A 72,089-nucleotide genomic window follows, 5' to 3' on the forward strand; every position below is an offset into this window, starting at 1 on the left:
GATGTCAGTTCGGTTGTCATCTGAGACATTCTCATCAATGATAAGATGACAAACTCTACAGTGGAAAGTCTACACATCAGAGTTATCGGATTCACATGGAATTGTTGCTCAATTTAAATGTTTGAATATGAAATTATTCGTGATGGGATGAAATGTGATTTTAGCTTCTAAAATAAGCCCTTGACGAAAATGTAACCTCCTGTTCCAAGTACGTGAGGTCTGCAGCCTCTGCGTTAAAATGACGAACATGTCAACTACAGAACTAAGCCAACCTTAGCGTGAGCTCTGGTTGCGAATGGTATAAACTTTGAACTCTTATTCACTACAGAAGTGATACCTCCTAGCCGTTGAGTTAGCGACAGCAGCTGCAAACGAGGGTTAGAAAGGAACAGACAGAGTATCCCGTCTATCACACAACGAGGTTACTACAACGTATCCAATTGACCACCAGAGACATTCTTCAAAGGACTCGGTTTGGCAACACGGCCTTCCATCTACCACCAACCTACCGAAGCGCAGCTCAGAGTAAATATTTATTGCATTTTCCTTTTCCAAATGGGCATTCATTTAGAATGCATAAAATACTGTATTTACGATAGCACAGCTTCTAGCTTTGTCCCTCAGTCTTCCCGCTCTTTCACTCAAACTCAGCCCTTTTTTTTGTGTAACCAGCTGTCATATCTGTTCCGCCTGCTAGGGACGTTTTCCTTTATGACGTAATTTGTGATCAAAGTATAATTCATTATGTGTATATGTAATTCTGTGTGATTAGTTAGCTATTTAGTAAATCAATTATTAAACCCAATTTTGTTTTGCTGATTCAACTTGTTAGCCAGGGCTCGTGAAGATAACCAATAATTTACAACTTTCAGATGAGACTGAATTAAGGTGACGATTCATATTGACTGCTATTGATGTAAAATATCACTAGGTCTTTAAGAGTTTATTCGGAAGATAACAGCTCTATAAATGTTATTTTGTGGTGCCCCGACTGACTCTCTAGTTAATTACATTTTACATGATTAGCACAATCAGGTAATATTAATTACGGAGAAAGGATTTTATAGAATAGCATGTCATATCACTTAATCCGGCATAGCCAAAGACACGACAGTATATAGTCAAATATTTCCTTAATTTTGTACCAGTCACAGTGGTCAGATGTTATGCCACTGTGTACTCTCTGTTTAGGGCCAAATAGCATTGAAGTTTGCTCTGTTTTTTTGCTTCTCTCTCTTTCCCTCTCTCCCTCACTCTCACCAACTTCTGCTAACCCTCAGCTCCGCTCAATCCCCTGGTGCTATTACCATGGTACCTCCTACATCAGAGGCCAAAGTAACCTCATTTGTATTTCTCTTTCTGTTTTAATCAGAGATTGGGGATTAGTACACAGGCCTCTAAAGCCTATTGGCTACAATGTCAGGTTGTGTTTGTGTGTGTGTGTGGTGTGTGTTTGGTCAAGAATATAGTGAGGAGGAATAATATTACTGAACACATGTATGTACTGGTAGGTTCTAAATAAACTCACGGACACTTAGTAAAGCTCAAACCAAGTGTATTCACCCACGTGTCGGACAGCTGCACAAAGACGTGTTTCCACCAGTGGTAGTACAGTTGTTGTGAAAGCAGTGTTTTGATGGTTGCTGCAAAAAAGAGGAGGATCCCAGCTGCTACTATATGTACAGTTGAAATCGGAAGTTTACTTACACTTTGGTTGGAGTCATTAAAACTTGTTTTTCAACCATTCCACAATATTCTTGTTAATAACAAACTATAGTTTTGGCAAGTCGGTTAGGACATCTTCTTTGTGCATGACACAAGTAAGTTTCCAACAATTGTTTACAGACAGATTATTTCACTTATAATTCACTGTATCACAATTCCAGTGGGTCAGAAGTTTACATACACTAAGTTGACTGTGCCTTTAAACAGCTTGGAAAATTTCTGAAAATGATGTCATGGCTTAAGAAGCTTCTGATAGGCTAATTGACATAATTTGAGTTAATTGGAGGTGTACCTGTGGATGTATTTCAAGTCCTACCTTCGAACTCAGTGCCTCTTTGCTTGACATCATGGGAAAATCGAAATAAATCAGCCAAGACCTCCACAAGTCTAGTTCATCCTCCAGAGCAAGTTCCAAATGCCTGAAGGTACCATGTTCATCTGTACAAACAATAGTACGCAAGTATAAACACCATGGGACCACGCAGCTGTCATACCGCTCAGAAAGGAGACGCGTTCTGTCTCCTAGAGATGAACGTACTTTGGTGCGAAAAGTGCAAATCAATTTGCTGCAGTAGGAACTGGTACACATCACAAAATAAATGGCATCATGAGGGAGGGAAATGATGTGGATATGGTAGTGGAGGTGGAGATGGTATCCAGTCTGCAAGGACTCTAAGGATATTTCCTCTGCCTTCCGGATGGGGTGGAGGATGGCCAATGTGGAGAGTGATGGGCCCTCCTAAACCCCCAGCCATTGAGAGCTGCTGTAGTCCGGGTGACTGGGCTCTGCATGGAACTTTTGGATATGGTGGAGGTCATAGAGGCAATTGTTCTGGGGAAGGAAGAGGGTTTGGAGGCTGATGTGGGGAAGGAAGAGGGTTTGGAGGCTGATCTGGGGAAGGAAGAGGGTTTGGAGGCTGATCTGGGGAAGAAAGAGGGTTTGGACGCTGATCTGAGGAAGGAAGATGGTTTGGAGGCTGGTCTGGGGAAGGTAGAGGGTTTGCAGGCTGATCTAGGGAAGTGTACGAGGCTTTAGTGCTGCTGGGAACCTTTCTGACTACCGGTGGTGGAACCGAGACAGGACGGGGTGCCTTGGTTAGCTCTGAGGACGAGGAGGTTTTAGGACGTTTAGGAGGACCAGGACCAGGGTAGAGACTTTTATATGATCCACAGGTTTGACCCCACAGTGGGCCGAGGCCTCCAGGGAGCGAAGACTGGTCAGGACGTAGCCACTTCCCTCTGGGGTGTCAAAGTTATACAGGTCCAGGTGCAGCCTGGGGGATTTTTCTCTGGGCTCTGGGTCGCTGCTAGGAGGCTTGAGGTCTGGATGTGCTGGGCTCGGAGGCTGGCTGATGTCTAGAGTGGGGGTTGCTGTCTCCTGACAGACCGGAGGGCTCTAAGGAGGAGGGTGGGGAAAGTCTGGAGGGGGAGGGCTCGGAGGCTGAACCTGGATTTCTGGAGGCTGAAGATGGGTGTGTGGAGGGGGAGGGGGAGGAGACTGTCTGGATGGGGAGAGCTCAGAGGCTAAACCTGGGTGTCTGGAGGGGGAGGAGGCTGAAGGTGGGTGTGTGGAGGGGGGGTGGCGGACTGTCTGGAGGGGGAAGACTCGGAGGCTGAACCTGGATGTCTGGAGGGGGAGGGGAGGAGGCTGAACCTGGGTGTCTGGAGGGGGAGGAGACTGAAGCTGGGTGTGTGGAGGGGGAGGCTGTAGGACTGGAGGAGGCTGAAGCTGCCTGTCTGGAGGGCTACGAAGCTGGGGCTGGGTGAATGGACTGGGAGGGCTGGACTCCTGTCCAACTGGGGGAGGGGCTGACATCCTCTTCCCCAGCCCAAAGTGTATAGATGTGGTCTCTACGTCACTGCCACCCTCACCCTCCTCTGTTGCTTTCCCTTCACCATGGTCTGGTAGTCTGGTGGGCACATAGGCCTGGTCTGGTAGTCTGGTGGGTACAGAGGCCTGGTCTGGTAGTCTGGTGGGTACAGAGGCCTGGTCTGCTAGTCTGGTGGGTACAGAGGCCTGGTCTGGTGGGTACAGAGGCCTGGTCTGATCGTCTTGTGGGTACAGAGGCCTGGTCTGGTAGTCTGGTGGGTACAGAGGCCTGGTCTGGTAGTCTGGAGGGTACAGAGGCCTGGTCTGGTAATCTGGATGGTACAGATGCCTGGTCTGCTAGTCTAGTGGGTACAGAGGCCTGGTCTGATCGTCTGGTGGGTACAGAGGCCTGGTCTGGTAGTCTGGTGGGTACAGAGGCCTGGTCTACTAGTCTGGTGGGTACAGAGGCCTGGTCTGGTAATCTGGTGGGTACAGAGGTCTGGTCTGGTAGTCTGGTGGGTACAGAGGTCTGGTCTGGTAGTCTGGTGGGTACAGAGGCCTGGTCTGGTAGTCTGGTGGGTACAGAGGCCTGGTCTGGTGGGTACAGAGGCCTGGTCTGGTAGTCTGGTGGGTACAGAGGTCTGGTCTGGTAGTCTGGTGGGTACAGAGGCCTGGTCTGGTAGTCTGGTGGGTACAGAGGCCTGGTCTGGTGGGTACAGAGGCCTGGTCTGGTAGTCTGGTGGGTACAGAGGTCTGGTGGGTACAGAGGCCTGGTCTGGTAGTCTGATGGGTACAGAGGCCTGGTCTGGTGGGTACAGAGGCCTGGTGTGGTAGTCTGGTGGGTACAGAGGTCTGGTCTGGTAGTCTGGTGGGTACAGAGGTCTGGTCTGGTGAGTGCAGAGGCCTGGTCTGGTAGTCTTTGGGCTTCAGAGGCCACCATTGGGACATCCATCTGTAGGCCTTTCCCCTTGGTCTGATCCTCTGTATCAGATGGGTCAACCATAGCTGGTCCTCTGACGAGTCAACCAATGGATGGATGGAGGGAGGGAGGGAGGGATAGAGGGTAGGTAGGGGTGGAGAGATGGAGGGGGGATGGGGGAATGATTAATGTAGAGGAATGGAGTGAATAGTAATCAGTAGGATTATAATCAGGCCATCTTTGTCCAGGGCTTAAGAGTGATGCAATCTGTCTGTCTAGGTGAGGGAATATCTAGTGCCTATTTTACATGCATGCATGGTGCTGCTGCGTACTTATAGATTTATTTATTCTCTCTTTACATGATGCCCCTTCGGGGGAATGATGTTATAAAGCCTAGCTGATTTATAATGGGCCATGTCTGTAGACCTACCTCTACCAAAACAACTCCTATCACATCGCGTAGAGAATCTCCCATGATGACACGTTTCACACCAAACCGAAGAAGCACAAAAACACTTGTTAATACTAATGCTAGCGTACTGACTGAAGCAAAACACTCACTATCCTGCCTCTTCGCCGGTTTGTTTTTCTAAAACAAATGCTTTCTAGTTCCAAATTAGTGTGTTTAGTGAGCTCCTCCGCACCGTCACCCTGCATACTACCTGGTGACGGAGGAAAGACTGGCCGCTGTTAGGCCCAGCGATGGAAAATCCCGTCACAACACGTCACCAGACCCCTCAGCGACGCGACACAGACTGTACTATAAACTATACTAAATATACTCACGTCACCAAATAATTTATTAAAACACACTGTTTTGCACTGAATGTCTACAGTAGCCTCAGAAGCACTCTGTAGGGTAGCACCATGGTGTAGCCGGAGAACAGCTAGCTTCCATCCTCCTCTGGGTACATTGACTTCAATACAAAACCCAGGAGGCTAATGGTTCTCACTCCCTTCCATAGACTTACACAGTAATAATAACAACTTCCGGAGGACGTCCTCCAACCTATAAGAGCTCATGCAGCATGAACTGACATGTTGTCCACCCAATCAAAGAATCAGATAATTAATCTAGTACTAAAAGCATAAGCTACAGCCAGTTAGCACTGCAGTGCATAAAATGTGTTGTATAGTTGACTCAAAGAGAGAGAAAGACAATAGTTTAACAGTTTTGAACAAATAAAAAAAAATTAAAAGAAGGAGAAGCAAGTCAGATTGAGAGATATATTTAGTTGTCTTTTTTTTTCACTTTCACTTACTTAGCTAGCGAATGCAGCTAGTTAGTTTAGCCTACTCAAACATCCAGCTTAAACAAATCAAATCAAATCAAATCAAATCAAATCAAATTGTATTTGTCACATACACATGGTTAGCAGAGAGGGATGCTATGTTACCTAGCTGGCTATGGTTCTCCAACACGGGAAGTATTCCAAGTCAAGGTAAGCTTTTGGTTTAATTCATTTACTGCCACTGGGGCCCGCTGGTAACTGCTTGCTGTACACTGTACTGGCTGATCGTAGCGGGTTTAATAACATCTTAGTTCTAGTAGCTGATGTTGACTATGATGTTAGCTAATATGGTGACAAAAAATGTAGGCTGTGTGTAAGCACTTAGCAGTTACAATATGAAGGTTTGGCTTGGATTTTATTTTCTGGGATCATGCTATTTGTATGTGGCTGCTATGACAGTGAACTGTGTTTGCGGGTGATCAGGGGTGTATTCATTCCATCGATTCTGTTGAAAAAAAAAAGTTCTTATTAAAAGGAAGCACATGGAACGAAATGGGGATAAACATACCTGAATTTGTCCAATAGAAACTCTCGTTTGCAACTGACCTGAACCTGTTGACATCTAACTCTGACCAACTCAACAAGTTATGTAATATCTAGAATCTTACTCAGGTTGTTAACAATGTAACCAGGTTGAATGAAAAGTGTCTTCTAAAATCCTCTTTGATTTGATCTTGTTTTAACCAACACTCCACATTGTATTAATGCCTCTGGTCTAAACACAGAAGTGATCACTGTGATCACTAAACTATGTATCATTATGATAATAAACGGGAAACAGTTTGATATTCAAGGTTTTTTACATTATGTTTTTAATTACCATTGCCTGGAATACAGTTGCATTCATCCCTGATGTTGAATGTGCCTTTTCTTACTTTCACAAAGCATTCCAGGAAATATGCAAAAAGAAATGCCCCTTTCAAGCAATACAGAATGAAGGGCAGAGACAACCCTTGGTTCTCAGATGAACTAGCTGAAATCATAAGGAAACAGAATGCTGTGTGGACTATGATTGGATGGCTTTTAAACACCTTCTGAATCAGGATGTCACTATGACCTGAAATCAGACCACTACCTCTACTACCTTCTGAATCAGAGTCTGGCTATGACCTGGAATCAGACCACTACCTCTACTGCCTTCTGAATCAGGGTGAGGCTAGGACCAGAAAGCTGAAAGCAGATCACTACCTCTAATCTACTGCTGATAATATGATTAATCCTTCCACATTTTGGCAAGTAGTGAAAGGTAAACAACTGCTGGGATTGACTCACAGCTGGTAGAGAACCTCTGTTCTTAACTCTTTTCAATCAAAATGTTCTTGATGCAAGCTGATTATTTGCAGTTAGTCCCCCCTTTGCTGCTATAACAGCCTCCCCTCTTCTGTGCAGGCTTTTCACTAGATGTTGGATCATTGCTGCGGGGATTTGCTTCCATTCAGAAATGAGAGCATTAGTGAGCTCAAGCACTGATGTTGGGCGATTAGGCCTGGCTCGCAGTCGGCGTTCCAATTCATCCTAAAGGTGTTCGATGGGGTTGAGGTCAGGGCTCTGTGCAGGCCAGTCAAGTTCCTCCACTCCGATCTCAACAAACCATTTCTGTATGGACCTCACTTTGTGCACAGGGGTATTGTCATGCTGAAACAGGAAAGGGCCTTTATTTATTTTTTTATTAACCCATCCACCAAGCCCCCTTTTCGGATGACACATATCTTGTTTGATTTTTACAGCTTTTCTGCTGCACAGTACATACATTTTACATGACGTTGTACATACATGTTTTACTTACATAATTGTTCATTTTTTATTTAACCTTTAACCTAGGCAAGTCAATTAAGATTAAATTATTATTTACAATGACGGCCTACCCCCGGCCAAACCCAGATGATGCTGGGCCAATTGTGCACCGCCCTACGGGACTCCCAATCACAGCCAGATGTGATACAGCATGGATGGGACTTTTATATACAGCAATCACAAAACGATAATTCATTACCAAACATAAACTCTTTAATCCCGCCCCTCAGCCACTCTCAGCCCATCCCACCTATCACCATAGACCTCAGCTCTTTAATCCCACCCCTCAGCCTCTCTCAGCCCATGCCACCTATCACCATAGACCTCAGCTCTTTAATCCCGCCCTCAGCCTCTCTCAGCCCATCCCACCTATCACCATAGACCACCCTCATTTGGTTTCTATGTGTCATATATATATTTATTGACTGACTATGTCTTTCCAAATCGCCCAACACTGCAATTTGTAAGGTTAATTTTGAGTGAATGTTTTTTTTTTTTTTTTTTTTTTAAACCATTCCAGAACCTATGATCAGAAACCAGCTACATGGGGGTAATACCAGAATACATTATCCAGTGATTCTGTCTCTTCTCAGTAAAATCTACCGAGCTAAGATTGTTGTATGCGCAATATATATAAAGCATTCTGTTGGTGGCAAGGATTTAGTATAATAATTTAAATTGAAAGTGTTGAATCAAGTGTTGTATTTGTATCAGTTTTTATACCATGTGCCATGGAATTGGTACATTCAAAATCCATTTATTTTCACCTTCATGGCGCAGCTGTAAACATTTTTGTCCTCAACTTATTATTTAAATAAACACATTCATTTTTTTCTGGCTTAGCATTCCAGATAAAATGAAATATTTTTTGCCTATACGATTTAAAAAAAAATAGCCGTCTGGACTAGGCAGCGCAATTAGTAAGTAGAAAATCATAGAAAATCTTTGGAGGGAGTTGAAAGTCCGTGTTGCCCAGCAACAGCCCCAAAACATCACTGCTCTAGAGGAGATCTGCATGGAGGAATGGGCCAAAATACCAGCAACAGTGTGTGAAAACCTTGTGAAGACTTACAGAAAACATTTGACCTCTGTCATTGCCAAGGGTATATAACAAAGTATTGTGATAAACTTTTGTTATTGACCAAATACTTATTTTCCACCATAATTTGCAAATAAATAAATTAAAAATCCTAGAATGTGATTTTCTGGATTTTTTTTCCTAATTTCGTCTGTCATAGTTGAAGTGTACCTATGATAAAAATTACAGGCCTCTTTCATATTTTTAAGTGGGAGAACTTGCACAATTGGTGGCTGACTAAATACTTTTTTGCCCCACTGTAAGTGAACTATGATAGGAGCAAAGAGTGAATCGATGTGATTTTTCCTTAAACAGACCTCTCCATGGTTGCAGATTCTTTTTTTATTTTTGCTAACTTTCTATTAAAATTTACTTGAAGTTCGTTTATGTTTTTTGAGATATGAATGCCCAGTATGTTTACTTCACCATCCGCCCATTTTATTGGTAAACTACAAGGTAGTGTAAACACTGTCTTTTAACGATCCAATATATAATACACTGACACTTTTGTTTTCTAACCCCTTTATGTTCTTGTTGGATCTAATTTAAATAGCTAGCGTTTCAATGAATAAATCGATATGGAGACAATAGACAGCCTTGTTGTACTCCTCTTAAAAACTCAATACTTTCTGAAAGGTAACCATTATTTCCTATTTTACACTTGGGGCTGCTGTAACCCAAGAGATTCACCGAAATTAAAATAATCCAGGCATTTACTGTTGAAGTCAGTAGTTTACATACACATTAGCCAAATACATTTAAACTCAGTTTTTCATAATTCATGACATTTAATCCTAGTAAACAGGTCCTTAGGTCATTTAGGATCACCACTTTATTTAAGAATGTGAAATGTCAGAATAACAGTAGATAATTATTTATTTCAGCTTTTACTTATTTCATTACAATCCCAGTGGGACAGAAGTTTACATGCACTCAATTAGTATTTGGTAGCATTGCCTTTCAATTGTTCAACTTGGGTCAAACGTTTTGGGTAGCCTTCCACAAGCTTCCCACAATAAGTTGGGTGAATTTTGGCCCATTCCTCCTGACAGAGCTGATGTAACTGAGTCAGGTTTGTAGGCCTCCTTGCTCACACACACTTTATAAGTTCTGCCCACAAATTTACTATAGGATTGAGGTCAGGGCTTTGTGATGGCTTTGTTGTCCTTAAGCCATTTTGCCACAACTTTGGAATTATGCTTGGGGACATTTGCGACCAAGCTTTAACTTCCTGACTGATGTCCTGAGATGTTGCTTCAATATATCCACATACTTTTCTTCCTCATGATGCCATCTATTTTGTGAAGTGCACCAGTCCCTCCTGTAGCAAGGTACCCCAACAACATGATGCTGCTACCCCCATGCTTCACGGTTGGGATGGTGTTCTTCGGCTTGCAAGCATCCTCCTTTTTCCTCCAAACATAACGATGGTCATTATGGCCAAACAATTCTATTTTTGTTTCATCAGATCAGAGGACATTTCTCCAAAAAGTACGATCTTTGTCCCCATGTGCAGTGCCAAACTGTAGTCTGGCTTTTTATTGGTGGTTTTGGAGCAGTGGCTTCTTCTAGGCTGAGCAGCCTTTCAGGTTATGTCGATATAGGACTCGTTTTACTGTGGATATAGATACTTTTGTACCTGTTTCCTCCAGCATCTTCACAAGGTCCTTTGCTGTTGTTCTGGGATTGATTTACACTTTTCACACCAAAGTACGGTCATCTCTACGAGACAGAACACGTCTCCCTCCTGAGCGTGGTCCCATGTTTATACTTGCCAACTATGGTTTATACAGATGAACTTGGTACTTTCAAGCATTTGGAAATTGCTCCCAAGGATGAACCAGATTGTGGAGGTCTACAATTTTTTATTCTGAGGTCTTGACCGATTTCTTGTGATTTTTCCATGATGTCAAGCAAAGAGGCAGGTACCTCCAATTGACTCAAATGATGTAAATTAGCCTATCAGAAGCTTCTAAAGCCATGACATAATTTTCTTGAATTTTCCAAGCTGTTTAAAGGCACCGTATGAATATAAACTTTCATCCCTCCACTGCTCCAGAGTCCAATGGCGGCGAGCCCCAAAAAAGTAAAAAATAAATAAATAATTGATTTTAAAAAATGGTTTAGCTGCTGCCATGGGATGATCTAATGGGGACCCATAATAAACCCCAGGAAGACTATCTGCTGTTTTGGCAGGAACTAATGGGGATCCACAATAAACCCCAGGAAGAGTAGCTGCTGCCTTGGCAGGAACTAATCTGGATCCTAAATAAATCCACTAAACCCCCAGTGTTGATATAATATAACAGGTACAGCTGTACTAAACCCCCAGTGTTGATATAATACAACAAAACACAGTTTTATTAATCAGAAACTGATAAAATGAGCACCTTTCCTCTGGAGAGTTATGGTGTAACTTGGAACAAAACAGTTTACAGTACCATCTTTGCGTTTTCGTTTGAAGGAACTGACAAAGTAACTAGCTTTTTGGAAGACTGTAGAAGACTAGTTTGTGTGGTCAGCGTATTGATGTGAAAATAGTGTGACTAATGTGGTTGTTCCATTTCTCTGACAGTTAGTGACCCGTTAACAACATGCTTATTTTGAGCACAGAAAGGCTTCATAATTCATAAAGGTCATGTTAACTGACTAACATTATCCTCTATGGGATCTGTGTCCCTAAACCGGGACGGTTGTTGCTATCGTGCTCTAATGTGACTAGAATGACGTTGTATACAACAGCCAACTTTTCGGGACATAGACATGTCTTATACTGGTAGAAGGCTTATATTATTGTTAATCTAACTGCAGTCTCCAATTAAAAGTAGATATTACAGTGAAGAAATACCATGCCATTGTTTGAGGAGTCCACAAGCAACTGACTGAGTATATTGGTTCCTGACTTCCCTGAAAAGTTGCATATCGCGGGGGCTATTCGATGATAATGCAGAACGCCACAGGATATTTTTGTGCTGATCAAGGGCAGTCAAGTCTGGGGTGAACCAAGGGCAATATCTGTTCTTAGTTCTACATTTTTTGAATGGGGCATGCTTATTTGGGGCATGCTTATCGACCTGGCCGGGATATCCTGGAATGACATTGACCTCATCCCGTCAGTAGATGATGCCTGGCTATTCTTTAAGATGGTGAGGAAGGCACTTTTAAAACTTCTTTGGGATAGGGGGCAGCATTTTCACTTTTGGATGAAAAGCGTGCCCAGAGTAAACTGCCTCCTACTCAGTCCCAGATGCTACTATATGCATATCATTAGTAGATTTGGATAGAAAACACTCTAAAGTTTCTAAAACGGTTTGAATGATGTCTGTGAGTATAACATAACTCATATGGCAGGTGAAAACCTGAGAAAAATCCAACCAGGAAGTGGGAAATCTGAGGTTTGTAGTTTTTCAAAGCTTGTCTTATCGAAAACACAGTGTCTATGGGGTCAATTTGCACTTCCTAAGGCTTCCACTAGATTTCAAATTTCTTTAGAAACTTGTTTTAGGCTTCTACTATAAAGGAGGGGCTCATAATGGTTCTTTGAGTCAGTGGTCTGGCAGAGTGTCACAGACTCATGACGCGCGGTCACGAGAGAGTAAGCTCTCGTTCCATGGCTTTTCTACAGACAATGGAATTCTCCAGTTGGAACATTATTGAACATGTATGATAAAAACATCCTAAAGATTGATTCTATACATCGTTTGATGTGTTTCTACGACCAGTAATCAAACTTTTTGGAATTTTCGTCCGACCTTGCCGCTGGAAGTTGCACGCGCGTTTCGATTTGTTTACCAAACGTCCTAACAAAAGGAGGTATATGGACATAAATGATGAACTTTATCGAACAAATCAAACGTTTATTGTGGAACTGGGATTCCCGGGAGTGCATTCTACTAAGATCATCAAAGGTAAGTGGATATTTATAATGCTATTTCTGACTAATGTTGACTGCGCAACATGGCGATATTTATTTTGGCTGGTTTCAGATTATTACTCAGATGAATTCATGGTATGCTTTTTCCCTAAAGTTTTTTTGAAATCTGACAAAGCAGTTGCATTAAGGAGAAGTGGATCTAAAGTTCCATGCATAACACTTGTATTTTCATCAACATTTATAATGAGTATTTCTGTAAATTGATTTGGCTCTCTGCAAAAATCAATGCATGTTTTGGAACTACTGAACATAACATGCCAATGTAAAATTACATTTTTGGATATAAATATGCACTTTATAGAATCAAAACATACATGTATTGTGTAACATGAAGTCCTATGAGTGTCATCTGATGAAGATCATCAAAGGTTAGTGATTCATTTTATCTATATTTGTGCTTTTTGTGGCTCCTCTCTTTGGCTGGAAAAATGGCTGTGTATTTCTGTGACTTGGTGGTGACCTAACATAATCGTTTGTTTAGCTTTCGCTGTAAAGCATTTTTGAAATCAGACAATGTGACTGGATTAACTAGAATTTTATCTTTAAAATGGTGCCTAATACTTATATGTTCGAGAAATTTGATTTATGATATTTCTGTTGATTTGTATTTGGCGCCCTGCAATTTCATTGGCTGTTGGCGAGGGGCTAGTGGAACCCCGTCCCCAGACAGGTTAAATAAGCCTGCCCCTTTAAAAAAGTTAGGAACAAATATACACAGGCAGTTAGGAAAGCTAAGGCTAGCTTTTTCAAACAGAAATTTGCATCCTCTAGTATTATTTTTTTTCAATTCTGGGACACTGTAAAGTCCATGGAGAATTAGAGCACCTCCTCCCAGCTGCCCACTGCTCTGAGGCTGTCACCACCAATAAATCCACTATAATTGAGAATTTCAATAAGCATTTCTCTACGGCTGGCCATGCTTTCCACCTGGCTACCCATACCCCGGTCAACTGCCCGGCACCCTCCACAGCAATCCGCCAAAGCCCCCACCATTTCTCCTTCACCCAAATACAGATAGCTGATGTTCTGAAAGAGCTGCAAAATCTGGACCCCTACAAATCAGCAGGGCTAGATAATCTGGACACTCTCTTTCTAAAATTATCTGCCGAAATTGTTGCAACCCCTATTACTAGCCTGTTCAACCTCTCTTCGTATCATCTGAGATTCCCAAAGATTGGAAAGCTGCCACTGTCACCCCCCTCTTCAAAGGGGGTGACACTCTAGACCCAAACTGCTACAGACTTATATCTGTATATCTTATATCCTACCCTAAGGTCTTCTTTCTAAGGTCTTCGAAAGCCAAGATAACAAACAGATTACCGACCATTTCGAATCCCACCGTACCTTCTCCGCTATGCAATCTGGTTTCACAGCTGGTCATGGGTGCACCTCAGCCACGATCAAGGTTCTAAACGACATCATAACCACCATCGATAAGAGACATTACTGTGTAGCCGTATTCATCGACCTGGCCAAGGCTTCCGACTCTGTCAATCACCACATTATTTTTGGCAGACTCGACAATCTTGGTTTCTCAAATGATTGCCTCGTCTGGTTTACCAACTACTTCTCAGATAGAGTTCAGTGTGTCAAATCGGAAGGCCTGTTGTCCAAACCTCTGGCAGTTTCTATGGGGTTGCCACAGGGTTCAATCCTCGGGCCGACTCTCTTCTCTGTATACATCAATGATGTTGCTCTTGCTGCTGGTGATTCTCTGATACACCTCTACGCAGACGACACCATTCTGTATACATCTGGCCCCTCTTGTGTTATCTAACCTCCAGACGAGCTTCAATGCCATACAACTCTCCTTCCGTGGCCTCCAACTGCCCTTAAATGCAAGTAAAACTAAATGCATGCTATTCAACCGATCACTGCCCGCACCTGCTCGCCCGTCCAGCATCTCAACTCTGGACGGCTCTGACTTAGAATACGTGGACAACTACAAATACCTAGGTGTCTGGTTAGACTGTAAACTTTCCTTCCAGACTCACATTAAGCTTCTCCAATCCAAAATTAAATCTAGAATCGGCTTCCTATTTCGCAACAAAGCATCTTTCACTGTTACCAAACATACCCTCGTAAAACTGACCATCCTACCGATCCTCGACTTCGGTGATGTCATCTATAAAATAGCCTCCAACACTCTACTCAACAAATGGGATGCAATTTATCACAGTGCCATCCGTTTTGTCACCAAAGCCCCATACACTACCCACCACTGCAACCTGTGCGCTCTCGTTGGTTGGCCCTTGCTTCATACTCGTCGCCAAACCCACTGGCTACAGGTTATCTACAAGTCTCTGCTAGGTAAAGCCCCGCCTTATCTCAGCTCACTGGTCACCATAGCAGCACCCACTCATAGCACGCGCTCCAGCAGGTATATCTCACTTGTCATCCCCAAAGCCAATTCCTCCTTTTCTTGTCTTTCCTTCCAGTTCTCTGCTGCCAATGACTGGAATTAACTGCAAAAAATCTCTGAAGTTGGAGACTCATATCTCCCTCACTAGCTTTAAGCACCAGCTTTCAGAGCAGCTCACAGATCACTGCACCTGTACATAGCCCATCTGTAAACATCCCATCTATCTACCTACCTCATCCCCCTAATGCATTTATTTATTTATTTATCTTGCTACTTTGCACCCCAGTATCTCTACTTGCACCTTCATCTTCTGCACATATACCATTCCAGTGTTTAATTGCTATATTGTAATTACTTCGTCAACATTGCCTATTTATTGCCTTAACTCCCTTATCTTAACTCATTTGCACTCACTGTTTATAGACTTTTTGTTTTCTTTTTTTGTACTGTATAATTGACTATGTTTTGTTTATTCCATGTGTTGTTGTATGTGTCAAATTGCTATGCTTAATCATGGTCAGGTCGCAGTTGCAAATGAGAACTTGTTCTCAACTAGCCTACCTAGTTAAATTAAGGTGAAATAAATTTAAGATGGTGAGGAAAGCACTTTTGAAGAGTAACCAGGCACCTTCTACTGACAGGATGAGGTCAATATCCTTCAAGGATCCCCGGGCCAAGTCGATTAGAAAAGCCTGATCGCTGAAATGTTTTAGGGAGCGTTTGACAGTGATGAGAGGTGGTTGTTTGACTGCGGACTCATTACGCACGCAGGCAATGAGGCAGTGATCGCTAAGATCCTGGTTGAAGACATTAGAGGTGTATTTAGAGGGCAAGTTGGTCAGGATGATATCTAAGAGGGTGCCCTTGTTTAAGGATTTAGGGTTGTACCAGGTAGGTTCCTTGATCATTTGTTTGAGATTGAGGGCATTTAGCTTAGATTGTAGGATGGCCGGGGTGTTAAATGTCCCAGTTTAGGTCACCTAACAGTACGAACTCTGAAGATAGATGGGGGCGATCAATTCACATATGGTGCACGGGGCACTGCTGGGGGCTGAAGGGGGTCTATAACAACAAGTGGCAACGGTGAGAGACTTGTTTCTGGAAAGGTGGATTTTTAAAAGTAGAAGCTCGAATTGTTTGCGCACAGACCTGAATAGTAGGATAGAACTCTGCAGTCTATCTCTGCAGATTTCAACTCTGACCTTTGGCAGTTCTATCTTGTCGGAAAATGTTATGGTTAGGCATGGAAATTTCAGGATTTTTGGTGGCCTTCCTAAGACAAGATTCAGGCACGGCTAGGACATCCGGGCAAACTTAGGGAGGAGGCTTCTAATGTTAACATGCATGAAACCAAGGCTTTTACGCTTTTACCAAGGCTTTTACGGTTACAGAAGGCTGCAGGGCCTGGGTTAATCTCGACATCACCAGAGGAACAGATGAGGAGTAGGATAAGGGTACGGCTAAAGGCTATAAGAACTGGTTGTCTAGTGCTTTCGGAACAGAGAGTAAAAGGAGCAGACATCTGGGTGCGATAGAATAGATTCAAAGCATAATGTACAGACAAAGGTAAGGTAGGATGTGGATACAGTGGAGATAAACCTAGGCATTGAGCGACGATGAGAGAGGTTTTGTCCCTAGAGGCACCATTTAAGCCAGGAGAGGTCATCGTATGTGTGAGAGGTGGAACTAAAGGGTTAGCTAAGGTATATTGAGCAGGGCTGAAGGCTCTACAGTGAAATAAGACAATAATCACTAACCAAAACAGAAATAGACAAGGCATTAGGGATAGGCATGTGTAGCCGAGTGATCATAAGGTCCAGTGAGTAGCTAGGCGAGCTGGAGACACGGTAACAGCTAGCAGGCTATGGCTAGCAGTCTAGCAGATGGGGCTTGCGGGCGACATCGCAACCGAAGAGCCTGTAGAAACCCCCTCGTACGGTTACGTCGGCAGACCAGTCGTGATGGATCGGCGGGGCTCCATGTCGGCAGTAAAAGGGTCCAGACCAATCAACAGTTTGCTGGGTGGGGTGATATACGTTCCTCCATTCATTGCCCAATGGGATTCCTATCTCCTTTCTCTAATATCTTTGGCAGCGGCGCCATGCAATGCACCCTGGACTGAAGAGACAGACAAATAGGAGAAATGTGCAGGAGAAATTACACGTTAAATTACACATCTCTCCAGGTAGGAATAGCGCAAAAAAATATGATCAATGGCTCATTTTAGAGAAGACATTCTCCTGAGTGATGACATCAGCCAGTATTGTAATCTGACATGTATGATACACGTTTTAGTGATCTACAATTCATATTCCTATTAACTTCCAGTGTAGTGAGAGAGACTTTACCACAGTACTACGTCATACTGAGAGACTTTACCACAGGACTACGTCATACTGAGAGAGACTTTACCACAGTACTACTGAGAGAGACTTTACCACAGTACTACATCATACTGAGAGAGACTTTACCACAGTACTACGTCATACTGAGAGAGTCTTTACCACAGTACTACGTCATACTGAGAGAGACTTTACCACAGTACTACTGAGAGAGACTTTACCACAGTACTACTGAGAGAGACTTTACCACAGTACTACTGAGATAGACTTTACCACAGTACTACGTCATACTGAGAGAGACTTTACCACAGTACTACTGAGAGAGACTTTACCACAGTACAACGCCATACTGAAAGAGACTTTACCACAGTACTACGTCATACTGAGAGAGACTTTACCACAGTACTACTGAGATATACTTTACCACAGTACTACGTCATACTGAGAGAGACTTTACCACAGTACTACTGAGAGAGACTTTACCACAGTACTACTGAGAGAGACTTTACCACAGTACCACTGAGAGAGACTTTACCTCAGTACTACTGAGAGAGACTTTACCACAGTACTACTGAGAGAGACTTTACCACAGTACTACTGAGAGAGACTTTACCACAGTATTACGTCATACTGAGAGAGACTTTACCACAGTACTACTGAGAGAGACTTTACCACAGTACTACTGAGAGAGACTTTACCACAGTACTACGTCATACTGAGAGAGACTTTACCACAGTACTACGTCCTACTGAGAGAGACTTTACCACAGTACTACTGAGAGAGACTTTACCACAGTACTACGTCATACTGAGAGAGACTTTACCACAGTACTACGTCATACTGAGATAGACTTTACCACAATACTACTGAGAGAGACTTTACCACAGTACTACGTCATACTGAGAGAGACTTTACCACAGTACTACGTCATACTGAGATAGACTTTACCACAATACTACTGAGAGAGACTTTACCACAGTACTACGTCATACTGAGAGAGACTTTACCACAGTACTACGTCATACTGAGAGAGACTTTACCACAGTACTACGTCATACTGAGAGAGACTTTACCACAGTACTACTGAGAGAGACTTTACCACAGTACTACTGAGAGATACTTTACCACAGTACTACGTCATACTGAGAGACTTTACCACAGTACTACGTCATACTGAGAGAGACTTTACCACAGTACTACTGAGAGAGACTTTACCACAGTACTACGTCATACTGAGAGAGACTTTACCACAGCACAAAATGGGTGAATATTATCCTTTAACCATCAATCAACCACCTCCAGATATCAGTGCATCAGATCTCCCTCTCTGCTCTACTAAACCCTGCTTCCTGTCCCACATAGACTCCTCCTGCAGGGTTCATCTCAGGTCTCTGATGTTTTAGATGTTCTCATAAGGAGGCAGCATCCCTCTATAAGATCACTGAGATGAGTTGATGAGAAGCCACCTCTAATTCATGTGGAGTGGTTTGTCTGTCTCATTCTTTCTGTCTCCTTAACAGTGAGTCAACATGATCAGAATTCTTATCTCCATCACCATGGGTTACACAGCCTGGGCTGCAGGTATTCAGATCACTGTATTAATCAACTACTAATATCCTTGTTTGATTGTTTTGATGTTTCACCTCTCTCTCTCTCTCTCTCTGTCTCTCTCTCTACAGGTTCCTCTCCGAGTAACCAGGTTTACCAGAGTCCTGCATCCCTGTAGAAGAAACAGGGAAAGTCGGCTAAGATGGTGTGTTCACATAGTATATCAGGCTATGATCGCGTCCTCTGGTACAAGCAATCCAACTACAGAGAATTTGTGTTTTTAGGATACATGCTTTTGAAATCAGGGTATCCTGAGGCTGGATTTGATATAGAAGGAGATGCTAATGCAGGTGGTACCAGCACCTTAACCATCAAACAACTAACTCCAAATAGCAGTGCTGTGTATTACTGTGCTGCTAGTTTACACAGTGCATCAGATCTCCCTCTCTGCTCTACAAAAACCTCCTCCCTGGTGTACTGTAGACTAATCACACCTGTATTAACATCACACTGTATCTGACTCTGATTCAATGCCAAAACACTCACCAGCTGGTCTAACAGAAAGGGGAGGTTCCCTCTGATATACAGGAGACCATGATACAGTATGGTATGATATCATGTCTTTCCTGTAGGTGGAGTTACAGCTCAACTAATCCATGTGGACTCACCAGACACAGTACCACAGTAAACTATGGTGTGTAGTAAGGAGTCTGAGAGTTGAAGATCCATGTCCTTTTGAAGGTTCATCTGGACTCAGTGTTGAACTAACAATCTTTCACTGTTGGATATGTTCTACCTATTAACCTGAATATCTTGATTATTCTTGATCACAGGTAAGATACCGTCTAAAATAAGCAATAATTCCCTATATTTCCTGAATGACTACAGTAGTTATAACAAACAGGTCTCTCTCTCCTCTTCTGTAACAGGTGAACTGCTCGGTTCCAGCGTTCTTCAGTCTCCATCCTCAGTATGTCAGAGTTCTGGAGAAACTGCTGTCCTGTGCTGTTCACACACTCTCCCCAGCTACAACACCATACTGTGGTATCAGCAGGTGGAACACACTCTCCCCAGCTACAACACCATACTGTGGTATCAGCAGGTGGAACACACTCTCCCCAGCTACAACACCATACTGTGGTATCAGCAGGTAGAACACACTCTCCCCAGCTACAACACCATACTGTGGTATCAGCAGGTGGAACACACTCTCCCCAGCTACAACACCATACTATGTTTTCAGCAGTTGAAGCTGCTCTGATATATCTACCATGATGGGGTAAACCTAGAGACTGATAGCAGTGTCTTAGACCGCTGCCTCACTAGGGCGGCTCCCTCCACAAAGTTGTTAATGTTTATCAATTGCCTTGCTAAAAGTATCAAAATACGAAAATACTATACAGGACTCTTAAATAATTTAATTGAAATGTTAATTGTATTTTTTGATCACAGAAACAATGAGAAAATATGGAAAAATAAATAATGAAATGCACGAGCACCAAGTAATACATTTGGGCCAGATTACTCTCACTGGAATCAGCCCGAGATCAATCCCCACATCCTAGCCATAAGTAATACGTGACATTACATACTTCGGGGAAAATAGACTTTCCCAAGGCATTCAACGCCATTGAACATTCCCTACTCATTCATAAACTGTCTGAAATGGGCCTGGACAATAAGTCTTGCAAATGGTTTAAGAGCTATCTGACAGACAGGACACAACGTGTGCATTCTGATGGTGTTGAGTCTAGTTTCCTGGATATTAGGTGTACCACAGGGGTTAGTATTGGGACCAGTTCTCTTTACTATTCATATTAATAATATTGGCCTTTGTATTAAATCCCTTCATATTAATCGGTATGCAGGTTATATGGTTATGTATGCCATAGCACTGACCGTTAAAGCTACAGTGCCTTCAGAAAGTATTTATACCCCTTGACTTCGTCCACATTTTTGTTGTGTAAGAGCTTGAATTCAAAATGGACTAAATAGATTTCGTTGTGTAAGAGCCTGAATTCAAAATGGACTAAATAGATTTAGTTTCGCACCCATCTACACACGTTACCCCTAAAAGAAAAAGCAAAAACATGTTTTTAGAAATGTTTGCAAAAGCATTGAAAATGAAATACAGAATTATCTAATTTACGTAAGTATCCACACTCCTGCATCAATACTTTGTAAAAGCACCTATGGTGTTGATGACAGCTGTGAGTATTTCTAGGTAAGTCTCTACGAGCTTTCCACACCTGGATTGTGCAATATTTGCCCATTATCATTATCAATAATAAAGACAGTCGCACACTCCATTGCCATAGATTTTAATGCAGATTTATGTCAAAACTGTAACTTGGCTTCTCAGGAACATTATCTGTACTCTGTAAGCAAAGCAACTCCAGTGTAGATTTGGCCTTGTGTTTTAGGTTACTGTACTGCTGAAAGGTACGTTCCAGTGTAGATTTGGTCTTGTGTTTTAGGTTACTGTTCTGCTGAAAGGTACATTTCAGACTGAACCAGATTTTCCTCTAAGATTATGCGAGTGCTTAGCTCCATACCGTTTATTTTTATCCTGAAAAACTCCCCAGTCCTTGATGATTACAAGCATACCCATAACATGATGCAGCCACCACTATGCTTGAAAATATGGATTTTGTTGTACTCAGTAATGTGTATTATTTGGATATGCCCAAACATGACACGGTTGTTGCTATCGTGCTCTAATGTGACTAGAATGACGTTGTATACGACAGCCAACTTTCCGGGACATAGACATGTCTTATATTGGCAGAAAGCTTAAATTATTGTTAATCTAACCACAGTGTCCAATTAACAGCAGCTATTAGTGTGAAAAAATACCATGCTATTGTTTGAGGAGAGTGCACAACAACAAAACACTTTTATCACGGGAATTGGTTTGATACAGGTAAATAACATACTTATATTAGGTCATCTTGCTGTGATTTGTCATCCTGAGGGTCCAGAGATAAAATGTAGCATAGTTTTGTTTGATAAAATCCATTTTTATGTTCTACAGTTTGACCCCACTGTTGTCTCTGGCTCCACACCCAACCCATCCGGCCATCTAGATGTGTGATAGTTGGTTTAAAAGCTAATGATCCATCATGTATTACATTCCTGGGAGTGTGTAAACTTACATTTTTTTATTACCATAGCATGTTTGTATGTTCTCTATAGTTATGTAGTTGAAAATTAATAAATTGCCCGAAAATGGCACATTTGGGCAAACTCCTAGCAGACTTTATCCAAAATATTGTGCGGTAATGTAATTCTTCACTGGATCAGTCTGAAACTTTGCAAACACACTACTGCCACCTGGTGGCCAAAATCTAAAATACACATAGACTCCTGTCAGGAAGTATGGCATTTCTTGTGAATTTCAAAGATGATGGAACAACATTTCTTTTTGAAAACGCATGTTTTTTTTGTTTTATCTTTTACCAGATATTATGTGTTATATTCTCCTACATTCATTTCATAGATCCTCAAACTTCAAAGTGTTTCCTTTCAAATGGGATCAAGAATGTGCATATTCTTGCTTCAGGTCCTGAGTTACAGGCAGTTAGATTTGGGTATGTAATTTTAGGAGAAAATTGAAAAAAATTGTCAGATTCTTAAGTTGTTGCACAGAACAAAACTTATAAGATCTCCAAAGCCTGTGTTAACTTCAGACCTTATATCCCAAAACCCCATTATTTTAAACCTTCATATCTCCCATAGCAATGGTCAACGAACCAGAGGTAGAAAATGCAATAGAATACAATCTGTAAAGAGCTGATGGTCTCATCATGGACTGTAGGGGGACCTCTAACTTTAATAATGTGAATGTCTCTACAGTCTGAACCACTAATTAGCATGATGTATTCAGATCATCAGTCCCTCCCACTTCACTGACATGTTGAATATGGTGGAACCTGCCGTGGTCTACTGATTGTCATCTATTCATCTATGTGACACTCCTCTTGTTTTATATACATTCATACCAGACTCTTTCCAGCACTCTCACATATAACGTGATCAAACATGTTCACATTTCTCTTCACTGTTACTGTCTCACTGCTCTGTGCTGCAGGTACAGTTTCATAATGTTTCATTTATTTAACCAGGAAAGTTAAGAACAAAATTCTTATTTACAATGAAGAACTACTCTAGTTATATATATTGATGTTTCCAAGCATATGTTCCTGAGTCTTGATGTATTCAGGTCTAACTGTTCCTAACTCTGTTGATTTCATTCTCACTGTGTCCTTACAGGTCTTGTTGAGGGGAGTGAAGTCACTCAGACACCCACCATACTCTGGGGACCGAAAGACAGTGATGCTCAGATTAACTGCAGTCACACTAAGGGAGCTAACTACAACCAGATGTACTGGTACTGACAGCTTCCAGGAGAGGGAATGAAGCAGGTAGTTTACACAAGTAGTTACAGCGATCCAGAATATGGAGACTTCAGTGAAGACAAATATCCAACTGTTAAGGCTGTAGCTGAGAGTGGATCTTTCACAGTGAAGAAGTTGGAGACAGGAGACAGTGGAATGTACTTCTGTGCTGTGAGTCAACACAGTGATACAGACAACAAGTACAGCTGCACACAAACCCCAGTATTTCAACAGGATGTAACATAATATGTAAAGAGATGGTCTCATCACATACTGTAGGGGGACCTCTAACTCTAGTTCTTCTAATGTCTGATGGTCTCATCACATACTGTAGGGGGACCTCTAACTCTAGTTGTTCTAATGTCTGATGGTCTCATCACATACTGTAGGGGGACCTCTAACTCTAGTTCTTCTAATGTCTGATGGTCTCATCACATACTGTAGGGGGACCTCTAACTCTAGTTGTTCTAATGTCTGATGGTCTCATCACATACTGTAGGGGGACCTCTAACTCTAGTTCTTCTAATGTCTGATGGTCTCATCACATACTGTAGGGGGACCTCTAACTCTAGTTGTTCTAATGTCTGATGGTCTCATCACATACTGTAGGGGACCTCTAACTCTAGTTCTTCTAATGTCTGATGGTCTCATCACATACTGTAGGGGACCTCTAACTCTAGTTGTTCTAATGTCTGATGGTCTCATCACATACTGTAGGGGGACCTCTAACTCTAGTTGTTCTAATGTCTGATGGTCTCATCACATACTGTAGGGGGACCTCTAACTCTAGTTCTTCTAATGTCTGATGGTCTCATCACATACTGTAGGGGGACCTCTAACTCTAGTTCTTCTAATGTCTGATGGTCTCATCACATACTGTAGGGGGACCTCTAACTCTAGTTCTTCTAATGTCTGATGGTTTCATCACATACTGTAGGGGGACCTCTAACTCTAGTTCTTCTAATGTCTGATGGTCTCATCACATACTGTAGGGGGACCTCTAACTCTAGTTCTTCTAATGTCTGATGGTCTCATCACATACTGTAGGGGACCTCTAACTCTAGTTCTTCTAATGTCTGATGGTCTCATCACATACTGTAGGGGGACCTCTAACTCTAGTTCTTCTAATGTCTGATGGTCTCATCACATACTGTAGGGGGTCCTCTAACTCTAGTTCTTCTAATGTCTCATGGTCTCATCACATACTGTAGGGGGACCTCTAACTCTAGTTCTTCTAATGTCTGATGGTCTCATCACATACTGTAGGGGGACCTCTAACTCTAGTTCTTCTAATGTCTGATGGTCTCATCACATACTGTAGGGGGACCTCTAACTCTAGTTGTTCTAATGTCTGATGGTCTCATCACATACTGTAGGACCTCTAACTCTTGTTGTTCTAATGTCTGATGGTCTCATCACATACTGTAGGGGACCTCTAACTCTAGTTATTCTAATGTCTGATGGTCTCATCACATACTGTAGGACCTCTAACTCTTGTTGTTCTAATGTCTGATGGTCTCATCACATACTGTAGGGGACCTCTAACTCTAGTTATTCTAATGTCTGATGGTCTCATCACATACTGTAGGACCTCTAACTCTTGTTGTTCTAATGTCTGATGGTCTCATCACATACTGTAGGGGACCTCTAACTCTAGTACTTCTAATGTCTGATGGTCTCATCACATACTGTAGGGGGACCTCTAACTCTAGTTCTTCTAATGTCTGATGGGTTCATTGTCATGATCATGTAATCAGTCATGTTCACAGTGAGGTCCTATGAGCAAGCTTTACAGTACAGGCTTCCTGACACTCCCTCTAACACTGTCACTATCAACCACCCTGAAGGAAACATGCTACTACAACAGCCAATCTCCTTTCACCTCAGAGCTTCACCCAGGAGACACTCATATCACATAATCATCGTCTTCCTCAGCATATTCATCATCTTCATCGTTATCTTTTTCTTCATCATGATGTTCAGAGTTCTGATTCACCTGGCAGCTCTACCACTCTGGGTGACAGGTATTAAATCACTTACGATGAGAAGCCTAACGATAATACGAATGTCATCAAACTGAATGAAAATATCCTTTCTCTACCTCTCTCCTCTCTCTCTCTCCTTCTCTCCCCTCTTCTCTCTCTCCCTCTCCTCTCTCTCTCCTCTCCTTTCTCTCTCTGTCCACAGGGCAGTTGTTTAGTAGCATGGTTCATCAGAGGCCTGTGGCACTAACAGAAGGTCCTGGAGGAGACGTTCAACTCACCTGCAGCCATACGATCCCTAACTACTACGTGATACTATGGTACAAACAGTCAGCAGGAGACACTGCTATGAAACTCATTGGATATGCAAATTACAAGTCAATAACCATGGAGAAATCATTTGAAAAGCACTTCAATGTGAGTGGAGACGGTGGGAAAGAGGCTTATCTTCATCTAATGAGTCTGAGAGGACCTGAACACAGTGCAGTTTATTACTGTGCAGCCAGCCAACACAGTGATGTAGACTTCCTCCTGTTCTCTTCTAAAACCCTGTCTGATGGTAATATTAGACCACGGCTCAGAACACCTGCATCTGAGGTTTGACTTTGACTCAGTGCCAATGAATAAACACAGATGGATGATGGCATGAGGTGATATCTGTCCTGGTACAGTATACCAGTATTTACAGTTTAGTGTCACCACTCATTAACATACATTATGCAATATTACAATGTCAAATTCCATTGCTCCATTTCTATCTCCCCCCCCCTCTCTATCTCTCTCTCTCTCTCTCTCTCTCTCTCTCTCACTCTCACTGTTCTGATCTGAAGTCAGTACAGTGTATTACTGTTCTGACCTGAAGTCAGTTCAGTGTATTACTGTTCTGATCTGAAGTCAGTCCAGTGTATTACTGTTCTGACCTGAAGTCAACACAGTGATGTAGATCCCCTTCTCTCTTCTCCAAAAGCCCCTTCTGATCCTTTACTCCATATCTGCAGTGTACATCAACACCCAGCACACCTGCTGTCCACCGCTGTAGATGTCTGAGCACATGGAGGAAGTTGATATCAAACCTCGAGACCAAATAATGTGGTTGATGTTGTTGTCTTGAAGAAACGGTTCAGGTATTTCTTCAAATAACATCCTATTTCTAGTGTGATGACTGCAGAATCTATAACACAGATCACATCTAAAGACTAAAAAAGACAAATCCTTTAATGATGTAGATACCGGTATGTTCCACAATACACCTTTAAGTTGAACAGGAGACCTGTAGGTGAACAAGGGATCTGCTTGAATATCAACACAAGTTCTGACGTCAAAGTGATGTCATTTCCTTCCCCTCCGGCAGCTCAGCTCAGCTCCCCTTCTCTATTGACTTATTCTACTCTCTCCCCTATGGGCTCTGGTCTAAAGTAGTGCACTAGAAAGGGAATAGGGTGCCATTTGGGACGCTGACATACACTTGACACTCCCACTAGATGACATGACATCTCTGACTATCTGAAAACCCTTTCTCCTTGTCCATGTGACTCTTCTCTCCAGAACCATCAACATGATCAAGCTTCTCATACATGTAGCAACTCTACCACTATGGGTGACAGGTACTAAATCCCTCATGAAAGATAGATTTACTACTGAAATATATTGCTGTCAATATGCTGAGTATTACTGTATATTTCATATGGTCTGTTTTCATCCACAGGGCTGTCACAAACAGACAAAGTTCACCAGACTCCTACTGCAATACTAACAGGACCTGAAGACAAAGTTAATCTCTCCTGCAGCCACACTGATTCAAATTACTACATGATACTGTGGTACCAACAGTCAGCCCAAAACACTGCTCTGAAACTCATTGGGTATGTGAGATACACCAGTCCAACGGTGGAAGATTCCTTTAAAGGGCGTTTTGATGTCAGTGGAGATGCTGCAGCTAATAAAATGGCGTATCTACATTTTCCCAAAGTGACAGAAGCTGAAGACAGTGCAGTGTATTTCTGTGCTGCTAGTGAAGCACAGTGTTTCACTATACCCTCTCTCCTCTACAAAAACCCTCTCTGATCCTCTCATATAATACTGACTACAGCTCTATACACCTGCACCTGTCTTCAACCACTTCAACAACACTTTGCTATGAACCATTAGATATCAGACAGATGGTAATGATACTGTTATAAGTGGCTAGTTTAGATGGTTTAGGTGCACTTCCTCAGTTCTCCACCAGGATGGAGTGTTTCTCAACACACATTTAGAAGATGCTGTATCGTGGCACTATGTGGGCCCCGGTCAAAGTTAGTGCACTATATAGGGAATAGGGTGTCACTTGGGACACTATGGGTGCCTGGACCAGGGCCGGTGGTATGGGAGGGCCCTACGGGGCCTGAGGCAGGGCCGGTGGTATGGGAGGGCCTTAGAGGGTCTGAGACAGGGAAGGGGGTATGGGAGGGCCCTAGGGGGTCTGAGACATGGCCGGTGGTATGGGAGGGCCCTAGGGGGTCTGGGCCAGGGAATGTGGTATGGGAGGGACCTAGGGAGCCTGGGCCAGGGAATTTGGTGTGGGAGTGCCCTGGGGGCCAGGGAATGTGATATGGGAGGGCCCTCATACTTTCTCTGTCCAGACATGATCAGATACAAGGGCTACATACTGTATTGAGTGAATGAGCATGGGTGAATGAGTGTGTGTGTATATGTGTATGTGAAGTGTCGCAGTATCAGTGTGTGTGGCTGAGTGGTAGAGACCTGATGACGGCTGAGTAGTAGAGACCTGAGGATGGCTGAGTGGTAGAGACCTGAGGATGGCTGAGTGGTAGAGACCTGAGGATGGCTGAGTAGTAGAGACCTGAGGATGGCTGAGTAGTTGAAACCTGAAGATGTCTGAGTGGTAGAGACCTGAGAATGGCTGAGTAGTAGAGACCAGAGGATGGCTGAGTAGTAGAGACCTGAGGATGGCTGAGTGGTAGAGACCTGAGGATGGCTGAGTGGTAGAGACCTGAGGATGGCTGAGTAGTAGAGACCTGAGGATGGCTGAGTGGTAGAGACCTGAGGATGGCTGAGTGGTGGAGACCTGAGGATGGCTGAGTGGTAGAGACCTGAGGATGGCTGAGTGGTGGACACCTGAGGAAGGCTTTGTGGTAGAGACCTGAGGATGGCTGAGTAGTAGAGACCTGAGGATGGCTGAGTGGTAGAGACCTGAGGATGGCTGAGTGGTAGAGACCTGAGGATGGCTGAGTGGTGGACACCTGAGGAAGGCTGAGTGGTAGAGACCTGAGGATGGCTGAGTAGTAGAGACCTGAGGATGGCTGAGTGATAGAGACCTGAGGATTCCTGAGTAATAGAGACCTGAGGATGGCTGACTAGTAGAGAAATGAGGATGGCTGAGTGGTGGAGACCAGAGGATGGCTGAGTGGTAGAGACCTGGGGATGGTTGAGTGGTGGAGACATGAGGATGGCTGAGTGGTAGAGACATGAGGATGGCTGAGTGGTAGAGACCTGAGAATGGCTGGGTAGTAGAGACCAGAGGATGGCTGAGTAGTAGAGACCTGAGGATGGCTGAGTGGTAGAGACCTGGGGATGGCTGAGTGGTAGAGACCTGAGGATGTTTGAGTAGTAGAGACCTGAGGATGGCTGAGTGGTGGAGACCTGAGGATGGCTGAGTAGTAGAGACCTGAGGATGGCTGAGTGGTAGAGACCTGAGGATGGCTGAGTGGTAGAGACCTGAGAATGGCTGAGCGGTAGAGACCTGAGGATGGCTGAGTGGTGGACACCTGAGGAAGGCTGAGTGGTAGAGACCTGAGGATGGCTGAGTAGTAGAGACCTGAGGATGGCTGAGTGGTAGAGACCTGAGGATGGCTGAGTGGTGGACACCTGAGGAAGGCTGAGTGGTAGAGACCTGAGGATGGCTGAGTAGTAGAGACATGAGGATGGCTGAGTGGTGGAGACATGAGGATGGCTGAGTGGTAGAGACCTGAGGACGGCTGAGTGGTAGTGACCTGAGGATGGCTGAGTGGTAGAGACATGAGGACGTCTGAGTGGTTGAGACCTGAGGATGTCTGAGTGGTAGAGACCTGAGAATGGCTGGGAGGTGGGACAAAGGAGGTATCAGAGGCATGCTGAGTGGGAATAGGGGCTTTGCGTAAACTAAAACAATGATAACTATCCTAAAGGACAATATTCAAGGCATTTTGACATTTGAGACAGACATAATGGGAGGCATAAAGCAATCACAGCTGCTAATTGGGAGAGCTGGCTAAGACAACAACGGGTAAGACAACAGTAGCTAATCAGCTAAGACAACAACAACAGGTAAAATGGAGATGAAAGAGCAGAGAGGGTCAGTTAGCTACACACTCGGCCTGAGTTGGAGGCTGGGGCCGACAGATAAACAACAAATAAACAAAATGGAGTACTGTGATTAATGAACAGTCCAGCAGCCATCAGCTATGTAGCCAAGTGATCATAGGGTCCCGTGAACAGCAATAGATGGAACAGGGATGCCACTGGGTAGTTGTTACTACCTAGCAAGCTGGAGACACAGCGTTTAAAGTTAGCAGGACGGGGCTAGTAGAAGCGCCTGCTCCGACGTCTACTACCTAGCAAGCTGGAGACACAGTGTTTAAAGTTAGCAGGACAGGGCTAGTAGAAGCGCCTGCTCCGACGTCTACTACCTAGCAAGCTGGGGACACAGCGTTTAAAGTTAGCAGGACGGGGCTAGTAGAAGCGCCTGCTCCGACGTCTACTACCTAGCAAGCTGGGGACACAGCGTTTAAAGTTAGAAGACTGGGGCTAGTAGAAGCGCCTGGTCCGACGTCTACTACCCAGCAAGCTGGGGACACAGCGTTTAAAGTTAGAAGACTGGGGCTAGTAGAAGCGCCTGCTCTGACGTCTACTACCTAGCAAGCTGGGGACACAGCGTTTAAAGTTAGCAGGCTGGGGCTAGTAGAAGCACCTGCTCCAACGTCTACTACCTAGCAAGCTGGGGACACAGCGTTTAAAGTTAGCAGGCTGGGGCTAGTAGAAGCGCCTGCTCCGATGTCTACTACCTAGCAAGCTGGAGACACAGCGCTTAAAGTTAGCAGGCCGGGGCTAGTAGAAGCGCCTGCTCCGACGTCTACTACCTAGCAAGCTGGGGACACAGGGTTTAAAGTTAGCAGGCTGGGGCTAGTAGAATCGCCTGCTCTGACGTCTGGCAAAGGTCGGTTGGGGGCACAGCGGATGGAGTTACGTCGGCAGACCAGTTGTGGTGGAACGGCGGGGCTTCGTGTCGGCAAAGGGTCCAGGCCAGTTGGCGAAAGAAGTGTTGTGGTTGTAGTAATTTAGTTTGCTAGCCGAGAGATGCGCCTGGCTCACGGCTAACTGGTGCTAGCTTCAGGACAGGGGCGTTAGCCACTATAGCCTCTCGGTAGCAGCTAGCTAGCAGCGATGATCCGATACAAAGGTCCAGAGCTTACTGCAAGGATCTGGTGGACTAGTGAAGTACATGCAGTGTTGGGGAAGAGTCCGGAAGGCATCAGCTGTGTAGCCAAGTGATCACTGAGCGGGCCGGGAGGTGGGCCACTCTTTATCACTTTATCACAGAACTACGTCACACCTGACCAATGTCTGCCTGCTTGAATGCCAACAACTCAGATACACATTAAAACATGAAATGACCCATGGCATCGATAGGACCTCACTCAGAGATAAAATAATAGAACATTCAAAATGGGTGAATATTTCCTTTAACCATTAATCAACTACCTCCAGATATCAGTGCATCAGATCTCCCTCTCTGCTCTACTAAACCCTGCTTCCTGTCCCACATAGACTCCTCCTGCAGGGTTCATCTCAGGTCTCTGATGTTTTAGATGTTCTCAGAAGGAGGCAGCATCCCTCTATAAGATCACTGAGATGAGTTGATGAGAAGCCACCTCTAATTCATGTGGAGTGGTTTGTCTGTCTCATTCTTTCTGTCTCCTTAACAGTGAGTCAACATGATCAGAATTCTTATCTCCATCACCATGGGTTACACAGCCTGGGCTGCAGTTATTCAGATCATTGATTTCATCAACTAATAATATCCTCATTTGATTGGTTTTCATGTTTCAAGTGAATATGTTTCTCTATTTGTTGTTTCACCTCTTTCTGTATCTCTCTCTCTCTCTCTCTCTCTTTCTCTCCCTAAAGGTTCTTCTCTGAGTAATCAGGTCCACCAAACACCTGCAGACCTGTACAAGAACCAGGGAGAGTTGGCTAAGATGGAGTGTTCACATAGTATATCAGGCTACAATCGTATCCTCTGGTACAAGCAATCAAACTACAGAGAATTAGTGCTATTAGGATACATGATAGGGACAGCTGGATATCCTGAGGCTGGATTTGATATAGAAGGAGATTCTAATGCAGGTGGTACCAGCACCTTAACCATCAAACAACTAACTCCAAATAGCAGTGCTGTGTATTACTGTGCTGCTAGTTTACACAGTGCATCAGATCTCCCTCTCTGCTCTACAAAAACCTCCTCCCTGGTGTACTGTAGACTAATCACACCTGTATTAACATCACAGTGTATCTTACTCTGATTCAATGCCAAAACACTCACCAGCTGGTCTAATAGAAAGGGGAGGTTCCCTCTGACATACAGGAGACCATGATACAGTATGGTATGATATCATGTGTTTCCTGTAGGTGGAGTTACAGCTCAACTAATCCATGTGGACTCACCAGACACAGTACCACAGTAAACTATGGTGTGTAGTAAGGAGTCTGAGAGTTGAAGATCCATGTCCTTTTGAAGGTTCATCTGGACTCAGTGTTGAACTAACAATCTTTCACTGTTGGATATTTTCCACCTTTGAATGTGAATCTCTTGATTATTCTTGGTCACAGATTAGATAACGTCTAAAATAATCTATAATTCCATATATTTCCTGAATGACTACAGTAGTTATAACAAGCAGGTCTCTCTCTCCTCTTCTGTAACAGGTGAACTGCTCTGTTCCAGCGTTCTTCAGTCTCCATCTTCAGTATTTCAGAGTTCTGGAGAAACTGCTGTCCTGTTCACACACTCTTCCCAGCTACAACACCATACTGTGGTATCAGCAGGTAGAACACACTCTCCCCAGCTACAATACCATACTGTGGTATCAGCAGGTAGAACACACTCTCCCCAGCTACAACACCATACTGTGGTATCAGCAGGTGGAACACACTCTCCCCAGCTACAACACCATACTGTGGTATCAGCAGGTAGAACACACTCTCCCCAGCTACAACACCATACTGTGGTATCAGCAGGTATATCTACCATGATGGGGTAGACCTAGCTGCTCTGATATCCCAGCTAGCAGTAAGGAATCAGCCCATATCCATCTACCGTAATTCAGTCGACGTTGCCAGTATCTTTCCAGAATCCCCCCACCCCCCAGAAGCGACGTAACGCAAATTAAAAACAATGTTTCCAAATTTCCCGAGTAAGTAATTTTAAATATTACTTTTATATATTTTATACATACAAATTATAAACATCCACAAAAAAAATATTGTTTGTCATAGGAAGCAACATATGTGTCAGTTTGCTCCCAGCACACCACAGGAGTCACTACAGCGTGATGGGACAAGGACATCCCTGCCGGCCAAACCCTCCCCTAACTTGGACAACACTGAGCCAATTGTGCGTCACCTCATGGGTCCCCTGGTGGCAGCCGGGTCTCGAACCAGCATCTGTAGAAACAGTGTGTCTTATGTATTTTAGACTGCACCACTCCGGAGGCTCCATCCACAAAGTTCTTAATTAAAGTTCTTTATCAATTGTCTTGCAGTAATATCAAAATATTAAAATACAACACAGGACTTTTAAAGAATTTAATTTAAATGATAATTGTATTTTTTGATCACAGAAACAATGAGAAAATATGGAAAAATAAATATTGAAATGTAAATTATATACAGCATAGTCTTCCTCAGCATAGTCTTCATCATCATCATCATAATATTTTTCTTCATCATGATGTTCAGAGTTCTGATTCACCTGGCAGCTCTACCACTCTGGGTGACAGGTATTAAATCACTTACGATGAGAAGCCTAACGCTACTACGAATGTGATCAAACTGAATAAAATATCCTTTCTCTCGCATCTTCTCTCTCTATGTTTCTCTCTTCCTCACATTCTCTCCTCTCTCTCTCTCTCTCTCTCTCTCTCTCTCTGTCACCTTCTCTAACCTCTCTTCTCTCTCTCCGTATCTCCTCTCCTTCGGTCACCTTCTGTCCCTCTCTGCTCTCTCCTCTCTCTCTCTGTCCACAGGGCAGTTGTTTAGTAGCATGGTTCATCAGAGACCTGTGGCACTAACAGAAGATCCAAGAGGAGACATTCAACTCACCTGCAGCCATACGATCCCTGACTACTACGTGATACTATGGTACAAACAGTCAGCAGGAGACACTGCTATGAAACTCATTGGTTATGCATATACCAAGTCAATAACCATGGAGAAATCATTTGAAAAGCACTTCAATGTGAGTGGAGACGGTGGGAAAGAGGCTTATCTTCATCTAGTGAGTCTGAGAGGACCTGAACACAGTGCAGTTTATTACTGTGCAGCCAGCCAACACAGTGATGTAGCCTTCCTCCTGTTCTCTACTAAAACCCTGTCTGATGGTAATATTAGACCATGGCTCAGAACACCTGCATCTGAGGTTTGACTTTGACTCAGTGCCAATGAATAAACATAGATGGATGATGGCATAAGGTGATATCTGTCCTGGTACAGTTTACCAGTATTTACAGTTTAGATACCGGTATGTTCCACAATACACCTTTAAGTTGAACCTGTAGGTGAACAAGGGATCTGTTTGTGTAACGGATGTGAAACGCTAGCTTAGTTAGCGGTGGTGTGCGCTAAATAGCGTTTCAATCGGTGACGTAACTTGCTCTGAGACCTTGAAGTAGTAGTTCCCCTTGCTCTGCAAAAGCCGCGGCTTCGAGGGTGACTGTTGATGTGTGCAGAGGGTCCCTGGTTCGTGCCCGGGTATGGGTGAGGGGACGGTCTAAAGTTATACTGTTGCACTTGAATATCAACACAAGTTCTGACGTCAAAGTGATGTCATTTCCTTCCCCTCCGGCAGCTCAGTTCAGCTCCCCTTCTCTATTGACTTATTCTCCTCTCCCCCCTATGGGCTCTGGTCTAAAGTAGTGCACTAGAAAGGGAATAGGGTGCCATTTGGGATGCTGACATACACTTGACACTCCCACTAGATGACATGACATCTCTGACTATCTGAAAACCCTTTCTCCTTGTCCATGTGACTCTTCTCTCCAGAATCATCAACATGATCAAGCTTCTCATACATGTAGCAACTCTACCACTATGGGTGACAGGTACTAAATCCCTCATGAAAGATAGATTTACTACTGAAATATATTGCTGTCAATATGCTGAGTATTACTGTATATTTCATATGGTCTGTTTTCATCCACAGGGCTGTCACAAACAGACAAAGTTCACCAGACTCCTACTGCAATACTAACAGGACCTGAAGACAAAGTTAATCTCACCTGCAGCCACACTGATTCAGATTACATCATGATACTGTGGTACCAACAGTCAGCCCAAAACTGAAACTCATTGGGTATGTGTGGAACACCAGTCCAACGGTGGAAGATTCCTTTAAAGGGCGTTTTGATGTCAGTGGAGATGCTGCAGCTAATAAAATGGCGTATCTACATTTTCCCAAAGTGACAGAAGCTGAAGACAGTGCAGTGTATTTCTGTGCTGCTAGGGAAGCACAGTGTTTCACTATACCCTCTCTCCTCTACAAAAACCCTCTCTGATCCTCTCATATAATACTGACTACAGCTCTATACACCTGCACCTGTCTTCAACCACTTCAACAACACTTTGCTATGAACCATTTGATATCAGACAGATGGTAATGATACTGTTATAAGTGGCTAGTTTAGATGGTGTAGGTGCACTTCCTCAGTTCTCCACCAGGAGGGAGTGTTTCTCAACACACATTTAGAAGATGCTGTATCGTGGCACTATGTGGGCCCCGGTCAAAGTTAGTGCACTATATAGGGAATAGGGTGTCACTTGGGACAGTATGGGTGCCTGGACCAGGGCCGGTGGTATGGGAGGGCCCTAGGGGGTCTGAGGCAGGGCCGGTGGAATGGGAGGGCCTTAGGGTGTCTGAGACAGGGCCGGTGGTGTTGGAGGGCCCTAGGTGGCCTGGGCTATGAAATGTGGTATGAGAGGGACCTAGGGAGACTGGGCCAGGGAATGTGGTATGGGAGGGCCCTCATACTTTCTCTGTCCAGACATGATCAGATACAAGGGCTACATACTGTCTTGAGTGACTGAGCATGGGTGAATGAGTGTGTGTGTATATGTGTATGTGAAGTGTCTCAGTATCAGTGTGTGGGGCTGAGTAGTAGAGATCTGAGGATGGCTGCGTGGCAGAGACCTGAGGATGGCTGAGTGGTAGAGACCTGGGGATGGCTGAGTGGTAGAGACCTGAGGATGGCTGAGTAGTAGAGACCTGAGGATGGCTGAGTGGTAGAGACCTGAGGATGGCTGAGTGGTAGAGACCTGAGGATGGCTGAGTGGTAGAGACCTGAAGATGGCTGAGTAGTAGAGACCTGAGGATGGCTGAGTGGTAGAGACCTGAGGATGGCTGAGTGGTAGAGACCTGAGGATGGCTGAGTAGAAGAGACCTGAGGATGGCTGAGTGGTAGAGACCTGAGGATGGCTGAGTGGTAGAGACCTGAGGATGGCTGAGTAGTAGAGACCTGAGGATTGCTAAGTGGTAGAGACCTGAGGATGGCTGAGTGGTAGAGACCTGAGGATGGCTGAGTGGTAGAGACCTGAGGATGGCTGAGTGGTAGAGCCCTGAGTATGGCTGAGTGGTGGGGACCTGAGGATGGCTGAGTGGTAGAGACCTGAGGATGGCTGAGTGGTAGAGACCTAAGTATGGCTGAGTGGTAGAGACCTGAGGATGGCTGAGTGGTAGAGACCTGAGGATGGCTGAGTGGTAGAGACCTGAGGATGGCTGAGTGGTAGAGACCTGAGGATGGCTGAGTGATAGAAGCCTGAGGATGGCTGAGTGGTAGAGACCTGAGGATGGCTGAGTAGTAGAGACCTGAGGATGGTTGAGTGGTAGAGCCCTGAGGATGAATGAGAGGTAGAGACATGAGTATGGCTGGGAGGAGGTATCAGAGGCATGTTGAGTTGGACTAGGCGCTCCGCAGTAATCTAAAACAATGATAACTATCCTAAACGACAATATTCAAGACATATTGACATTTGAGAGAGACATAATGGGAGGCATAAAGCAATCACAGGTGTTGATTGGGAAAGCTATCTAAGACAACAACGGGTAAGACAACAGCAGCTAATCAGCTAAGACAACAACAACAGGTAAAAGGGAGATAAAAGAGCAGATAGGGTCAGTTAACTACACACAGGGCCTGAGTTGGAGGCTAGGGGCAACAGATAAACAACAAATAAACAAAATGGAGTACCGTGATTAATGAACAGTCCAGCAGCGTGAGCTATGTAGCCAAGTGATCATAGGGTCCAGTGAACAGCAATAGATGGAACAGGGATGCCGCTGGGTTGTCGTTACTACCTAGCAAGCTGGGGACACAGCGTTTAAAGTTAGCAGGCCGGGGCTAGTAGAAGCGCCTGCTCCCAAGTCTACTACCTAGCAAGCTGGGGACACAGCGTTTAAAGTTAGCAGGCCGGGGTTAGTAGAAGCACATGCTCTGACGTCTACTACCTAGCAAGCTGGAGACACAGCGTTTAAAGTTAACAGGCCGGGGCTAGTAGAAGCGCCTGCTCCGACGTCTACTACCTAGCAAGCTGGAGACACAGCGTTTAAAGTTAGCAGACTGGGGCTAGTAGAAGCACCTGCTTCGACGTCTTCTACCTAGCAAGCTGGGGACACAGGGTTTAAAGTTAGCAGACTGGGGCTAGTAGAAGCACCTGCTCCGACGTCTACTACCTAGCAAGCTGGGGACACAGCGTTTAAAGTTGGCAGACTGGGGCTAGTAGAAGCGCCTGCTCCGACGTCTACTACCTAGCAAGCTGGGGACACAGCGTTTAAAGTTGGCAGACTGGGGCTAGTAGAACCGCCTGCTCCGACGTCTACTACCTAGCAAGCTGGGGACACAGCGTTTAAAGTTGGCAGACTGGGGCTAGTAGAAGCGCCTGCTCCGACGTCTGGCAAATGCCGGTTGGGGGCACAGCGGATGGAGTTACGTCGGCAGACCAGTTGTGGTGGAACGGCGGGGCTTCGTGTCGGCAAAGGGTCCAGGCCAGTTGGCGAAAAAAGTATTGTGGTTGTAGAAATTTTGTTTGCTAGCTGTGAGATGTGCCTGGCTCACGGCTAACTGGTGACAACTTCAGGACAGGGGCGTTAGCCACTATAGCCACTCAGTAGCAGCTAGCTAGCAGCGATGATCCGATGCAAAGGTCCAGAGCTTACTGCAAGGATCTGGTGGACTAGTGTAGTTCATGCAGTGTTGGGGAAGAGTGCGGAAGGCATCAGCTGTGTAGCCAAGTGATCACTGAGCGGGCCGGGAGGTGGGCCACTCTTTATCACTTTATCACAGTACTACGTCACACCAGACCAATGTCTGCCTGCTTGAATGACAACAACTCTGATACACATTAAAACATGAAATGACCCATGGCATCGATAGGACCTCACTCAGAGATAAAACAATAGAACATTCAGAATGGATGAATATTTCCTTTAACCATCAATCAACTACCTCCAGATAACAGTGCATCAGGTCTCCCTCTCTGCTCTACTAAACCCTGCTTCCTGTCCCACATAGACTCCTCCTGCAGGGTTCATCTCAGGTCTCTGATGTTTTAGATGTTCTCATAAGGAGGCAGCATCCCTCTATAAGATCACTGAGATGAGTTGATGAGAAGCCACATCTAATTCACGTGGAGTGGTTTGTCTGTCTCATTCTTTCTGTCTCCTTAACAGTGAGTCAACATGATCAGAATTCTTATCTCCATCACCATGGGTTACACAGCCTGGGCTGCAGGTATTCAGATCATTGATTTCATCAACTACTAATATCCTCATTTGATCATTTTTATGTGTTTCAAGTGAATATGTTTCTCTATCTGTTGTTTCACCTCTCTCTCTCGCTCTCTCTCTCTCTGTGTCTCTCTCTCCAGTTTCTTCTCTCAGTAACCAGGTTCACCAAACACCTGCAGGCCTGTACAAGAACCAGGGAGAGTTGGCTAAGATGGAGTGTTCACATAGTATATCAACCTATAATCGTATCCTCTGGTACAAGCAATCCAACTACAGAGAATTTGTGTTTTTAGGATACATGACAGCAAAAACTGGATTTCCTGAGGCTGGATTTGATATAGAAGGAGATGCTAATGCAGGTGGTACCAGCACCTTAACCATCAATCAACTAACTCCAAATAGCAGTGCTGTGTATTACTGTGCTGCTAGTTTACACAGTGCATCAGATCTCCCTCTCTGCTCTACAAAAACCTCCTCCCTGGTGTACTGTAGACTAATCACACCTGTATTAACATCACACTGTATCTGACTCTGATTCAATGCCAAAACACTCACCAGCTGGTCTAATAGAAAGGGGAGGTTCCCTCTGATATACAGGAGACCATGATACAGTATGGTATGATATCATGTATTTCCTGTAGGTGGAGTTACAGCTCAACTAATCCATGTGGACTCACCAGACACAGTACCACAGTAAACTATGGTGTGTAGTAAGGAGTCTGAGAGTTGAAGATCCATGTCCTTTTGAAGGTTCATCTGGACCTGTGAACGTGAATCTCTTGATTATTCTGGAATACAGATTAGATACTGTCTAAAATAATCTATAATTCCATATATTTCCTGAAACACTACAATAGTTATAACAAACAGGTCTCTCTCTCCTCTTCTGTAACAGGTGAACTGCTCTGTTCCAGCGTTCTTCAGTCTCCATCTTCAGTTTTTCAGAGTTCTGAAGAAACTGCTGTGCTGTTCACACACTCTCCCCAGCTACAACACCATACTGTGGTATCAGCAGGTGGAACACACTCTCCCCAGCTACAACACCATACTGTGGTATCAGCAGGTAGAACACACTCTCCCCAGCTACAACACCATACTGTGGTATCAGCAGGTGAAACACACTCTCCCCAGCTACAACCCCATACTGTGGTATCAGCAGGTGGAACACACTCTCCCCAGCTACAACACCATACTGTGGTATCAGCAGTGTCAGTGTGCATGCCCCCGGCCAGCCACAGGAGTCGCTAAAGAGTGATGGGACAAAGACATCCCGGCCGACCAAATCCTGCCCTAAGTCGGACGACTCCAATTGTGCATCGCTTCATGGGTGTCCTGGTGGCGGCACAGGTCTTGAACCAGCATCTGTAGCAACACAATTTGCACTGAAATGCAGTGTTTTCGACTACTGCGCCACTCAGGAGGCTCCATCCACAAAGATCTTATTGCTTATCAATTGTCTAGCACAAAGCATCAAAATACTAAAATACAACACAGGCCTCTTAAAAGATTTCTCTTAAATGTTAATTGTATATTTTGATCACAGATACAATGAGAAAATACGGAAAAATCAATAATGAAATGTTAATTACATAAATCAGCCCATATAATCATCTGTCAGAGAGTTGCCACAATTGGCCCAGGTCCCTAGTAATACATTAGGGCCAGATATCTCTCCCCGGAATCTGCCCGAGCCCCATGTAATACATTTGGGCCAGGTAACTCTCCCCGGAATCGGCCTGTGTCAGTTGTGCAGAGATGAGATTGGAGTCAGACGCAGGAAACAGAACTGAGTAAAATAACGTAATTTACTCTGGAAAAATAAAATAAAATTCTCTAATATCTTTGGCAACGCTGTTTCAGCTGTTGTGCTGGGTTTTAGATGTTTTAAATTGCATAGATCATAAATCTCATTGTGCTGCAATATTAATAGACTTTTCCAAGGCATTCAACACCATTGAGCATTCCCTACTCATTCAAAATCTGTCTGAAATGGGCCTGGACAATAAGTCTTGCAAATGGTTTAAGAGCTATCTGACAGACAGGACACAATGTGTGCGTTCTGATGGTGTTGAGTCTAGTTTCCAGGATATTAGGTGTACCACAGGGGTCAGTATTGGGACCAGTTCTCTTTACTATTCATATTAATAATATTGGTCTTTGTATTAAATCCCTTCATATGAATCTGTATGCAGGTTATATGGTTATGTTGCCATAGCACTGATTGCTAATTAGGGCTAGGTGTCCCGGGACAAAGCCGAAATTGAAATTGGAGGGCGCACAATTCAAATAAATATTTGTAATATTACACATTCATGGACATACAAGTGTCTTATATCATTTAAAAGCTTAATTTCTTTTTAATCTAACTGCGTTGTAAAAATTCAAAAAATATACCATGCAATTGTCTGTTGACGGCGCCCCACATCAACATATTTTTCAACCAGCACAAGCTTCACAAAATCACAAATAGCAATAAAATAAATCACTTTCCTCTGAAGATCTTCCTCTGTTTGCAATTCCAAGGGTCCCAGCTACAACATGAATGGTTGTTTTGTTCGATAAAATCCTTCTTTATATCCCAAAAAGTCAGTTTAGTTGGCGGCATTGATTTCAGGAATTCTCAACAGTATAGACAAAGGAGTCCAAAAAGCAACCGCTAAACTTCGTCCAAACAAGTCAAACAATGTTTTTATTAATCTATCTAAAATTTAAATCAACTATAATATTTCATACGGAAAGAAGTATGTTCAATGGGAAAGGCAAATTCGTAAACGCAACATCTGCTCGCACGACAAAAGACTGATTTACTGAAATTCAGGAAACCAGACCCGAGCCCAGAGAGGTTTTAAGATATTGCACAGAACAAAACGTGTAAGATCTCCAAAGCCTGTGTTAATTTCAGACCTTATATCACAAAACCCCATTATTTCCCCCCTTAATTTCTCCCATAGCAATGGTCAATAAACCAGAGGTAGAAAATGCTGACTAATTTCCGTGTTTTAGGACTACAAGCTGGCGAGCTCAATAGGACAGAATATAATCTGTAAAGAGCTGGTGGTCTCATCATGGACTGTAGGGGGACCTCTAACTTTAACAATGTGAATGTCTCTACAGTCTGAACCACTAATTAGCATGATGTATTCAGATCATCAGTCCCTCCCACTTCACTGACATGTTGAATATGGTGGAACCTGCCGTGGTCTACTGATTGTCATCTATTCACCTATGTGACACTCCTCTTGTTTTATATACATTGATACCAGACTCTTTCCAGCACTCTCACATATAACGTGATCAAACATGTTCACATTTCTCTTCTCTGTTACTGTCTCACTGCTCTGTGCTGCAGGTACAGTTTCATAATGTTTCATTTATTTAACCAGGAAAGTTAAGAACAAAATTCTTATTTACAATGAAGGACTTCTCTATTTATAGATATTGATGTTTCCAAGCATATGTTCCTCAGTCTTGATGTATTCAGGTCTAACTGTACCTAACTCTATTGATTTCATTCTCACTGTGTCCTTACAGGTCTTGTTGAGGGGAGTGAAGTCACTCAGACACCCACCATACTCTGGGAACTGAAAGACAGTGATGCTCAGATGAACTGCAGTCACACTAAGGGAGCTACCTACACCCAGATGTACTGGTACAGACAGCTTCCAGGAGAGGGAATGAAGCAGGTAGTTTACACAAGTAGTTACAGCGATCCAGAATATGGAGACTTCAGTAAAGACAAATATCCAACTGTTAAGGCTGTAGCTGAGAGTGGATCTTTCACAGTGAAGAAGTTGGAGACAGGAGACAGTGGAATGTACTTCTGTGCTGTGAGTCAACACAGTGATACAGACAACAAGTACAGCTGCACACAAACCCCAGTATTTCAACAGGATGTAACATAATATGTAAAGAGATGGTCTCATCACATACTGTAGGGGACCTCTAACTCTAGTTCTTCTAATGTCTGATGGTCTCATCACATACTGTAGGGGACCTCTAACTCTAGTTCTTCTAATGTCTGATGGTCTCATCACATACTGTAGGGGGACCTCTAACTCTAGTTCTTCTAATGTCTGATGGTCTCATCACATACTGTAGGGGGACCTCTAACTCTAGTTGTTCTAATGTCTGAAGGTCTCATCACATACTGTAGGGGGACCTCTAACTCTAGTTGTTCTAATGTCTGATGGTCTCATCACATACTGTAGGGGGACCTCTAACTCTAGTTCTTCTAATGTCTGATGGTCTCATCACATACTGTAGGGGGACCTCTAACTCTAGTTCTTCTAATGTCTGATGGTCTCATCACATACTGTAGGGGGACCTCTAACTCTAGTTCTTCTAATGTCTGATGGTCTCATCACATACTGTAGGGGGACCTCTAACTCTAGTTGTTCTAATGTCTGATGGTTTCATCACATACTGTAGGGGGACCTCTAACTCTAGTTCTTCTAATGTCTGATGGTCTCATCACATACTGTAGGGGGACCTCTAACTCTAGTTGTTCTAATGTCTGATGGTCTCATCACATACTGTAGGGGGACCTCTAACTCTAGTTCTTCTAATGTCTGATGGTCTCATCACATACTGTAGGGGGACCTCTAACTCTAGTTGTTCTAATGTCTGATGGTCTCATCACATACTGTAGGGGGACCTCTAACTCTAGTTCTTCTAATGTCTGATGGTCTCAGCACATACTGTAGGGGACCTCTAACTCTAGTTCTTCTAATGTCTGATGGTCTAATCACATACTGTAGGGGGACCTCTAACTCTAGTTCTTCTAATGTCTGATGGTCTCAGCACATACTGTAGGGGACCTCTAACTCTAGTTCTTCTAATGTCTGATGGTCTCATCACATACTGTAGGGGGTCCTCTAACTCTAGTTGTTCTAATGTCTGATGGTCTCATCACATACTGTAGGGGGACCTCTAACTCTAGTTGTTCTAATGTCTGATGGTTTCATCACATACTGTAGGGGGACCTCTAACTCTAGTTCTTCTAATGTCTGATGGTCTCATCACATACTGTAGGGGGACCTCTAACTCTAGTTGTTCTAATGTCTGATGGTTTCATCACATACTGTAGGGGGACCTCTAACTCTAGTTCTTCTAATGTCTGATGGTCTCATCACATACTGTAGGGGACCTCTAACTCTAGTTCTTCTAATGTCTGATGGTCTCATCACATACTGTAGGGGGACCTCTAACTCTAGTTCTTCTAATGTCTGATGGTCTCATCACATACTGTAGGGGGACCTCTAACTCTAGTTCTTCTAATGTCTGATGGTCTCATCACATACTGTAGGGGGACCTCTAACTCTAGTTGTTCTAATGTCTGATGGTCTCATCACATACTGTAGGGGGACCTCTAACTCTAGTTCTTCTAATGTCTGATGGTCTCATCACATACTGTAGGGGGACCTCTAACTCTAGTTCTTCTCATGTCTGATGGTCTCATCACATACTGTAGGGGGACCTCTAACTCTAGTTCTTCTAATGTCTGATGGTCTCATCACATACTGTAGGGGGACCTCTAACTCTAGTTCTTCTAATGTCTGATGGTCTCATCACATACTGTAGGGGGACCTCTAACTCTAGTTCTTCTAATGTCTGATGGCCTCATCACATACTGTAGGGGGACCTCTAACTCTAGTTCTTCTAATGTCTGATGGTCTCATCACATACTGTAGGGGGTCCTCTAACTCTAGTTATTCTAATGTCTGATGGTCTCATCACATACTGTAGGGGGACCTCTAACTCTAGGTCTTCTAATGTCTGATGGTCTCATCACATACTGTAGGGGGACCTCTAACTCTAGTTGTTCTAATGTCTGAGGGTCTCATCACATACTGTAGGGGGACCTCTAACTCTAGTTGTTCTAATGTCTGATGGTCTCATCACATACTGTAGGGGGACCTCTAACTCTAGTTCTTCTAATGTCTGATGGTCTCATCACATACTGTAGGGGGACCTCTAACTCTAGTTCTTCAAAGGTCTGATGGTCTCAGCACATACTGTAGGGGGACCTCTAACTCTAGTTCTTCAAAGGTCTGATGGTCTCATCACATACTGTAGGGGGACCTCTAACTCTAGTTGTTCTAATGTCTGATGGTCTCATCACATTCTGTAGGGGGACCTCTAACTCTAGTTCTTCTAATGTCTGATGGTCTCATCACATACTGTAGGGGGTCCTCTAACTCTAGCTCTTCTAATGTCTGATGGGTTCATTGTCATGATCATGTAATCAGTCATGTTCACAGTGAGGTCCTATGAGCAAGCTTTACAGTACAGGCTTCCTGACACTCCCTCTAACACTGTCACTATCCACCACCCTGAAGGAAACATGCTACTGCAACAGCCAATCTCCTTTCACCTCAAAGCTTCACCCAGGAGACACTCATATCACCTCCTCATCATCATCGTCTTGCTCAGCATATTCATCATCTTCATCATTATCTTTTTCTTCATCATGATGTTCAGAGTTCTGATTCACCTGGCAGCTCTACCACTCTGGGTGACAGGTATTAAATCACTTACGATGAGAAGCCTAACGATACTACGAATGTCATCAAACTGAATAAAATATCCTTTCTCTTGCTAAATCTTTCTCACCTTCTCTCCTCTCTCCGTCTCTCCTCTCTTTCTCTGTCACCTTCTCTCCCCTCTCTCTCCCTCCCTCGCTGTGTCCACAGGGCAGTTGTTTAGCAGCATCGTTCATCAGAGGCCTGTGGCACTAACAGAAGGTCCTGGAGGAGACGTTCAACTCACCTGCAGCCATACGATCCCTAACTACTACGTGATACTATGGTACAAACAGTCAGCAGGAGACACTGCTATGAAACTCATTGGTTATGCATATACCAAGTCAATAACCATGGAGAAATCATTTGAAAAGCACTTCAATGTGAGTGGAGACGGTGGGAAAGAGGCTTATCTTCATCTAGTGAGTCTGAGAGGACCTGAACACAGTGCAGTTTATTACTGTGCAGCCAGCCAACACAGTGATGTAGCCTTCCTCCTGTTCTCTACTAAAACCCTGTCTGATGGTAATATTAGACCACGGCTCAGAACACCTGCATCTGAGGTTTGACTTTGACTCAGTGCCAATGAATAAACAAGGGATCTGCTCGAATATCAACACAAGTTCTGACGTCAAAGTGATGTCATTTCCTTCCCCTCCGGCAGCTCAGTTCAGCTCCCCTTCTCTATTGACTTATTCTCCTCTCCCCCTATGGGCTCTGGTCTAAAGTAGTGCACTAGAAAGGGAACAGGGTGCCATTTGGGATGCTGACATACATTTGACACTCCCACTAGATGACATGACATCTCTGACTATCTGAAAACCCTTTCTCCTTGTCCATGTGACTCTTCTCTCCAGAACCATCAACATGATCAAGCTTCTCATACATGTAGCAACTCTACCACTATGGGTGACAGGTACTAAATCCCTCATGAAAGATAGATTTACTACTGAAATATATTGCTGTCAATATGCTGAGTATTACTGTATATTTCAGATGGTCTGTTTTCATCCACAGGGCTGTCACAAACAGACAAAGTTCACCAGACTCCTACTGCAATACTAAAAGGACCTGAAGACAAAGTTAATCTCACCTGCAGCCACACTGTTTCAAATTACTACATGATACTGTGGTACCAACAGTCAGCCCAAAACACTGCTCTGAAACTCATTGGGTATGTGAGATTCACCAGTCCAACGGTGGAAGATTCCTTTAAAGGGCGTTTTGATGTCAGTGGAGATGCTGCAGCTAATAAAATGGCGTATCTACATTTTCCCAAAGTGACAGAAGCTGAAGACAGTGCAGTGTATTTCTGTGCTGCTAGTGAAGCACAGTGTTTCACTATACCCTCTGTCCTCTACAAAAACCCTCTCTGATCCTCTCATATAATACTGACTACAGCTCTATACACCTGCACCTGTCTTCAACCACTTCAACAACACTTTGCTATGAACCATTAGATATCAGACAGATGGTAATGATACTGTTATAAGTGGCTAGTTTAGATGGTTTAGATGCACTTCCTCAGTTCTCCACCAGGAGGGAGTGTTTCTCAACACACATTTAGAAGATGCTGTATCGTGGCACTTTATGGGCCCCGGTCAAAGTTAGTGCACTATATAGGGAATAGGGTGTCACTTGGGACAGTATGGGTGCCTGGACCAGCGCCGTTGGTATGGGAGGGCCCTACGGGGCCTGAGGCAGGGTCGTTGTTATGGGAGGGTTTTACGGGGCCTGAGGCAGGGCCGGTGGTATGGGAGGGCCTTAGGGGGTCTGAGACAGGGCCTGGGGTATGGGAGGGCCCTAGTGGGTCTGAGACAGGTCCTGGGGTATGGGAGGGCCCTACGGGGCCTGATGCAGGGCCGGTGGTATGGGAGGGCCTTATGGGGTCTGAGACAGGGCCTGGGGTATGGGAGGGCCCTACAGGGCCTGAGGCAGGGCCGGTGGTATGGGAGGGCCCTTTGGGGCCTGAGGTGGCATGGGAGGGCCTTAGGGGGTCTGAGACAGGGCCGATTGTGTTGGAGGGCTCTAGGTGGCCTGGGCTATGGAATTTGGTATGGGAGGGACCTAGGGAGCCTGGGCCAGGGGAATTTGGTGTGGGAGTGCCCTGGGGTCCAGGGAATGTGGCTGGGAGGGGCCTTATACTTTCTCTGTCCAGACATGATCAGATAAAAGGGCTACATACTGTATTGAGTGACTGAGCATGGGTGAATGAGTGTGTGTGTATATGTGTACGTGAAGTGTGTCAGTATCAGTGTGTGTGGCTGAGTAGTAGAGACCTGAGGACGGCTGAGTAGTAGAGACCTGAGGACGGCTGAGTGGTAGAGACCTGAGGACGGCTGAGTAGTAGAGACCTGAGGACGGCTGAGTGGTAGAGACCTGAGGATGGCTGAGTGATGGGGACCTGAGGATGACTGAGTGGTAGAGACCTGAGGATGTCTGAGTAGTAGAGACCTAAGGACGGCTGAGTGGTAGAGCCCTGAGGATTGCTGAGTAGTAGAGACCTGAGAATGGCTGAGTGGTAGAGACCTGAGAATGGCTGAGTGGTAGAGACCTGAGGATGGCTGAGTGGTAGAGCCCTGAGGATGGCTGAGTGGTGGAGACCTGAGGATGGCTGAGTGGTAGAGCCCTGAGTATGGCTGAGTGGTGGAGACCTGAGGATGGCTGAGTGGTAGAGACCTGAGGATGGCTGAGTGGTAGAGACCTGAGGATGACTGAGTGGTAGAGACCTGAGGATGGCTGAGTAGTAGAGACCTGAGGATGGCTGAGTGGTAGAGACCTGAGGATGGCTGAGTGGTAGAGACCTGAGGATGTCTGAGTGGTAGAGACCAGAGAATGGCTGGAAGGTGGGACAAAGGAGGTATCAGAAGCATGCTGAGTGGGACTAGGGGCTCCGCAGTAATCTAAAACAATGATAACTATCCTAAAGGACAATATTCAAGGCATATTGACATTTGAGAGAGACATAATGGGAGGCATAAGGCAATCACAGGTGATGATATGGAGAGCTAGCTAAGACAACAACGGGTAAGACAACAACAGCTAATCTGCTAAGACAACAACAACAGGTAAAATGGAGATGAAAGGGCAGAGAGGGTCAGTTAACTACACACAGGGCCTGAGTTGGAGGCTGGGGCCGACAGACAGGGGCCGACAGATAGACAACAAATAAACAAAATGGAGTACTGTGATTAATGAACAGTCCAGCAGCCATCAGCTATGTAGCTAAGTGATCATAGGGTCCAATGAACAGCAATAGATGGAACAGGGAAGCCGCTGGGTAGTTGTTACTGCCTAGCAAGCTGGAGACACAGCGTTTAAAGTTAGCAGGCTGGGGCTAGTAGAAGCGCCTGCTCCGACGTCTACTACCTAGCAAGCTGGGGACACAGCTTTTAAAGTTAGCAGACTGGGGCTAGTAGAAGCGCCTGCTCCGACGTCTACTACCTAGCAAGCTGGGGACACAGCGTTTAAAGTTAGCAGACTGGGGCTAGTAGAAGCGCCTGCTCCGACGTCTGGCAAAGGCCGGTTGGGGGCACAGCGGATGGAGTTACGTCGGCAGACCAGTTGTGGTGGAACGGCGGGGCTTCGTGTCGACAAAGGGTCCAGGCCAGTTGGCAAAAGAAGTATTGTGGTTGTAGTAATTTTAGTTTGCTAGCCGGGAGATACGCCTGGCTCACGGCTAACTGGTGCTAGCTTCAGGACAGGGGCGTTAGCCACTATAGCCTCTCGGTAGCAGCTAGCTAGCAGCGATGATCCGATGCAAAGGTCCAGAGCTTCCTGCATGGATCCAGTGGACTAGTGTAGTTCATGCAGTGTTGGGGAAGAGTCCGGAAGGCATCAGCTGTGTAGCCAAGTGATCACTGAGCGGGCCAGGAGGGGGGCCACTCTTTATCACTTTATCACAATACTACGTCACACCAGACCAATGTCTGCCTGCTTGAATGACAACAACTCAGATACACATTAAAACATGAAATGACCCATGGCTTCGATAGGACCTCACTCAGAGATAAAATAATAGAACATTCAAAATGGGTGAATATTTCCTTAAACCATCAATCAACTACCTCCAGATATAAGTGCATCAGATCTCCCTCTCTGCTCTACTAAACCCTGCTTCCTGTCCCACATAGACTCCTCCTGCAGGGTTCATCTCAGGTCTCTGATGTTTTAGATGTTCTCATAAGGAGGCAGCATCCCTCTATAAGATCACTGAGATGAGTTGATTAGAAGCCTCCTCTAATTCATTTGGAGTGGTTTGTCTGTCTCATTCTTTCTGTCTCCTTAACAGGGAGTCAACATGATCAGAATACTTATCTCCATCACCATGGGTTACACAGCCTGGGCTGCAGGTATTCAGATCATTGATTTCATCAACTAATAATATCCTCATTTGATAATTATTTTATGTTTCAAGTGAATATGTTTATTTATCTGTTGATTCACCTCTCTCTGTCTCTCTCTCTCTCTCTCTCTCTCTCTCTCTCTCTCTCTCTCTCTTTCTCTCCCTAAAGGTTCTTCTCTCAGTAACCAGGTTCACCAAACACCTGCAGCCCTGTACAAGAAACAGGGAGAGTCGGCTATGATGGAGTGTTCACATAGTATATCAGGCTACAATCAAATCCTCTGGTACAAGCAATCCAACTACAGAGAGTTAGTGCTAATAGGATACATGGTAGGGACATCTGGATTTCCTGAGGTTGGATTTGATATAGAAGGAGATGCTGATGCAGGTGGTACCAGCACCTTAACCATCAAACAACTAACTCCAAATAGCAGTGCTGTGTATTACTGTGCTGCTAGTTTACACAGTGCATCAGATCTCCCTCTCTGCTCTACAAAAACCTCCTCCCTGGTGTACTGCAGACTAATCACACCTGTATTAACATCACACTGTATCTGACTCTGATTCAATGCCAAAACACTCACCAGCTGGTCTAATAGAAAGGGGAGGTTCCCTCTGATATACAGGAGACCATGATACAGTATGGTATAATATCATGTCTTTCCTGTAGGTGTAGTTACAGCTCAACTAATCCATGTGGACTCACCAGACACAGTACCACAGTAAACTATGGTGTGTAGTAAGGAGTCTGAGAGTTGAAGATCCATGTCCTTTTGAATGTTCATCTGGACTCAGTGTTGAACTAACAATCTTAAACTGTTGGATATTTTTCTACCTGTGAACGTGAATCTCTTGAATATTCTTGATCACAGGTTAGATACAATCTAAAATAATCTATAATTCCATATATTTCCTGAATGACTACAGTAGTTATAACAAACAGGTCTCTCTCTCCTGTTCTGTAACAGGTGAACTGCTCTGTTCCAGCGTTCTTCAGTCTCCATCTTCAGTATTTCAGAGTTCTGGAGAAACTGCTGTCCTGTTCACACACTCTCCCCAGTTACAACACCATACTGTGGTATCAGCAGGTGGAACACACTCACCCCAGCTACAACACCATACTGTGGTATCAGCAGGTGGAACACACTCCCTTCCAGCTACAACACCATACTGTGGTATCAGCAGGTGGAACACACTCTCCCCAGCTACAACACCATACTGTGGTATCAGCAGGTGGAACACACTCTCCCCAGCTACAACACCATACTGTGGTATCAGCAGGTGGAACACACTCTCCCCAGCTACAACACCATACTGTGGTATCAGCAGGTGGAACACACTCTCCCTAGCTACAACACCATACTGTGGTATCAGCAGGTGGAACACACTCTCCCCAGCTACAACACCATACTGTGGTATCAGCAGGTAGAACACACTCTCCCCAGCTACAATACCATACTGTGGTATCAGCAGGTTGAACACACTCTCCCCAGCTACAACACCATACTGTGGTATCAGCAGGTGGAACACACTCTCCCCAGCTACAACACCATACTGTGGTATCAGCAGGTGGAACACACTCTCCCCAGCTACAACACCATACTGTGGTATCAGCAGGTGGAACACACTCTCCCCAGCTACAACACCATACTGTGGTATCAGCAGGTGGAACACACTCTCCCCAGCTACATCACCATACTGTGGTATCAGCAGGTGGAACACACTCTCCCCAGCTACAACACCATACTGTGGTATCAGCAGGTGGAACACACTCTCTCCAGCTACAACACCATACTGTGGTATCAGCAGGTGGAACACACTCTCCCCAGCTACAACACCATACTGTGGTATCAGCAGGTGGAACACACTCTCCCCAGCTACAACACCATACTGTGGTATCAGCAGGTGGAACACACTCTCCCCAGCTACAGCACCATACTGTGGTATCTGTTGAAACACACTCCATGATGGGGTAGACCTAGAGACTGAAGCTGCTCTGATTTCCCAGATAGCAACGAGGAATCAGCCCAAGTGCAACGGCCAACGTCTTTCTACCAGAATTCAGCCAACTTTGCCGGCATCTTACCAGAATCTCCCCAGAAGCGACACAAAACACATTTAAAAAAAATGTATACAATATTACTCGATTTAGTCATTTTAAATATTGCTATTTTGTACATACATATTATACTCATCCACAAAAAAAAACATGTGTCTGGTGACCGTCTCAGCGTGCATGTGCCCGGCCCACCACAGGTGTCACTGTTGTGGACCAGGACATCCCTGCCGTCCAAACCCTCCAATAACTGGGCAAATTGTGCGTATCCTCAAAGGTCACCCAGTCGTGACTGGCACAGGTCTCGAACCAGCATCTGTAGCAACGAAGTTTGCACTACGATGCAGTGTCCTAGACCGCTGCACCACTCGGGAGTCTCCATCCACAAAGTTCTTAATGCTTATCAATTGTCTTGCACAAAGTATCAAAATACTAAAATACTACACAGGCCTCTTAAAGAATTTAATTTAAATGTTAATTGTATTTTTGATCACAGAAACAATGAGAAAATATGGAAAATAAATAATGAAATGCACGAGCACCAAGTAATACATTTGGGCCAGATTACTCTCACCGGAATCAGCCCGAGATCAATCCCCACATCCTAGCCATAAGTAATACGTGACATTACATACTTCGGGGAAAATAGACTTTCCCTAGGCATTCAACACCATTGAACATTCCCTACTCATTCATAAACTGTCTGAAATGGGCCTAGACAATAAGTCTTGCAAATGGTTTAAGAGCTATCTGACAGACAGGACACAATGTGTGTGATGGTGTTGAGTGTAGTTTCCAGGATATTAGGTGTACCACAGGGGTTAGTATTGGGACCAGTTCTCTTTACTATTCATATTAATAATATTGGTCTTTGTATTAAATCCCTCTCTCTCTCTCTCTCTCTCTCTCTCTCTCTCTCTCTCTCTCTCTCTCTCTCTCTCTCTCTCTCTCTCTCTCTCTCTCACTGTTCTGATCTGAAGTCAGTACAGTGTATTACTGTTCTGACCTGAAGTCAGTGCAGTGTATTACTGTTCTGACCTGAAGTCAGTGCAGTGTATTACTGTTCTGACCTGAAGTCAGTACAGTGTATTACTGTTCTGACCTGAAGTCAGTACAGTGTATTACTGTTCTGACCTGAAGTCAGTTCAGTGTATTACTGTTCTGATCTGAAGTCAGTGCAGTGTATTACTGTTCTGACCTGAAGTCAACACAGTGATGTAGATCCCCTTCTCTCTTCTCCCAAAGCCCCTTCTGATCCTTTACTCCATATCTGCAGTGTACATCAACACCCAGCACACCTGCTGTCCACCGCTGTAGATGTCTGAGCACATGGAGGAAGTTGATATCAAACCTCGAGACCAAATAATGTGGTTGATGTTGTTGTCTTGAAGAAACGGTTCAGGTATTTCTTCAAATAACATCCTATTTCTAGTGTGATGACTGCAGAATCTATAACACAGATCACATCTAAAGACTAAAAAAAGACAAATCCTTTAATGATGTAGATACCGGTATGTTCCACAATACACCTTTAAGTTGAACAGGAGACCTGTAGGTGAACAAGGGATCTGCTCGAATATCAACACAAGTTCTGACGTCAAAGTGATGTCATTTCCTTCCCCTCCGGCAGCTCAGTTCAGCTCCCCTTCTCTGTTGACTTAATCTCCTCTCCCCCCTATGGGCTCTGGTCTAAAGTAGTGCACTAGAAAGGGAATAGGGTGCCATTTGGGATGCTATCATACATTTCACACTCCCACTAGATGACATGACATCTCTGACTATCTGAAAACCCTTTCTCCTTGTCCATGTGACTCTTCTCTCCAGAACCATCAACATGATCAAGCTTCTCATACTTGTAGCAACTCTACCACTATGGGTGACAGGTACTAAATCCCTCATGAAAGATAGATTTACTACTGAAATATATTGCTGTCAATATGCTGAGTAATACTGTATATTTCAGATGGTCTGTTTTCATCCACAGGGCTGTCACAAACAGACAAAGTTCACCAGACTCCTACTGCAATACTAACAGGACCTGAAGACAAAGTTAATCTCACCTGCAGCCACACTGTTTCAGATTACATCATGATACTGTGGTACCAACAGTCATCCCAAAACACTGGTCTGAAACTCATTGGGTATGTGAGATACACCAGTCCAACGGTGGAAGATTCCTTTAAAGGGCGTTTTGATGTCAGTGGAGATGCTGCAGCTAATAAAATGGCGTATCTACATTTTCCCAAAGTGCCAGAAGCTGAAGACAGTGCAGTGTATTTCTGTGCTGCTAGTGAAGCACAGTGTTTCACTATACCCTCTCTCCTCTACAAAAACCCTCTCTGATCCTCTCATATAATACTGACTACAGCTCTATACACCTGCACCTGTCTTCAACCACTTCAACAACACTTTGCTATGAACCATTAGATATCAGACAGATGGTAATGATACTGTTATAAGTGGCTAGTTTAGATGGTTTAGGTGCACTTCCTCAGTTCTCCACCAGGAGGGAGTGTTTCTCAACACACATTTAGAAGATGCTGTATCGTGGCACTTTGTGGGCCCCGGTCAAAGTTAGTGCACTATATAGGGAATAGGGTGTCACTTGGGACCTTAGGGGTGCCTGGACCAGGGCCAGTGGTATGAGTGGGCCCTAGGGGGCCTGGGACAGGGAATATGGTACGGGAGGGCCCTAGGGGGCCTGGGACAGGGAGTGGTACGGGAGGGCCCTAGGGGGCCTGGGACATGGAATGGTACGGGAGGGCCCTAGGGGGCCTGGGAAAGGGCCGGTGGTATGGGAGGGCCCTAGGGGGCCTGGGACAGGGCCGGTGGTACGGGAGGTCCCTAGGGGGCCTGGGACAGGGCCGGTGGTACGGGAGGGCCCTAGGGGGCCTGGGACAGGGCTGGTGGTACGGGAGGGCCCTAGGGGGCCAGGGACAGGCCCGGTGGTACGGGAGGGCCCTAGGGGGCCTGGGACAGGGCCGGTGGTACGGGAGGGCCCTAGGGGGCCTGGGACAGGGCCGGTGGTACGGGAGGGCCCTAGGGGGCCTGGGACAGGACCGGTAATACGGGAGGGCCCTAGGGGGCCTGGGACAGGGCCGGTGGTACGGGAGGGCCCTAGGGGGCCTGGGACAGGGCCGGTGGTACGGGAGGGCCCTTGGCGGCCGAGGCCTGGTGACCTCTCTGTCTCTGTATATGTAGACCATGTATCTGATTCTGTCTGGATAAAAAGTAAATAGTGTATGGCGTGTGATACATTCTCTGTCCAGACATCATCAGATACAAGGGCTACATACTGTATTGAGTGACTGAGCATGGGATACAACTCACCACTATAACTGTTCCTCTGTCTGGAGATACAACTCACCACTATAACTGTTCCTCTGTCTGGAGATACATCTCACCACTATAACTGTTCCTCTGGAGATACAACTCACCACTATAACTGTTCCTCTGTCTGGAGATACAACTCACCACTATAACTGTTCCTCTGGAGATACAACTCACCACTATAACTGTTCCTCTGTCTGAAGATACAACTCACCACTATAACTGTTCCTCTGTCTGGAGATACAACTCACCACTATAACTGTTCCTCTGTCTGGAGATACAACTCACCACTATAACTGTTCCTCTGGAGATACAACTCACCACTATAACTGTTCCTCTGTCTGGAGATAAAACTCACCACTATAACTGTTCCTCTGTCTGGAGATACTACTCACCACTATAACTGTTCCTCTGTCTGGAGATACAACTCACCACTATAACTGTTCATCTGTCTGGAGATACAACTCACCACTATAACTGTTCCCCTGGAGATACAACTCACCACTATAACTGTTCCTCTGTCTGGAGATACAACTCACCACTATAACTGTTCCTCTGTCTGGAGATACAACTCACCACTATAACTGTTCCTCTGGAGATACAACTCACCACTATAACTGTTCCTCTGTCTGAAGATACAACTCACCACTATAACTGTTCCTCTTTCTGGAGATACAACTCACCACTATAACTGTTCCTCTGTCTGAAGATACAACTCACCACTATAACTGTTCCTCTGTCTGGAGATACAACTCACCACTATAACTGTTCCTCTGTCTGGAGATACAACTCACCACTATAACTGTTCCTCTGTCTGGAGATACAACTCACCACTATAACTGTTCCTCTGGAGATACAACTCACCACTATAACTGTTCCTCTGGAGATACAACTCACCACTATAACTGTTCCTCTGTCTGGAGATACAACTCACCACTATAACTGTTCCTCTGTCTGAAGATACAACTCACCACTATAACTGTTCCTCTGTCTGGAGATACAACTCACCACTATAACTGTTCCTCTGTCTGGAGATACAACTCACAACTATAACTGTTCCTCTGTCTGGAGATACAACTCACCACTATAACTGTTCCTCTGGAGATACAACTCACCACTATAACTGTTCCTCTGTCTGGAGATACAACTCACCACTATAACTGTTCCTCTGGAGATACAACTCACCACTATAACTGTCCCTCTGTCTGGATATACAACTCACCACTATAACTGTTCCTCTGGAGATACAACTCACCACTATAACTGTCCCTCTGTCTGGAGATACAACTCACCACTATAACTGTTCCTCTGGAGATACAACTCACCACTATAACTGTTCCTCTGGAGATACAACTCACCACTATGACTGTTCCTCTGTCTGGAGATACAACTCACCACTATAACTGTTCCTCTGGAGATACAACTCAGCACTATAACTGTTCCTCTGGAGATACAACTCACCACTATAACTGTTCCTCTGTCTGGAGTTACAACTCACCACTATAACTGTTCCTCTGGAGATACAACTCACCACTATAACTGTTCCTCTGTCTGGAGATACAACTCACCACTATAACTGTTCCTCTGTCTGGAGATACAACTCACCACTATAACTGTTCCTCTGGAGATACAACTCACCACTATAACTTATCCTCTGTCTGGAGATACAACTCACCACTATAACTGTTCCTCTGGAGATACAACTCACCACTATAACTGTTCCTCTGTCTGGACATATACAATAATTGTAAAAATATAGACCTAAAATTGGCAAGGTATAATTGACTAGAAAAACAACTTAACTGAAAATGAATAATAACTTAAAGGTATAATCCACCCAAAACCACATAGACTCCTCCTGCAGGGTTCATCTCAGGTCTCTGATGTTTTAGATGTTCTCATAAGGAGGCAGCATCCCTCTAGATCCCATAAGATCGCTGAGATCACTGAGATCAGTTGATGAGAAGACTCCTCTAATTCATGTGGAGTGGTTTGTCTGTCTCATTGTTTCTGTCTCCTTAACAGTGAGTCAACATGATCAGAATTCTTATCTCCATCACCATGGGTTACACAGCCTGGGCTGCAGGTATTCAGATCATTGATTTCATCAACTAATAATATCCTCATTTGATTGGTTTTCATGTTTCAGGTGAATATGTTTCTCTATCTGTTGTTTCACCTCTCTCTCTCTCTCTCTCTCTCTCTGTCTCTCTCTCCAGTTTCTTCTCTCAGTAACCAGGTTCACCAAACACCTGCAGCCCTGTACAAGAACCAGGGAGAGTTGGCTAAGATGGAGTGTTCACATAGTACATCAACCTATAATGTCATCCTCTGGTACAAGCAATCCAACGACAGAGAATTAGTGCTATTAGGATACATGACAGCGAAAACTGCATTTCCTGAGGCTGGATTTGATATAGAAGGAGATGCTAGTGCAGGTGGTACCAGCACCTTAACCATCAAACAACTAACTCCAAATAGTAGCGCTGTGTATTACTGTGCTGCTAGTTTACACAGTGTATCAGATCTCCCTCTCTGCTCTACAAAAACCTCCTCCCTGGTGTACTGTAGACTAATCACACCTGTATTAACATCACACTGTATCTGACTCTGATTCAATGCCAAAACACTCACCAGCTGGTCTAACAGAAAGGGGAGGTTCCCTCTGATATACAGGAGACCATGATACAGTATGGTATGATATCATGTCTTTCCTGTAGGTGGAGTTACAGCTCAACTAATCCATGTGGACTCACCAGACACAGTACCACAGTAAACTATGGTGTGTAGTAAGGAGTCTGAGAGTTGAAGATCCATGTCCTTTTGAAGGTTCATCTGGACTCAGTGTTGAACGAACAATCTTTCACTGTTGGATATTTTCCACCTTTGAACGTGAATCTCTTGATTATTCTTGATCACAGGTTAGATACCATCTAAAATAATCTATAATTCCATATATTTCCTGAATGACTACAGTAGTTATAACAAACAGGTCTCTCTCTCCTCTTCTGTAACAGGTGAACTGCTCTGTTCCAGCGTTCTTCAGTCTCCATCTTCAGTATTTCAGAGTTCTGGAGAAACTGCTGTCCTGTTCACACACTCTCCCCAGTTGCAACACCATATTGTGGTATCAGCAGGTAGAACACACTCTCCCCAGCTACAACACCATACTGTGGTATCAGCAGGTGGAACACACTCTCCCCAGCTACAACATCATACTGTGGTATCTGTTGGAACACACTCCATGATGGGGTAGACCTAGAGACTGAAGCTGCTCTGATTTCCCAGCTAGCAATGAGTAATCAGCCCAAGTGCAACGGCCAACGTCTTTCTACCAGAATTCAGCCAACTTTGCCAGAATCTCCCCAGAAGCGACACAAAACACATTTTAAAAAATGTATACAATATTACTCGACTTAGTCATTTTAAATATTGCTATTTTGTACATACATATTATACTCATCCACAAAAAAAAACATTTTGTGTCTGGTGACCGTCTCAGCGTGCATGTGCCCAGCCCACCACAGGTGTCACTGTAGTGGACCAGGACATCCCTGCCGTCCAAACCCTCCAATAACTAGGACGACGCTGGGCAAATTGTGCGTATCCTCACAGGTCACCCAGTCGTGACTGGCACGGGTCTCGAACCAGCATCTGTAGCAACGAAGTTTGCACTACGATGCAGTGTCCTAGACCGCTGCACCACTCGGGAGGCTCCATCCACAAAGATCTTATTGCTTATCAATTGTCTTGCACAAAGTATCAAAATACTAAAATACTACACAGGCCTCTTAAAGAATTTAATTTAAATGTTAATTGTAGTTTTTCTGCACAGAAACTATTTGAAAATATGGAAAAATAAATGATGAAATATTAATGATATAAAGCAGCCCGTTTAATCATCTGCCAAGTAATACATTTGGGCCAGATAACTCACACCGGTATCGTCCCGAGCTCAATCCCCGCATCCTAGCCTTAAGCCATAAGTAATACTGCCGAAGGCGGCCCAGACTCGGGCCACATGACGTCGGCCGAGTTTAACTCTCAGGCGGAATCGGCCCAGATCCACTGTGCTAGCTTGGATATCAACCATTATGGGGTATACATAAGCATGAATTTCATCAACAAGAAGAACAACATTACAGACAATAAACTTGATATCTCTAATATTGTATAGCTTTGGGATCCTGACAATACGTACTTTGAGGAAAATAGGAAATTTTCTCGACTCATATCCCGACTTTGAGAAGGGATTGTGTGATGGTTAGTTTAGCAACTGCGTGACGCAGCATGACAACATTTTATTAATTGGTCGATAATATGCTGGGTGGGGTGTTTTGTACACCAATGAGATTCCTATCTCCTTTCTGTAATATATTTGGCAATGCTGTTTCAGCTGTTATACTTGTTTTAGATAATGTTTTAAATTGCATAGATCATAAATCTCAACGTGCTGCCATATTTCTAGACTTTTCCAAGGCATTCAACACCATTGAACATTCCCTACTCATTCAAAAACTGTCTGAAATGGGCCTGGACAATGAGTCTTGCAAATGGTTTAAGAACTATCTGACAGACAGGACACAATGTGTGCGTTCTGATGGTATTGAGTCTAGTTTCCTGGATATTAGGTGTACCACAGGGCTCAGTATTGGGACCAGTTCTCTTTACTATTCATATGAATAATATTGGTCTTTGTATTAAATCCCTTGATATTTTTCTGTATGCAGATGATATGGTTATGTATGCCATAGCACTGATTGTTAATTAGGGCTAGGTGTCCCGCTAGCGCGCAATTCAAGTAAATATTTATAATATTAAACATTCATGAACATACAAGTGTCTTATATCATTTAAAAGCTTAACTTCTTGTTAATCTAACTCTATTGTCAGATTCCAAAAAGGCTTTATGGCGAAAGCATACCATGCGATTGTCTGAGGACGGCGCCCCACATTAACATATTTTTCAACCAGCACAGGCTTCACAAAATCACAAATAGTGATAAAATAAATCACTTACCTTTGAAGATCTTCCTCTTTTGCAATACCAAAGGGTCCCAGCTACAACCTGAGTGGTTCGTTTTGTTCGATAAAATTAATCTTTATATCCCAAAAAGTAAGTTTAGTTGGCACCATTGATTTCAGTAATGCTCAACAGACAGACAAAGGAGTCCAAAAAGCAATCACGAAAATTTGTCCAAACAAGTCAAACAATGTTTTTATTTATCTATCTAAAATGTTAATAAACTAAAACACGGAAAGAAGTATGTTCAATAGGAAAGGCAAATTCATACGTGCTGCTCACACGCCAAAAGACTGATTTATTGAAATTCAGGAAACTAGACCCAAGCCCAGAGAGGTTTTAAGTTATTGCACAGAACAAAATGTATAAGATCTACAAAGCCTTTGTTAACTTCAGACCTTATATCCCAAAACCCCATTATTTCCCCCCTTCATTTCTCCCATAGCAAGGGTCAACAAACCAGAGGTAGAAAATGCTGACTCATTTCCATCTCTTAGTACTACAAGCTGGCGAGCTCTATAGGATAGAATATAATATGTAAAGAGCTGATGGTCTCATCATGGACTGTAGGGGGACCTCTAACTTTAATCATGTGAATGTCTCTACAGTCTGAACCACTAATTAGCATGATGTATTCAGATCATCAGTCCCTCCCACTTCACTGACATATGGTGGAACCTGCCGTGGTCTACTGATTGTCATCTATTCATCTATGTGACACTCCTCTTGTTTTATATACATTGATACCAGACTCTTTCCAGCACTCTCACATATAACGTGATCAAACATGTTCACATTTCTCTTCACTGTTACTGTCTCACTGCTCTGTGCTGCAGGTACAGTTTCATAATGTTTCATTTATTTAACCAGGAAAGTTAAGAACAAAATTCTTATTTACAATTAAGGACTTCTCTAGTTATAGATATTGATGTTTCCAAGCATATGTTCCTGAGTCTTGATGTATTCAGGTCTATTTGTTCCTAACTCTATTGATTTAATTCTCACTGTGTCCTTACAGGTCTTGTTGAGGGGAGTGAAGTCACTCAGATACCCACCATACTCTGGAAACTGAAAGACAGTGATGCTCAGATTAATTGCAGTCACACTAAGGGAGCTACCTACAACCAGATGTACTGGTACAGACAGCTTCCAGGAGAGGGAATGAAGCAGGTAGTTTACACAAGTAGTTACAGCGATCCAGAATATGGAGACTTCAGTAAAGACAAATATCCAACTGTTAAGGCTGTAGCTGAGAGTGGATCTTTCACAGTGAAGAAGTTGGAGACAGGAGACAGTGGAATGTACTTCTGTGCTGTGAGTCAACACAGTGATACAGACAACAAGTACAGCTGCACAAAAACCCCAGTATTTCAACAGGATGTAACATAATATGTAAAGAGATGGTCTCATCACATACTGTAGGGGGACCTCTAACTCTAGTTCTTCTAATGTCTGATGGTCTCATCACATACTGTAGGGGGACCTCTAACTCTAGTTCTTCTAATGTCTGATGGTCTCATCACATACTGTAGGGGGACCTCTAACTCTAGTTCTTCTAATGTCTGATGGTCTCATCACATACTGTAGGGGGACCTCTAACTCTAGTTCTTCTAATGTCTGATGGTCTCATCACATACTGTAGGGGGACCTCTAACTCTAGTTGTTCTAATGTCTGATGGTCTCATCACATACTGTAGGGGGACCTCTAACTCTAGTTCTTCTAATGTCTGATGGTCTCATCACATACTGTAGGGGACCTCTAACTCTAGTTATTCTAATGTCTGATGGTCTCATCACATACTGTATGGGGTCCTCTAACTCTAGTTCTTCTAATGTCTGATGGTCTCCTCACATACTGTAGGGGGACCTCTAACTCTAGTTCTTCTAATGTCTGATGGTCTCATCACATACTGTAGGGGGACCTCTAACTCTAGTTCTTCTAATGTCTGATGGTCTCATCACATACTGTAGGGGGTCCTCTAACTCTAGTTCTTCTAATGTCTGATGGTCTCCTCACATACTGTAGGGGGACCTCTAACTCTAGTTCTTCTAATGTCTGATGGTCTCATCACATACTGTAGGGGGACCTCTAACTCTAGTTCTTCTAATGTCTGATGGTCTCCTCACATACTGTAGGGGGACCTCTAACTCTAGTTCTTCTAATGTCTGATGGTCTCATCACATACTGTAGGGGGACCTCTAACTCTAGTTCTTCTAATGTCTGATGGTCTCATCACATACTGTAGGGGGTCCTCTAACTCTAGTTCTTCTAATGTCTGATGGTTTCATCACATACTGTAGGGGGACCTCTAACTCTAGTTCTTCTAATGTCTGATGGTCTCCTCACATACTGTAGGGGGACCTCTAACTCTAGTTCTTCTAATGTCTGATGGTCTCATCACATACTGTAGGGGGACCTCTAACTCTAGTTCTTCTAATGTCTGATGGTCTCATCACATACTGTAGGGGGACCTCTAACTCTAGTTCTTCTAATGTCTGATGGTCTCATCACATACTGTAGGGGGATCTCTAACTCTAGTTCTTCTAATGTCTGATGGTCTCATCACGTACTGTAGGGGGACCTCTAACTCTAGTTCTTCTAATGTCTGATGGTCTCATCACGTACTGTAGGGGGACCTCTAACTCTAGTTCTTCTAATGTCTGATGGGTTCATTGTCATGATCATGTAATCAGTCATGTTTACAGTGAGGTCCTATGAGCAAGCTTTACAGTACAGGCTTCCTGACACTCCCTCTAACACTGTCACTATCAACCACCCTGAAGGAAACATGCTACTACAACAGCCAATCTCCTTTCACCTCAGAGCTTCATCCAGGAGACACTCATATCACATCATCATCGTCTTCCTCAGCATATTCATCATCTTCATCGTTATCTTTTTCTTCATCATGATGTTCAGAGTTCTGATTCACCTGGCAGCTCTACCACTCTGGGTGACAGGTATTAAATCACTTACGATGAGAAGCCTATCGATAATACGAATGTCATCAAACTAAGTGAAAATATCCTTTCTCTACCTCTCTCCTCTCTCTCTCTCCTTCTCTCCCCTCTTCTCTCTCTCCCTCTCCTCTCTCTCTCCTCTCCTTTCTCTCTCTGTCCACAGGGCAGTTGTTTAGTAGCATGGTTCATCAGACGCCTGTGGCACTAACAGAAGGTCCTGGAGGAGATGTTCAACTCACCTGCAGCCATACGATCCCTGACTACTACGTGATACTATGGTACAAACAGTCAGCAGGAGACACTGCTATGAAACTCATTGGTTATGCATATACCAAGTCAATAACCATGGAGAAATCATTTGAAAAGCACTTCAATGTGAGTGGAGACGGTGGGAAAGAGGCTTATCTTCATCTAGTGAGTCTGAGAGGACCTGAACACAGTGCAGTTTATTACTGTGCAGCCAGCCAACACAGTGATGTAGACTTCCTCCTGTTCTCTACTAAAACCCTGTCTGATGGTAATATTAGACCACGGCTCAGAACACCTGCATCTGAGGTTTGACTTTGACTCAGTGCCAATGAATAAACACAGATGGATGATGGCATGAGGTGATATCTGTCCTAGTACAGTATACCAGTATTTACAGTTTACTGTCACCACTCATTAACATACATTATGCAATGTTACAATGTCAAATTCTATTACTCCATTTCTATCTATATACAAAGAGAAATCCTTTAATGATATAGATACCGGTATGTTCCACAATACACCTTTAAGTTGAACAGGAGACCTGTAGGTGAACAAGGGATCTGCTCGAATATCAACACAAGTTCTGACGTCAAAGTGATGTCATTTCCTTCCCCTCCGGCAGCTCAGTTCAGCTCCCCTTCTCTATTGACTTATTCTCCTCTCCCCCCTATGGGCTCTGGTCTAAAGTAGTGCACTAGAAAGGGAATAGGGTGCCATTTGGGATGCTGACATACATTTGACACTCCCACTAGATGACATGACATCTCTGACTATCTGAAAACCCTTTCTCCTTGTCCATGTGACTCTTCTCTCCAGAACCATCAACATGATCAAGCTTCTCATACATGTAGCAACTCTACCACTATGGGTGACAGGTACTAAATCCCTCATGAAAGATAGATTTACTACTGAAATATATTGCTGTCAATATGCTGAGTAATACTGTATATTTCAGATGGTCTGTTTTCATCCACAGGGCTGTCACAAACAGACAAAGTTCACCAGACTCCTACTGCAATACTAACAGGACCTGAAGACAAAGTTAATCTCACCTGCAGCCACACTGATTCAAGATACGACATGATACTGTGGTACCAACAGTCAGCCCAAAACACTGCTCTGAAACTCATTGGGTATGTGTGGAACACCAGTCCAACGGTGGAAGATTCCTTTAAAGGGCGTTTTGATGTCAGTGGAGATGCTGCAGCTAATAAAATGGCGTATCTACATTTTCCCAAAGTGACAGAAGCTGAAGACAGTGCAGTGTATTTCTGTGCTGCTAGTGAAGCACAGTGTTTCACTATACCCTCTCTCCTCTACAAAAACCCTCTCTGATCCTCTCATATAATACTGACTACAGCTCTATACACCTGCACCTGTCTTCAACCACTTCAACAACACTTTGCTATGAACCATTAGATATCAGACAGATGGTAATGATACTGTTATAAGTGACTAGTTTAGATGGTTTAGGTGCACTTCCTCAGTTCTCCACCAGGAGGAAGTGTTTCTCAACACACATTTAGAAGATGCTGTATAGTGGCACTTTATGGGCCCCGGTCAAAGTTAGTGCACTATATAGGGAATAGGGTGTCACTTGGGACATTAGGGGTGCCTGGACCAGGGCCAATGGTATGAGTGGACACTAGGGGGCCTGGGACAGGGAGTGGAACGGGAGGGCCCTAGGGGGCCTGGGACAGGGAGTGGAACGGGAGGGCCCTAGAGGGCCTGGGACAGGGCCGGTGGTACGGGAGGGCCCTAGGGGGCCTGGGACAGGGAATGGTACGGGAGGGCCCTAGGGGGCCTGGGACAGGGAATGGTACGGGAGGGCCCTAGGGGGCCTAGGACAGGGCCGGTGGTACGGGAGGGCCCTAGGGGGCCTGGGACAGGGAGTGGTACAGGAGGGCCCTAGGGGGCCTGGGACAGGGCCGGTGGTACGGGAGGGCCCTAGGGGGCCTGGGACAGGGCCGGTGGTACGGGAGGGCCCTAGGGGGCCTGGGACAGGGCCGGTGGTACGGGAGGGCCCTTGGTGGCCTGGGCCTGGTGACCCTCTGTCTCTGTATATGTAGACCATGTATCTGATTCTGTCTGGACAAAAAGTAAATAGTGTATGGCGTGTGATACATTCTCTGTCCAGACTTCATCAGATACAAGGGCTACATACTGTATTGAGTGACTGAGTATGGGATACAACTCACCACTATAACTGTTCCTCTGTCTGGAGATACAACTCACCACTATAACTGTTCCTCTGGAGATACAACTCACCACTATAACTGTTCCTCTGGAGATACAACTCACCACTATAACTGTTCCTCTGGAGATACAACTCACCACTATAACTGTTCCTCTGTCTGGAGATACAACTCACCACTATAACTGTTCCTCTGGAGATACAACTCACCACTAAAACTGTGCCTCTGTCTGGAGATACAACTCACCACTATAACTGTTCCTCTGTCTGGAGATACAACTCACCACTATAACTGTTCCTCTGTCTGGAGATACAACTCACCACTATAACTGTTCCTCTGGAGATACAACTCACCACTACAACTGTTCCTCTGGAGATACAACTCACCACTATAACTGTTCCTCTGTCTGGAGATACAACTCACCACTATAACTGTTCCTCTGGAGATACAACTCACCACTATAACTGTTCCTCTGGAGATACAACTCACCACTATAACTGTTCCTCTGGAGATACAACTCACCACTATAACTGTTCCTCTGTCTGGAGATACAACTCACCACTATAACTGTTCCTCTGTCTGGAGATACAACTCACCACTATGACTGTTCCTCTGTCTGGAGATACAACTCACCACTATGACTGTTCCTCTGGAGATACAACTCACCACTACAACTGTTCCTCTGGAGATACAACTCACCACTATAACTGTTCCTCTGGAGATACAACTCACCACTATAACTGTTCCTCTGGAGATACAACTCACCACTATAACTGTTCCTCTGTCTGGAGATACAACTCACCACTATAACTGTTCCTCTGGAGATACAACTCACCACTATAACTGTTCCTCTGGAGATACAACTCACCACTATAACTGTTCCTCTGGAGATACAACTCACCACTATAACTGTTCCTCTGTCTGGAGATACAACTCACCACTATAACTGTTCCTCTGGAGATACAACTCACCACTATAACTGTGCCTCTGTCTGGAGATACAACTCACCACTATAACTGTTCCTCTGGAGATACAACTCACCACTACAACTGTTCCTCTGGAGATACAACTCACCACTAGTTATAACAAACAGGTCTCTCTCTCCTCTTCTGTAACAGGTGAACTGCTCGGTTCCAGCGTTCTTCAGTCTCCATCTTCAGTATTTCAGAATTCTGGATAAACTGCTGTCCTGTTCTGTTCACACACTCTTCCCAGCTACAACACCTTACTGTGGTATCAGCAGGTAGAACACACTCTCCCCAGCTACAACACCATACTGTGGTATCAGCAGGGGGAACACACTCTCCCCAGCTACAACACCATACTGTGGTATCAGCAGGGGGAACACACTCTCCCCAGCTACAACACCATACTGTGGTATCAGCAGGGGGAACACACTCTCCCCAGCTACATCACCATACTGTGTTATCAGCAGTGTCAGTGTCCATGCCCCCTGCCAGCCACAGGAGTCACTAAAGAGTGATGGGACAAGGACATCCCGGCCGACCAAACCCTTCCCTTCCTTACTCGGCGACTCCAATTGTGCATCGCTTCATGGGTGTCCTGGTGGCGGCCAGCACAGGTCTTGAACCAGCATCTGTAGCAACACCATTTGCACTGCAATGCAGTGTTTTTGACTACGACGCCACTCAGGAGGCTCTATCCACAAAGATCTTAAACCTTTTGAAGCTAGGGGGCACTATTTTTATGTTTGGAAAAATAACGTTCCCAAATAAACAGCCTACTTCTCAGGACCAGATGCTAGAATGTGCAAATAATTGACAGATTAGGATAGGAAACACTCTAAAGTTTCCAAAACTGTCAAAATGTTGTCTATGAGTTAAACAGAACTGATATTGCAGGCTAAACTTCAACTGTAAATTATTTTGCAGTTTAATAAGGTAATCTTTTCAGTCCCATAATACTGCCATAGATTTTCAATTAGATTTAAGTCAACACTGTAACTCAGCCAATCTGGAACATTCACTGTCTTCCTGGTAGTCAACTGCAGTGTAGATTTGGCCTTATGTTTTAGGTTATTGTCCTGCTGAAAGGTGAATTGATATCCCAGTGTCTGGTAGAAAGCAGACTGAACCAGGTTTACCTCTAGGCTTTTGTCTGTTCTTATTTTTTATCCTGAAAAACTCCCCAATCCTTAACGATTACAAACATACCCATAACATGATGCAGCCACCACTACACTTGAAAATATGACGAGTGGTACTCAGTAATGTGTTGTATAGGATTTGCCCAAAACATAAGATTTTGTATTCAGGACAAAAAGTTCATTGCTTTGCCACATTGTTTGCAGTATTATTTTAATGCATTGTTGCAAACAGGATGCATGTTTTGGAATATTTTTATTCTGTACAAGCTTCGTTCTTTTCACTCTGTCATTTAGGTTCGTATTGTGGAGTAACTCCAATGTTGTTGATCCATCCTCAGTTTTCTCCTATCACAGTTGTAGTGTCTTAACACTTAGTACTTATTTATGTAATAAGAAATACTCTGAATACAAGCAATTGAACTGGAGCTTCACATTTACTCAAAAGAGTTAGTACCAGAATAACATAGAACAACACTGCGCATGACCAAGGGTGCTCCATCCTTAAAGGGGACATCAGTAATTAACAGAACATAACATTCTTTCTCTTATACAACCAGAGTTACTTTTACCAAACCACAACTGAAACATTTCCCAGAACTTGTTGTAGTTATTTTGCATCTTTTAATTTGAACTTGAACAGTTCGTTTTTGTTTGTTTGTTGAGAAGTCTAGTCTGTCTGGTGGACTTCGTTCTGGGTAGCGCCTCGGATTGTCTGGAGGCTCCTGAACATCCTCAGTGTGTGCTTGTTCCATTATAGCTTCTGCTATAGCAGCACCTTCATCAACACGTTCCCTTCTTTCAGCCTGGGGTCTCTCTACTGCCCCACCGTCCTCTACAGTTCCCTGTGTGTCACTCTCAGGATCTCTCTGTGCCTGTTCTCTCTCTATTATTGTGCTGTTTTCCGTGGAATGCATTTGGTTAATGTGACGCCGCCACATTATGTCTGGGCTCACTTGAACCTGGTAAGTTCTGGGTCCCGTTTGTCCATTTCCCTCCTCTTCTGTAGTCTCGCACCATCACTTCCTGTCCTGTTTGGAGATGGCGCTCCCGGCCACCAGAGAGCATCTTGGCTTGTTTGTTCAGCACTTCATTACGCCTGTTTGGCTTCATGATGTCCAGCTGTGTGCGGAGAGGCCTCCCGCAAATCAGTGCGGCAGTGTGGCAGGGTGGTATGGAGCTGAGGTTGAGTGTTTGATTCCATTTACTGACATGAATCTTGTAAACTCGTCACTTACAAACGCTTGCGCGTTGTCACTTACCAGCTGCAGTGGCAAACCGAAGCGTGCAAACGTTGTTCTGAGACACTCTATCGTCTGAGCTGAGGTGGAGGAGTCAGTGCAAAACACCTCTGGCCATTTGGAATGAGCATCAACTATAACCAGAAACATGTGCTTTTCAAAGGGACCAGCGTAGTCCACATGAATGCTCTGCCATGGGTGGACTGGGACAGGAGCAGGCATGTGAAGGGTTTCCTGTCAGGTGCGTGAATGAGGACCCAAAAGCGAATTAACAAAACAGAGTTTCTTTAATGACGAAACACACGTAGGCTCAGATGGACAGGCAGATTCCGACAGGACAGGACAAGGTTAGCTGAACAGGCAGATTCCGACAGGACAGGACAAGGTAGCAGCAAACACGACGATAGTCTGGTTCAGGCATGAGTAACACAAACGAGAATCCGACAAAGACAGAAACAGGAACAGAGAGAGATATAGAGACCTAATCAGAGGGAAAAAGGGAACAGGTGGGAAAAGGGGTGAACGAGGTGGTTAGGGAAGACAAGGAACAGCTGGGGGAAAGAGGGGAAGAAAAGGTAACCTAATACGACCAGCAGAGGGAGACAGGGTGAAGAGAAAGAACAGGAACAAGACACAACATGACAATACATGACAGTACCCCCCCACTCACCGAGCGCCTCCTGGCGCACTCGAGGAGGAAACCTGGCGGCAACGGAGGAAATCATCGATCAGCGAACGGTCCAGCACGTCCCGAGAGGGAACCCAACTCCTCTCCTCAGGACTGTACCCCTCCCAATCCACTAGGTACTGGTGACCACGGCCCCGAGGACGCATGTCCAAAATCTTACGGACCCTGTAGATAGGTGCGCCCTCGACAAGGATGGGGGGGGGGGGGGAAGACGAGCGGGGGCGCGAAGAACGGGCTTAACACAGGAGACATGGAAGACCGGGTGGACGCGACGAAGATATCGCGGAAGAAGAAGTCGCACTGCGACAGGATTAATGATCTGAGAAATACGGAACGGACCAATGAACCGCGGAGTCAACTTGCGAGAAGCTGTCTTAAGGGGAAGGTTCTGAGTGGAGAGCCAAACTCTCTGACCGCGACAATATCTAGGACTCTTAGTTCTACGCTTATTAGCAGCTCTCACAGTCTGCGCCCTATAACGGCAAAGTGCAGACCTGACCCTCTTCCAGGTGCGCTCGCAACGTTGGACAAAAGCCTGAGCGGAGGGGACGCTGGACTCGGCGAACTGAGATGAGAACAGCGGAGGCTGGTACCCGAGGCTACTCTGAAAAGGAGATAGCCCGGTCGCAGACGAAGGAAGCGAGTTGTGGGCGTATTCTGCCCAGGGGAGCTGTTCTGACCAAGACGCAGGGTTGCGAAAAGAAAGACTGCGTAAGATGCGACCAATAGTCTGATTGGCCCGTTCTGCTTGACCGTTAGACTGGGGGTGAAAGCCGGAAGAGAGACTGACGGAAGCCCCAATCAAACGGCAAAACTCCCTCCAAAATTGAGACGTGAATTGCGGACCTCTGTCCGAAACGACGTCTGACGGAAGGCCATGAATTCTGAAAACATTCTCGATGATGATTTGTGCCGTCTCTTTAGCAGAAGGAAGCTTAGCAAGGGGAATAAAATGAGCCGCCTTAGAGAACCTATCGACAACCGTAAGAATAACAGTCTTCCCCGCTGACGAAGGCAGTCCGGTGACAAAATCTAAGGCGATGTGAGACCACGGTCGAGAGGGAATGGGAAGCGGCCTGAGACGGCCGGCAGGAGGGGAGTTACCGGACTTAGTCTGCGCGCAGACCGAACAAGCAGCCACGAAACGACGCGTGTCATGCTCCCGGGTGGGCCACCAAAAACGCTGGCGAATGGAAGCAAGCGTACTCCGAACGCCAGGGTGGCCGGCTAACTTGGCAGAGTGAGCCCACTGAAGAACGGCCAGACGAGTAGGAACGGGAACGAAAAGAAGGTTCCTAGGACAAGCGCGCGGCGACGGAGTGTGAGTGAGTGCTTGCTTTACCTGCCTCTCAATTCCCCAGACAGTCAACCCGACAACACGCCCCTCAGGGAGAATCCCCTCAGGGTCAGTGGAGGCTACTGAAGAACTGAAGAGACGAGATAAAGCATCAGGCTTGGTGTTCTTAGAGCCCGGACGATAAGAAATCACGAACTCGAAACGAGCGAAAAACAGCGCCCAGCGCGCCTGACGCGCATTAAGTCGTTTGGCAGAACGGATGTACTCAAGGTTCCTATGGTCAGTCCAAACGACAAAAGGAACGGTCGCCCCCTCCAACCACTGTCGCCATTCGCCTAGGGCTAAGCGGATGGCGAGCAGTTCGCGGTTTCCCACATCATAGTTACGTTCCGACGGCGACAGGCGATGAGAAAAATACGCGCAAGGATGGACCTTGTCGTCAGAGAGGGAGCGCTGAGAAAGAATGGCTCCCACGCCCACCTCTGACGCGTCAACCTCGACAACGAACTGTCTAGAGACGTCAGGTGTAACAAGGATAGGTGCGGATGTAAAACAATTCTTGAGGAGATCAAAAGCTCCCTGGGCGGAAACGGACCACTTAAAGCACGTCTTGACAGAAGTAAGGGCTGTGAGAGGAGCTGCCACCTGACCGAAATTACGGATGAAACGACGATAGAAGTTCGCGAAGCCGAGAAAGCGCTGCAGCTCGACGCGTGACTTAGGGACGGGCCAATCAATGACAGCTTGGACCTTAGCGGGATCCATCTTAATGCCTTCAGCGGAAATAACAGAACCGAGAAATGTGACGGACGAGGCATGAAAAGTGCACTTCTCAGCCTTCACAAAAAGACAATTCTCTAAAAGGCGCTGGAGGACACGTCGAACGTGCTGAACATGAATCTGGAGTGACGGTGAAAAAATCAGGATATCGTCAAGGTAAACGAAAACAAAGATGTTCAGCATGTCTCTCAGGACATCATTGACTAATGCCTGAAAGACAGCTGGAGCGTTAGCGAGGCCGAAAGGAAGAACCCGGTATTCAAAGTGCCCTAACGGAGTGTTAAACGCCGTCTTCCACTCGTCCCCCTCCCTGATGCGCACGAGATGGTAAGCGTTACGAAGGTCCAACTTAGTGAAAAACCTGGCTTCCTGCAGGATCTCGAAGGCTGAAGACATAAGAGGAAGCGGATAACGATTCTTCACTGTTATGTCATTCAGCCCTCGATAATCTATGCAGGGGCGCAGGGACCCGTCCTTCTTCTTAACAAAAAAAAACCCCGCTCCGGCGGGAGAGGAGGAGGGGACTATGGTACCGGCGGCAAGAGCTACAGACAAATAATCTTCGAGAGCCTTACGTTCGGGAGCCGACAGAGAGTATAGTCTACCCCGGGGGGGAGTGGTTCCCGGAAGGAGATCAATACTACAATCATACGACCGGTGTGGAGGAAGAGAGGTGGCCCTGGACCGACTGAACACCGTGCGCAGATCGTGATATTCCTCCGGCACCCCTGTCAAATCACCAGGCTCCTCCTGTGAAGAAGAGACAGAGGAAACAGGAGGGACAGCAGACATTAAACATTTCACATGACAAGAGACGTTCCAGGAGAGGATAGAATTACTAGACCAATTAATAGAAGGATTATGACAAACTAGCCAGGGATGGCCCAAAGCAACAGGTGTAAAAGGTGAACGAAAAATTAAAAAAGAAATGGTTTCGCTATGATTACCAGAGACAGTGAGGGTTAAAGGTAGCGTCTCACGCTGAATCCTGGGGAGAGGACTACCATCCAAGGCGAACAAGGCCGTGGGCTCCCTTAACTGTCTGAGAGGAATGTCATGTTCCCGAGCCCAGGTCTCGTC

At 44.7% G+C, this 72,089-nt stretch overlaps 1 protein-coding gene across 1 annotated transcript; it reads left to right on the forward strand.

The window, feature by feature from the left end:
• The first annotated feature begins 24,866 nt into the window (after window positions 1-24,866).
• On the forward strand, window positions 24,867-25,786 carry LOC118944278. Its single transcript, XM_036962745.1, has 2 exons — window positions 24,867-25,225; window positions 25,389-25,786. Exons 1-2 carry the CDS (start codon window positions 24,961-24,963, stop codon window positions 25,784-25,786), a joined length of 663 nt encoding a protein of 220 aa, XP_036818640.1. The 5' UTR covers window positions 24,867-24,960.
• Window positions 25,787-72,089: the final 46,303 nt, after the last annotated feature.

This window comes from Oncorhynchus mykiss, chromosome 25 (genome assembly GCF_013265735.2).
Source record: "Oncorhynchus mykiss isolate Arlee chromosome 25, USDA_OmykA_1.1, whole genome shotgun sequence".
Lineage (NCBI taxonomy): Eukaryota > Metazoa > Chordata > Actinopteri > Salmoniformes > Salmonidae > Oncorhynchus > Oncorhynchus mykiss.

Excerpts from the sequence above, each read along its gene's own strand:
- LOC118944278 (XM_036962745.1), top strand. The coding sequence starts at position 24,961 with ATGTTCACAGTGAGGTCCTATGAGCAAGCTTTACAGTACAGGCTTCCT. Across the intron at positions 25,226-25,388 it reads TCTACCACTCTGGGTGACAG|GGCAGTTGTTTAGTAGCATG; the intron begins GTATTAAATCAC and ends CTCTGTCCACAG.